The sequence below is a fragment of the Dendropsophus ebraccatus genome, chromosome 8, assembly GCF_027789765.1.
Source record: "Dendropsophus ebraccatus isolate aDenEbr1 chromosome 8, aDenEbr1.pat, whole genome shotgun sequence".
Classification (NCBI taxonomy): Eukaryota; Metazoa; Chordata; class Amphibia; order Anura; family Hylidae; genus Dendropsophus; species Dendropsophus ebraccatus.
In genome coordinates this window covers 28,223,660-28,295,748 of record NC_091461.1, presented here as the reverse complement: position 1 = coordinate 28,295,748, position 72,089 = coordinate 28,223,660, and the positions used below count along the sequence as shown (strand labels likewise).

At 42.5% G+C, this 72,089-nt stretch overlaps 1 protein-coding gene across 1 annotated transcript; it reads right to left on the bottom strand.

Moving 5' to 3' along the window:
* Window positions 1-11,728: 11,728 nt before the first annotated feature.
* Window positions 11,729-71,863, bottom strand: JAKMIP3 (Janus kinase and microtubule interacting protein 3). The gene is made up of 22 exons (XM_069978944.1): window positions 71,784-71,863; window positions 62,116-62,352; window positions 58,366-58,863; window positions 49,964-50,179; window positions 43,830-43,949; window positions 42,557-42,703; window positions 40,088-40,219; window positions 38,434-38,469; window positions 35,921-35,980; window positions 33,604-33,729; window positions 33,262-33,390; window positions 30,373-30,456; window positions 22,785-22,847; window positions 20,831-20,929; window positions 19,578-19,676; window positions 18,714-18,767; window positions 16,702-16,767; window positions 16,552-16,620; window positions 14,687-14,764; window positions 13,981-14,184; window positions 12,250-12,315; window positions 11,729-11,853 (listed from the first exon to the last, which is right to left on the bottom strand). The coding sequence occupies exons 2-22, from the start codon at window positions 62,248-62,250 to the stop codon at window positions 11,803-11,805; spliced, it is 2,532 nt and encodes an 843-aa protein (XP_069835045.1). The 5' UTR covers window positions 62,251-62,352; window positions 71,784-71,863; the 3' UTR covers window positions 11,729-11,802.
* Window positions 71,864-72,089: the final 226 nt, after the last annotated feature.

The window sequence follows — 72,089 nt, the reverse complement described above, 5'->3', positions numbered from 1 at the left end:
TTTTAGTAAGTAATTTACAAATCTGTATAACTTTCTGGTACAAGTTGATAAAAAAAAAAATTCCCATTTTTGGGAGGTAGGTTGACAAAATACAGCAACCCTGGCATCTTTACTTCGTGTTCATTTCAGCTAGCTTGTCAACTTAACTATGTAGACTGGGACAGAGTCAGCAAAGTATGGTAAATTTAATGACATTTGTGCCGTACTGCTGTAGACCTGGATAAGGAAGGATAGTAAAGTTATTCATACATAAGTACATCTACATCTCCCTATACTGAAATACACAGTAGCATTCATATATTCTAAAGAGATAGAAGAGGAGCAAATTGCTGTCAGACTTCTCTAGCCATAGCTTTTCTATGTCAGAGCAAAGGATTGGGCAGTTGAAATCCAACATGCCTGATCCTTCTCTCCTTCAATCTAGAGAGAGAATAAGTAAGGCTCCTTACACATTAGACAATCATTCAATTTCTAAAACTAGCAGGTTCATCCGCAGGCCTTAATACTGTACAATACAAAAGATAAGGCTGTATATACAGCTCCCCTGCTGTTCCTGCTTGGGGGGCCTAGATGAACTCCATCACTTTCTGCAGACTGTAATAATCTATGACATTTGGATGAACTCAATGCAACCGCCATAAAGCAAACTCATCCTGCTGCACCATCTACACAGGCAATACAGGAGGAAGGTTATCAATATCAATTTAGTTTTAAATACCTAATAGATCATCTAAATCATCTAAACCTCTAAACAGCATCTAAATAAATCTTTGAAAGTATAATAAAAAAAATTGAAACATTCAGGAAAGGAGACTTAACCTTAGGCAGAATTTGTTAAAGGGAAAGTCTGATTTGGGTGACCCTGCGGGTGTGATCCCATCATTATCACTAGAAGTAAAGAGCGGAGTAATAGCCACTTATGGACCGTTTATGGGTCCAGGGAAAGTAGATAAGATGTGTAAGCGAGGAGGCAGGAGGCTGACAGCTGGCAGATGGCCGGCCCTATAAACTCTGGAGCAGCTGTGTGGGATCTCTACAGAGACTCGGGCCTTTCTCATGTTAATGACAATCTTTGACTCCTTGACTTTTATGCACCTGACTGGCTACACAAATACTAAATGTATAATCCCATTCATAGACGGGAATCAGCAAGGACTTAAATGATGTACAAAGCAGGAGACATTAGACATCACTTTGAAATGGCCTAAACTTGATGTAGAGTATTTAGGAGCCTTATGGTTGTAATTTACATATGTAGCTGTATTATAATGTGAAGATGTAGCAGAGCTGAGTTCATCATGGAGCTTTACTTTTTGCATTGAGACAACCCACAGAGGCAGGAAACTTCAGTAGGTAAGATAATAGTAGATATGTTAGGGGTCTGTTCGCATTGGCATCATGGCTATGCTGGATCTTTCAATGTGCCAGACTATTGATAACATTCCTGAAGGCAGAAAATTGTAAGTTTAGACTATTAGGGTGGGTTCATACTGAGGAATTCTCGCGGATAATGGCCGCGTCTGTCCGGGCGCGTATGGGCGCGTCTGTCCGGGTGCTGTCTATGTTGGCTTACTTCAAAACAAAATCATGAACAGAAATTTTGTACCTTTTTGGCTATTTCTGGCCACCCCCTTTTTTTTTTTTTTTTTAAGTAAGATCACACCCATTTAACTAAAGCCACTCCCAGTTTTGCAGACCCAACTGAAAAGTGTCTGAAACACATAATAGGCATTGCTCCCACCTAGCCAGAATCCTGCTCCACACTGATGAGGGGCAACACCCTGAAACAGCTGTCTGTGGATGGTTAACTGGCCGTGGTGTTTCCCCTATCATTACATTGACTTATAGGGCCACTTAATATGGTGGTTTTGGTGGTTTCCTTACAGGAGCCACCCCTTGGCTGGGTCCTTCCCGGAGGGATATCTGGCTAGTCCTGTGTTTCGAGACTCTTTGATGAGGCTCCACGGGCTCTTTTTTTACATAATAAATGTGGCACAGATCATGGAAGTCATTTTTTATAGTCAAATTCTGATGCATTTCATTATTATTATTTTGCCCTTGGTTCCTGGGCACTGTACATAGGATGCCCATCTTACAAGGAAAATAGGCTTCAGATATTTATGGTTTTTGTTGTTGTCACTTTTTGGAGCATTTGTATGCACATTTTTATTTTATGTAGCATTTGATTAATCTTCTTTTTTGTTTTTGTTTTGTACTTTTGCCCATTTTATGCCATTTGGATCTTTGCTTGCAATATTTAAGTGTTTTGTGTTTTTATGGCTGGTATTATTATGGGCACAAACCCATTTAGGGTACAAACACACACACCGTATACGCAGCCTATTTACTGCTGCGATACGCAGCAAATACGCAACGAATACGCAGCAGATTAGATCTAAATAACTGAACACACCATCAAATCTGCACCATCAAATCTGCTGCAGATCTGCGTATTTGCTGCGTATCTGCTGCGTATACGGTGTGTGTGTTTGTACCCTTAGTGTGAAATGTTAATGTTATTCAATGTAAAAAAGAACAGATTTACAATTAAGGAGGGTGGGGGGTTGGGGGGGATAATTGTTACTCCTCAAAGTACGCTAAAAACCAATATGTGAACATAACCTATAGATAGAAGATAGATAGATAGATAGATAGATAGATAGATAGATAGATAGATAGATAGGAGATAGATAGATAGATAGATAGATAGATAGATAGATAAACCCAAGACCCCAATCTCCTCCTGTCCGATCCCCCCGGTATTAGGATTGGAGGTTTATGGGGGCGGTGTCGATCAGCAATGAGAATGCTGTCATGTACTAAGCATTTGTTCTATTAGCAGTGATGGATTGGAGGTGCAGATGTTGGGGGTCACTGTCCCCGGAGCCCCATCAGTGGCCTTTGTTACACTTTATGCATGGCAGCAACTTAATAATGTGCAAATTGCCAACCATAGCACATAATTCTTTAATTTAGGGCAGAGGCAGATGGAGCGGTGACAAGGGCAAAACCAAGCTGAATGGCAGACATGAAAATTGTATACAACCAGTGATCATACCAGGAATATAACATGGTGCCACTTAAACAACCCTTTTCATACAGGATTCCTTTCAGTGACACACACAATACAATGCACCCAGTACCCGTCTTCTTACTACTGTCTGCTGCTGTGTGGTATCTATCTACAGCATAGGATCATATTACTGAAATACACTTCATCACAACCTGAGGCCTCCGATCAGGGATGTAGATGTTGAGGATGCAATATAAGCAGTGATAGCTAGGCCTGGTGCCTGAGTGGGGTTAATAAGGTATCAATATGGTAATTACAGGACCCAATTACAGAATGTCAGGCGTCATGTGACCCCTCTGCATCTGATGGGGCATGCTACAGTATTTTCTCCATTTGTTCTAAATGGACAAATTCCATACAGTGCATTTGCTATTAAACATGAAAATATTACACTTACTTACTGCTAACCCTACATTATACCAGTAGTCAAAAAGTCAGAAAACTTCTGACCTGTCATAGTCATGGGTCCCCACACAGATCGTCTATTAAAAAAATAAAATAAAATCTTCCAGTACTCATCAGTTGCTGTATGTCCTGCAGGAAGTGGAGTTCTCTTTATAGTCTGACACAGTGCTCTCTGCTGCCACCTCCGTCTGGCAGCAAAGAGCACTGTGTCAGAGTGGGTTTTCTATGGGGATTTGCTGCTGCTCTGGACAGTTCCTGTCACAGACAGAGGTGGCAGCAGAGAGCACTGTGTCAGACTGGAAGAAATACACCACTTCCTGCAGGAGATGCAGCAGCTGATAAGTACTGTTAGAATTAAATTTTGGTTATTAGTAAGTGAATTACAAATTTGTCTAACTCTATAGTACTGGATGTTTGAGAACTTTTTTTTCCCTCCAGAGTACCCCTTTAAACTAACTTAACCTATAATGTCAGGCATCGGCAAGGCTGCTATTGTCATGTTAAATTTCATCTGTGCTGGATGAATAAAATTCTATATTCTATTACACGTTGCATATTTTTGCATGTTACAGAAGAACCTATAATAATTCTCAATGAGGAAGGACTAAAGCTGGGGAAAAAGGGGGCTGCCATTTTTGTTTTGTGAAAGTTCTTTACTTTCATAAAAACCCAGTTAACAGTGGAATAAAACTGGCTCAAAAACAATGCAGCCAGATGTTAGTTGAGCATCAGTATGAGACACCATACTCACGTAGTGTTTTTGTCTTTGTTGTTATTTCTGTGCGTTTTTGAGCTTCTTGTCAGTTATGCCAAATTGCAGCAGGCTCTGGCGTTTTTTTCTTTTTTTTTTCTAGAAATAATGGAGTTTTTCCTCCCTTTTATAGCGGGATAAATAAAAAGAAAATTTTACACCTATAAGCTTATGGGCATATTTTTGGTATTTTTTTCAACAAATCTAACCTGCTGATATGTTCCTGTTGCGTATGGGGCGCTGAGGATAGAGGGAGTCTCTTACCTTTATCCTCTGTGCCATTCCTATGCTGTTTTAATGTAATCCTGTGTCAGGTAAGGCTGTTTGGTGCACTGCGCCACCCCCAGAGAACTAATCCGACCCCCTGATTGTTCCCCTTTAATAAAAATCCCATAATCATATGTATTGTAATGAATAATACACAGGGGATAATATAAAAAAAGTCAGATAAAAATACCAAAAAGCAGCGAAAACTGCTGTCAGCTAGAGGTAAGCGAGCCAGGCCGAACCTTCAACTTTTGAATCCTGATGTCTTCCCCGTTCATGGGGAAGGTGGAGACAGCCTGAGTCCCCTCTAAAAAGCAGCAATACAGCCTATGACCTAGGCTGTATCCATGTTTTACAGGCCGGACTCGGGCTGTCTCCACCTTCCCCATGGCGCAGGCAGCTTTTTGGGCGTCTTTGTGGTGTTTTTTTTTTTTTCCAGCCCCAGAGTGATTTTATACCAGGCATTGTGATGTGATGTAGAATTATAACATTCTCTTTGCACTATAAGAATTTCCGGACTATCAGACGCCATATTATAGGACGTGTGATACAGTAGCAGATAACGGTGGACACCACCCAGTTGCGACTACTTTAGTAATTGTTTTGATCTCGACAAGTAAATTGCAGTTGTCGTCTGGCACTCGGAGAACAAAGCCCTTGGTCCTCACCTGCAGCAAACACCCGTGTAAGGGGTCAGGAAGATTCTGTCACAGACAAGCAAGAATTTCGCTACAAGCGTTTCCAGATGAATGGATCGAGACAGCGGAAATTCTGACATTATGCTGAGTGACAACTAGGAAGCCTTACAATGGAAGAAACAAAAACTGCCGGGCAAGTGGCTCCAATGATTATTTCAGGCGGCGTTTAAAGGCGACATGACAGCGCCGAGTCTGGGGGTCATTCACCAAAACTGTACATTCCCCACATTGCAATAACATCCTGTACAACTACATAGACTGTATATGGAGGTAAGCACATGACTGAATCTGCAATGGTTGTCTATGGGGGAGATTTATCAAAACTTGTGCATAGGAACAGTGGAGCAGTTGCCCATAGCAACCAATCAGATTCCAGCTTTCATTTTAAGGATGCCTTTTCAAGAATGAAAGCTGGAATCTGATTGGTTGCTACGGGCAACTGCTCCACTGCTGTATGTTTCATAGCATTTAATGGAGAAAAGTATCCGCTCATGGCTGTCTGCCTCTCGCTCTTTCTCAACAGTGTGAATGGAGTCACAAAGCCCTCACGCTCATAGACAGGGCAAAATTATACTGGAAAGATTTACACAGTTCCTGGGTTTTCAATCCACTCCTGGTTTTGGTTGAAAAAAGACTGACGGAAATACTATGTGTGATCATAGCCTTAAAATGATACTGTCATCCCAGTTTTCCTTTGTGCTGGTTTTGGCACCATAAGTCACAGACAGTTTTACTAAGGAGGGCTAAGTGTTCGCTGAGCCCCCTCTCCCTACCTGCCTTGGTCCAGTTCTGTTATCCATGCTCCCCCTGTTATAAGGCAAGGAGAGGGGGCTCCATGGACGCTACGCCCCATCTTAGTGTCTGTAGTTGATGGTGCCAATAACAGCATAAAGGAAAACTGAGGTGACAGATCACTTTAAGCTGACTTAAAATATCTGTGATATATGTCTAAATTTAATGAAAAATATGGCAGTTTTCTTGAAAAACAGTGCCACGCCTGTCTACAGGCTGTGTCTGGAATTGAAGGTCAGCTCAATTGTAATGAATAGAACTGAGCTGCAATACCAAATACCACCTGTACACAGTTGTGGCACTGTTTTCACAAGAAAATACCTGTGTTTGTATAATAAAAAAAATTCCCTTTTAGAACCTACCCTTTGAGTATATCACTAAGAAAGATATTGGCTAAGCTAAGGGCGCATATTTAGCTGCCCAAGTGCCACAGGCTTAAAAGTACTGAGCTGGCATAGATTTAGCATTAGAGTTGTAATGTACAGCATGCCAAATTATAGTTATAAAATAAGACAACTTGGGCAGCAGGACCACCCCTTCAACTCACCCAATCCTTTATTTTATTGTATATTTTTTTTAAGTGCAATGAGGAGTGCTAAAGTGCAGTCACAAATACACAGTTGCACCAAATTAATGTTTTTATATTTTTTCCCAAAAAAATGTATGCAAAGCACTGACAAAATCTCCCCATACACTTTCTATAGAGTGACAGCTCCCCTCTGAGCCACTGTTTACATGCTGCAGGTGCCCTATAGCAGTTACATTAACATAGTTGTTTGTTTTGGGGTTTTTTTTTGGTGACAAGAAATCCTAGCCGATTGTGTCTCCCAAAATGCCCCTGGTGCTGGGGGTTTTGAGGCATGGCCAACAGTGTCAGTGCCCTAGACCTGCAACACCTCTCTTGTGTTCTTCTCCCTCTCCCCTGGCTTTAGTAACGTCCCTTGACTGACTTTCTTCTATTCAGCCCTAATATGGTTCACATGCACCAGAGTGATCCGTCGCAACACAGGCACACTTAGGTGGCGAAGCTTCTTGTTCTAGGCTACTATGTCAGTACAATTTAACAAACAAAAAAACCCTTATTGCGACCATAAATAAATACTAAAAATTTTATATACAGAAAACACCAATGCTTTATTAATTCATAATACCCAAATATCCCATAAAATCAGCATGTACACAAAAGACATTTAAAAAAAAAAAGGTAGAGGGGACCATGTCATTTTTTTTATTTGACCATGTCACATTTAACTATAGCACATTGGGACTACACGTATACTAATAGGTAATATGACTCCAATGTCCTATCCTATATATAATAAAGTGCTATGTGCTATGTCCAGGAGGGTGAAGTGGAGGGGACTTTTTGCATGTGGGACATGACTCCTTTGTATAACAGTGGTCTGAACAAGGTCTAATGGTTGGCAATTCATCAGTATTATTGGTGTAATGTTATATGAATTGTTTAGTACCACATTTATTTTTATTCACAGAGCACTTTACAAGGATAGGGCATTGAAGTCATATTACCTATTAGTAGTATACGTGTAGTCCCAATGTGCTGTAGTTAAATGTGACATCTTTGTACTATGCTATGGTCCTCTGTACCTTGTTTTTAAATGTATTTTGTGTACATGCTGATTTTATGGGATATTTGGGTATTATGAATTAATAAAGCATTCGTGTTTTCTGTTTAAAAAATTTTTTGGTATTTATTTATGGTCGCAATAAGGGTTTTTTGTTTGTTATTAAATTGTACATAGATGCCCTTAGACAATTAATTATTGAGTTTAGAGATGCAAATAATAGGTTTTGTGTACTATGCCAGTGCGCATCTTAACCATCATCCATGCGCTGTCAGGCCAGCCAAGGGGGCGTAACTAAAGCCAAGGGGGCAGGCTGGCTAGGATTTCAGATCACCATACGAGCAGTACCAGTGGTTTGGGGTGGGTATATGGATACAGATTCGCTTTAAAACAATGCAATGTAATGCAACAATGGAATGTTTGCAGCAAGTGTTTTGGTGCCGTTTTGACACACTTATAATTTGCTTTATAGAACTGTCTATTGATAAACAACAGCAAAAATGCCATACCTAAAGCATGCTGTATAAAAAAGTAGCTGTAAGACTGCTGCATTAAACATGTCATGGCAGCACATCGCAGTGTATGCCTATGGGCTGATGCAGGAAAGTTCCTACCACCTTACACTCATTACATTGTGACGCTGGACTATTGAGTGATTTACCATGTCGTGTACTGATGCTAAAAAGCTTATGCTAAAGAGAAGAAAAAAAAAGTTTGCTTAAATCCTCAGTATAGGAATAAGCCCTGCATAGTATGGATCATGTTTCCTTTGGACTATACTGCCCTCTTTTGGAAGTTATTAAACATACACAATTGTAATAGGAAGCAAGGTTTAGGCTATGTTCCCACTACAGGATTTTATCGGGTAAAGGCAGTTTTTTTTTTATAAAAATAGTATTTGTGGCCATCGTTATTAATAGACAGACGCCTTTAGCCATTAAATGATGGCACGTAGTTTTACAACAGCTGGAGAGCCAAGTTTCCCTACCCCTGAATTATTCCATTTAAGATCAGCAAACAGCCGGCGGTCTGCTGCATGATGGACACTAAGGGGAAATTTTGCATATTCATTTATTAAGTCCGACATTTTTTTTTACGCCGGACTTAAAAATGTCCCCGCATCTCCGGCGCTACGGAGATTTATGTAGACAGCCTCGACATAAATCCTGTGCGCGTCAGTGCGCACAGCAGAAAACCTACGCCACCTGAAAGATGGAGTAGGTTTTCGGCAAAAGATAAATCGAGCGGACTCTGAGGCTGTATCCCAGTTTTCTAGGCGGTCCTTAGGAGGTATCCACCTGCTGCATGGATCGAGCAGACATCGGGAATCCGACGCTGATCGTTCTGGTTGTCACGAACCAGAAATCCAAAAAGTCCGCTCATCTCTAACTATAACCTGCTGTTTCCTTATGAGCCATTGTAGTTCCTTAGACACCAACCAGCAGGTGCAACTGCAACCTCTATACCCCCTTCACATACGCCATGCTTAAAACCATACAAATAATCTATGTGATTCCAACCACGCAGCTCGGTCAATGTACTAAAAGGAGTTAAACATTTCTTACCTTAATTTAAAAAAAAAAATTTAAATCCAATAAAACAAAAATCTATTCTTTCTTTTTGGACATCTTCAGATTTTCTTGCTTTGCAGCTTGGGAGAAGATGCATTAGGATCACTGGGACTATGCTTGCAGTGATATGCAGTAGTATAACGGACAGGTCAGAAGTAGAATGTTTGTGCTTTACTCTTTGATAATATAGTTTTTATACTTATTTGTTATAAATTATAATAGTTTGTTACATTGGAATCAGTGGGATCAGGATGCTTTGTATATTCCACAACCACAGCTTCACCTTCAGAAGGAGCACCAGCCATAGGGCAGAATGATGACTTATGAGGTCCATTTCTTTCTCTCCTCTTCACTGATGCACATGAATGACGATGGGTTTATAAGACGAGCGTACTTCTTTACAGAAGAAATTTAATACCTGCTTAGCAGGAAACCTAAGTGAGTCCATTTGTCCTGAATCACTTGATTATTTTCCAGGCTGTGTCTTTTTATAGGTAACACACAAACTGCTGTAAAAGCCAGCAGAGCACCACTGCAGCTGGAGACAAGAAAAATGCATTTTGGCCTTGTTATAATGTGTTAAGTTCATGAGTTTCATTGGCTGTCTGGTCCGTCCAGTAAAGGTATCATACTGAGGCAGGCTAAACCAGGAGAGGAAACATGCAAGAGAGAAGAGGAAAGATCTTCAAAGAGTTTGTGCAAATTATGCATATATAAAAGAAGTGAGTGGTCTCAAAATCCTAACATGTGTGCCTGTAGCTCCCATGCAAAGCTATCCCTTTTCATTGCTACAGAGACTACAAACAAATACCTGTATAGTCTGATCCTGCAGTTACAAGTCCTTTGATCTGTTTGTCTACTATTTATGTATAGGGTTGTCTAGAGATATATTTTTACTTCTGAAAGTGGCCAGGACAGGCTTAATAAATAAAAAAAAAAACTGTGCTCACCTGTCTTCACTGCTCCCACCATTAATAGTGGCCAGTCCTCACTGCCTACTTGTGCCTGGTTTCTATTGCTCACCTCTTCCTGGTCCCCACTGCTCCCCTCTTCCTGGTTCCCACTGCTCCCCTCTTCCTGGTTCCCACTGCTCACCTCTTCCTGGTTCCCACTGCTCACCTCTTCCTGGTCCCCACTGCTCACCTCTTCCTGGTCCCCACTGCTCACCTCTTCCTGGTCCCCACTGCTCACCTCTTCCTGGTCCCCACTGCCCACCTCTTCCTGGCCTCCTCTGCTCACCTCTTCCTGGTCTCCTCTGCCCACCTCTTCCTGGTCCCCATTGCTCACCTCTTCCTGGCCTCCTCTGCTCACCTCTTCCTGGTCCCCACTGCTCACCTCTTCCTGGTCCCCACTGCTCACCTCTTCCTGGTCCCCACTGCTCACCTCTTCCTGGGCCCCTCTGCTCACCTCTTCCTGGTTCCCACTGCTCACCTCTTCCTGGTCCCCACTGCTCACCTCTTCCTGGTCCCCACTGCTCACCTCTTCCTGGTCCCCACTGCTCACCTCTTCCTGGTCCCCACTGCTCACCTCTTCCTGGTCCCCACTACTCACCTCTTCCTGGTCCCCACTACTCACCTCTTCCTGTTCCCCACTGCTCACCTCTTCCTGGTTCCCACTGCTCACCTCTTCCTGGTCCCCACTGCTCACCTCATCCTGGTCCCCACTGCTCACCTCTTCCTGGGCCCCTCTGCTCACCTCTTCCTGGTCCCCACTACTCACCTCTTCCTGCTCCCAACTGCTCACCTCTTCCTGGTCCCCACTGCTCACCTCTTCCTGGGCCCCTCTGCTCACCTCTTCCTGGTCCCCACTACTCACCTCTTCCTGCTCCCAACTGCTCACCTCTTCCTGGTCCCCACTGCTCACCTCTTCCTGGGCCCCTCTGCTCACCTCTTCCTGGTCCCCACTACTCACCTCTTCCTGGTCCCCACTGCTCACCTCTTCCTGGTCCCCACTGCTCACCTCTTCCTGGTCTCCACTGCTCACCTCTTCCTGGTCCCCACTACTCACCTCTTCCTAGTCCCCACTACTCACCTCTTCCTGCTCCCAACTGCTCACCTCTTCCTGGTCCCCACTGCTCACCTCTTCCTGGTCCCCACTACTCACCTCTTCCTGGTCCCCACTGCTCACCTCTTCCTGGTCCCCACTGCTCACCTCTTCCTGGTCTCCACTGCTCACCTCTTCCTGGTCTCCACTACTCACAACTTCCTGCTCCCAACTGCTCAGCACTTCCTTGTACTGAGCACTCACCACCTTCTGGGCCCATCTGCTCACCACTTCCTTGTCTCCACTACTCATCACTTCCTGGTCCCCACTGTTCACCACTTTCTGGTCCCCACTTGCACCATTTTCTGGTCTCCACTGCTCACCTTTTCCTGATTTCCACTATTCACCCCTTTCCTGACCAAAAAAATATATTTTAATTTTTAATCAAGAGTATTTGAAAAGTAATTTTTTTTTCTAAATTCTCTTTTTATTACAAAAAGTTAATATATATATTTTTTTTGATGGCCAGGAGCAATGACATGTTACACAGATAGACTTGCCTCATTGCCAACCTCAGCTACAGCGTCTTATAATGATGGCATTATTTGCATTTCACTTCATTACTACAATATTCCACATCACATAGGACTCTTACCTTGTAGAAAGTGTGTAAGATCTAAGACCATAATATAAAAGCTAAAGAGAAGAATAAAAACAAAAATAAAAACTGAAATGAGAGGGAAGAGACAGAAAAGAGAGAATGGTCCTTGTTAGATCGAAATCTCAAAAAAGAATAAAAGTACAAAACATAATCCATTGACTGCGTTGAGACAAAAGAGCACCCGTCACATATAGAGATAAAAAAAGTCAAATATACATCAGACATCATCTAATTTACTATACTAAGAAAGAGATGGGGAACCTCCGGCTGTCCTCCTGGACAGCCAGGCATGATGGGAAATGTTGTTTTGCAACAGCTGGAGGGCCGGAAGTTCTCCATCACTGCACTAAGACGTAGAATATTATAAGGTCCACCTAGCAAATGCTCCATGGCAAACAAGGTCAGTACCAAGGACAGCATTTTATTAGGTACGGTTCCAGAAGGTTTAGCTTATAGCTTTACCTTTTCTTCTAGTTCCTTTATCTGTCTCTTCTGAAATTCTAACCTCTCCTCCAGCTCCTTTATTCTCTGAAAAACAAATATAAACAACAGCATGAGGATACTCTGTGTCAGTGGGATATATATAGGTTGTACCATACATCTCCCATCTCTGCAATTCTATTTATGGTCAGAATTGGAGATGAGCGAACCGGGTTCGGGTTTGAGTCGATCCGAACCCGAACGTTCGGTATTTGATTAGCGGTGGCTGCTGAACTTGGATAAAGCTCTAAGGTTGTCTGGAAAACATGGATACAGCCAATGACTATATCCATGTCTTCCACATAGCCTTAGGGCTTTATCCAACTTCAGCATCCACCGCTAATCAAATGCCGAAAGTTCGGGTTTGGATGGACTCGAGCATGCTCCAGGTTCGCTCATCTCTAAGCAGAATATCATGCAGACCTTTTTGTTTTATTTGGTTTGTGACTGAGTATAGACCAATATCTGTTGGAATATCCACAATAGAGAAGGCTTTAGCCTGGTTGTCAAGACTAGAGATAATCGTACAGCGATGATGTTCAGGTTCGTACGAACTCGAACCATCTGTATTTGAATCCCGTTCCGTGGGGAAGGTGGAGACAGCCTGAGTCCCGCCTGGAAAAAACAGGAATACAACCTATGGCCCAGGCTGTATTCCTGTTTTCCAGGCGGGTCTCAGGCCGTCTCCACCTTCCCCACGGAACGGGAAGGCAGCGGGAGTCAAATACCGATGGTTCGAGTTCATACGAACCTGAACATCAGCCCTGTTCGATCATCTCTAGTCAAGACCTTGGAAATGGGTCTGTATCTTTCTAGAAACAGCACCACTCTTGTCCATGGGTTGTATGTATCTGCTTTAGTAGTATAACTGAGACACAATTTACCTGCCCTACTCCACGTAAAAATAACTGATTTCATCATTGTTTCTTGGGTTTTGTTTTTTTGCTGTTACTCATACTGACAAATGCAAGCACAATTCCTCCTCTCCAAGACCGCACAACAGGTATACGGCACAGGTTTAAAAAAAGTAGTAAGGGCCGTATTACACGGGACGATTAACGTTCGAAAAATTGTTAGATCGTTCGGATTTCAACAATAATCGTTTCATGTAAGAGCAGACAACGATTAAACGACCAACGAGAAATCGTTGGTCGTTTGATAGAATTCTGACCTATTTTTATCGCTCGATCGTTCACAAATTCTTCGCACATCGTTCGGTGCAATAAGGAGTGATAGCTGAAATGTACGCAATAGCGATGACAAAACGACCACAAGAACGATCATAAGTAACAATCATCGTTCCGTGTAATTGGGCAAACAATTTTGGGTCGTTTGCCATAGCGGTCGTTTGAGATCGTTTATCGTTAGTCGGCAAAAAATCGCTTGGTGTGATAGTACCCTAACTGTTGTTTGTTATTGGAGAAGAGGAATCGGACTTGCATTACTCTTGTGGATTCATGTTATTTTGTGGCCTAATCCTAATATTCCCCTAAATAAGCCCACAGTCATCTATGCTAAACCGACATCTCCTCCATTATCATCAGTAGCTGTAATGAGGGGGTGTCCCCCCATTTCCCACTTTTTGGGGGACATTGGTGGATTAAAAAAAATCATTGCCCTCTAATGACTAAAAGCCAATGCAGCTGCAGCTTTTCCTAGTGTACCTGCATACTGTAGCTGCGTATCACATGGTTTATCCGGATAGCTTCGTACCTGCTGTGCATGTTGAATTATCTCCATCCTCTCCCGCAGGATTTGTGCGTCTCTCTCCCGAAGCTCGCTCATGACCTGCCGCTTCCATTGTTCCACTGCGCACTTCAGTTTATCCTGTTCTTCCTCAGAAAGGAGCTGGGACATCTTGGCTCCAGTCTCTTGCTGCAAGGCGTCATACAACATGGCTTCCAGCTCCAAAATGTGCTTAGTAAAGACAAAATCTGTCCATTAGTGTCATTGATGGCACGGATTATAAGATTATAAGAGTCCAGACCATCTGCATGATGGCATTTTATAATTTTAATGTTTAAAAACAGCGCCACACCCATCCATGTGTTTTATTGCAGTCAGTTCGTAACTGATAAGAAGCCATAGGACATGACTAGGTATTTAGGATAAGGCTTGGCTTAAATCACCAGTCATATTCTAAGGCTTCTTATCAGGGTCAAGCAGTGACTTGAAGGGAAAGCTACCCCAGAAGGTAAAGTATTAAGAAATTAGAAGATTTCACCTATTTAAAGCAAAAAGCTGGAACAGTTCTGTTAACCAGGCCCCAAAAAGGGTTAGGTCTAGTATAAACCCCACCCATGAGCATTGGGGGTGTTTTCAGAAGTTTTAAAGGGAACTTTTAGAAGAAGCGGTGACAGAATCCCTTTAAGGTCAAATAAGTCTAAATTGTTTACTTCACACCAATATTTCTTCCTACCTTGTGAGCCTGATCCAATGATTTTTTCCTAAAGTCAAGTTCTTCATCCAGATATCCTTTCTGTCTTGTAAACAGCTCCTATATGAAAGAGCAATAATGAGAAGGTAGAAGAAGAAAGCATCTACCTATTAAAGAAAATCTTTAATTGGCTTCAAGCTACCTAAACCAAGAGTCATTGGGGTGGTCCTTAGCAGTTTCTCCCTGTCCACCAGTATGGGTTGATACTTTTCTCCCTATACCCAAACAGGAAGAACCCTATCAGTCGAGACTGGTGGGGCAGGGAATAGTCTCCAGGGACCACCCCAATGGTCAACATGAAAATGACTGATGACTGTGACCGCATAGTTGCCAACAGTCCCGGTTTTGCCGGGACTGTTATGATTCTGTGGAGACAGCCCCACAAAACAATGTCCAGGTATGTCCAGGGAAGCTCCGCCCTGCCGCGGGAAGCCCCACCCCTTTCCAGCACAAGTGATGTCACTCATGCAGAGCAGGGAGAGAAGTCCCTGGGAGACTAGAGGAACCATACTGGTGAGGTAAGTATAGCTTTTTTGGTTTTAAATACAGATGAAGGGACAAGAGGATGCTGAAGGGGGTACTGGTATGATGATGAAGGGACAGGAGGAGGATGAAGGGGAAAGTAGTATGATGATGGAGGGGCAGAAGGATGAGAGGGGTAGTACTATGATGATGGAAGGGCAGGAAGATGAAGGGGTAGTAGTATGATGATGGAGGAGCAGTAGGATGAAGGGGGTAGTAGTATGATGATATGGGGTGCAGCTGCATCATATAGGTACAAATTGTCAGTATGTACAGTCAGTCAGTAGAATGCTATCTCTGAGTCTCAGCCTGCTCTGAGTAGGGTGTGTAATATACTGGGGACCTGAAACTGGGGGGTGTAATATACTGGGGACCTAATACTGGGGTGTGTAATATACTGAGAACCTAATACTGGCGTGTGTAATGCTCCTTTTGTTTTGTTCCAGGGTGGATAAAAATCAATGATTTTTTAAAAAAAATCAAAAAAATCGGATTTTTTTGATTTAAATCGGATTTTTTTGATTTAAATCGGATTTTTTTCAATAAACTGCTTTTTGAGGAAAATATTTTACCATCCAAAGGTTCTTCCATCATGAGATAAAGCTGAGTTGTTTAACTCAGTAGAATAAAGGCTGTATATGTTCTCAAATGTTACAACATGAACAGAGTTGAGAAAAAGACCTTAATCCTATTGTTCTACAAACCTATGAATACAGAATCATCCCCTTCAGTACCAAGTCCAAGAAGTTAAACAATATGTTTCTGATTGTTTGGACTATTTTTTTTTTTTTTGTTTAGCCAAATTAGTTAACATGGATGTTTGTTTAAGCAAATAACGTATGCTGTAATGTTGTTATTGTTTCAGTTGAATAAATCCATTTAAATTGTTATTAAGTTCAGGATTATTTTTCTCCTTTCTAAGTACAACAGAACAGTGGTGTCCAAATATGAATGATTAACCCATTAAACTGGGGAGAAAAAAGTAATATAAAAAGTGATTCTAAAAATCTTCATCTACTTGCATGTTAAAGTAGCAAGAACTAGTTTAGGTAGAAACTTTGATTTAAATCACTGATTTAAATCAAGCCTTCCTGACTAGTGATTTAAATCGTGATTTAAATCGTGATTTAAATCAGTTTGATTTAAAACAAATCCACCCTGTTTTGTTCTGACTGTAAATTCTAACTGGAAAATTTTGAACCCGCACCCATAGTAGGCCACACCCCACTGAGACCACACCCACAACAAGCCACACCTCTTTTTAACGCTAACGTGTCCCTGGAAATTTTTTTCAAATGTTGCCAACTATGTGACTGATATCTTACTTTCTCGTTCTCAAGGTCCACCATCTTCTGCTGTAGCGCTGTCTCTGTTACCTCTATTTGTTGCAGCCACTAGAAGAGGAGGACATCCATTATAACCAAAAAGAAACAAGAAAAATATCTCATATTCAGTTTACTCTTTATACAAGTTACCTTTTCAGCCAAGTTTAGGACCGTCCTAGCTTGAATTACCACCACTTGCTCATCGTTGGTCAAATTCTGCAGCAAAGTACATGATAATGGTTACAAACATGTAGAAAACCATATATCTGCTAAAGAATCATCCCACCTAGATTATGAAAAACAATAATATTAAAGGAGTTGTATGGACTAGAAAAAAAATCAACTATTTTAAAATTTAGAAATAGCGCCCCTTTTATCTATGGTCTGTGTTTGGTACAGCAGCTTAGCCCCATTAAAGTAGATGCAATACCAGACAAGGACAGTAGATTTTCTTTTTTTCTAATTCGGGAAAACCACTGTTAGTGGCGTTCAAGAAAAAACTTCTTTCTCTGGTTTGGCTTCAGTCACACATTTTTTGGTATTTTTTTGAGTATTTTTAGTGGGTTCAAAATACTAAAAAAAGGTACAAAGCCATCAATGATTTTCTCTGTGTCGGTTCTCCTCCAAGTTGGCTAAAAATATTGACCAAAATACTAAGTGTGAACCCAGCCATATATTTTTATGTTTTTTCTTTTATACTGTGTTAGTTTCATATATTTAGCTGTTTTGTTCATGCTAAAAAAAATCAATTTTTAATTTAAATGTTAAAATGGGAAGAGTTTCAATTGTAACTCATTGAACACCCCCTAAAAGGTTATATATTTAAATTTTGGGTGGAATTATCCTTTTAGCATATAACAAACATAAACTCTATAAAACTAAGCCAAGCATTGCCATTCATTCCAAACCCACCTGGGGCAGATTTACTAAGGTGTTTGGACTATTGCGTGATAAATTTGAGCCTCTCCTCCTGTATTACCTTGTCCTGATGCAAAATGGGCTAGGTTCACTCACCGCCTCTTTTGGACGTCCATGATTTAGAGTTCAAATAACATTTGTTACTTTGAAATCACGGGCGTCGAACAGACAAAAAATAAAGGTATGTGAACCTTGTCATGCGCTGTAATTTATGCTTCTGTTTTAGTTTTTCCCGTCAGAAATGCACCAGTTAAATTAATCAGGAAGATGTGTGTATGTATTAGGATTTGTAAATCTGCCCTCTTACTTCTAGCTAAAACATTGCTGCAGGATGGCAATTTTATGTAATGATAGAAGGTTACTATACGAACTAGTTACATTTAAAAACATAAATAAATTGGAGATATTTTCATTTATTTTGGTGTTTTTTTTTTTTATTAAATATTAATTTTTCATATTTCCCACTCTTGTCCACCAGAGGGAGCAAATCTAAAGATGTGGTGGAGGAAAACAGCCTTTAAAAAGGGTTTGCCCCTTTCTGAGCTGATAATATCACAACCCCCCCCCCTCCTCTTATGGCTGTGTAAAGAAGGAGGGTAGTGACTGTAATTCCCTGTAATTTTGTTGTTGTCAGCACAGAGGTACGGTAGACCAGTTCAGCATGTAAGGTGGTGGCTTGAAGTTTGGATGAGATTTATCAGCTGTATACCATGCTCAGAGCTGCAGACATGGGCAGACATGAGAGACAACAAATTATACCTGTCTTTTAGCTAATGGCTGTTTGCAAAGCTATAAAATCATGTGTGTGCTGAGCTGCAGCATGCACGCCTCCTCCTCCCCCACTCCTTCTTGTTCTGCATGATTGATGTACAGGGCTCAGTATCCAAAGCCAATCAGAGAAGGGTGGAGGAGGGAGGAGGCATGCATTCAGCATGGTCTCTACAGCTCTTAAGCTTAGAAGGACATGATTTTATAAATTTGCAAGCAGTCATTAGCAGAGACTGGCATAATGTGTTTTAGCTGTAGCTCTTCAGAGTATGTTATAGAACTGATTCTCTTGAAGAATACTGCTTCCCTTTAAGACACATGTTACAACCTCATCTGAGAACCTTACCAATATGGATTGTTCTCCTTACAGTAATGTTTCTTGTAAGCGCACCCTGATGGTATGTGGTGTGCACACCAGCCATGGAGACATACGAGACAGCTAGGACATGCAGTTTAGAAAGTGGACATACACTTACGGCGTTATCCCCTAGAATGTCCAGCTTCTTCATCAGCTCGGAAACAATGATGTCCTATGAAGAAGTGGATAAAACCATTACTATAAGGGTGGGTCTCCTGGAGCAGAAGGTGGGCTGCCAAGATGCAGTCACAGGCTATGTTCACACTACGTATATGTCCGGCCGCATATTTTCGCGGCCGGACATATACGTGTTAAACTCCGGCCGGGAATTTACGCAAGTTGCGGCCGGCTACGTACGGACCGCGAACTTACGCCCGTAGTCTACTTACGTTTCCCGAGCACCCTAAGTAGCGATCTGACAGCGGTCTTTTACTTGGAAATCTTCGCCTAGCCCCGGACACCCCACAGAACCTTTTGGATCGGCACAAAAATCTTGCAAAATGAAGAAATCACCACTACGTACGGGACCGCATGTTACGCTACGGGCGTAAGTTACGACATTTTCGTCCTCAAACAATGGTCTGGTTCATTTTTTACGGCGCCGCATACGATCTGGGCGTAAATTCGTACGTAGTGTGAACTGTGCAGCCGTATACTTTCCATTGTACGCAAACTACGTAAGTCTCTGGCCGCTTATTCACGGAACGTGCTACGTCCGGAGACTTACGTAGTGTGAACATAGCCACAAACTACATGAACATATCGATTGTAGCAGAATTCTATTAACTGTTAATTGCCAAGCGGTTTTCCAGCTATTTTGCAACAAAATCAACCATTAAGGAACAGATAGTATAGCCACATGATTTGCCAAAAACCTCCATGTGGTCATCAGTGGTATTGCAGCCACATTTCATCCGCCAGGCTTCTGCACAGTGAGACCCCAATACTGAAGGATACATGATTACATGATTATCTGACTTACTGTCACCCCTTCAGCTTCACAATAAACCTGTAGGGGGCTCTTCCCTTCCGGAAACGGGATAAAGTGAAAATTAATGTTAGGCGACCTTCTCTCTCTCTCCTAAAAATAAAAGAAAAGGGGTTAGTTTACTATCTAAAAATATACAGGCAGGTCCAAATTTGGCCAAACATTTCACGACAGACCAAAGATCAAGAGACATTGAATAACCTTAAAGAGGGTCCATGGCCTCTCATGACTCTGTCTAATAATTATTTGTATTCCCTATAAACTAACAATTCTAGAACATCTTTTCTGTCTTGTGCCGTTCCTCTGTCATTTCTCTTAGAATTTACGAGTAGTCAACTGGGTGTGACAGTCCATACACTGTCTCTCACTGTCAACTTTGAGTATATAGTCTCCAAAAGCGTAGGGACATGCCCCCAACTGGTAACACCCAGTTGGCTATCTAGTCATACATTTCTAGAAAAAATGGCACATCAGAGAGCTATATGAAGAAGTGTTCCAGAATTGTTATTTTTATGGTTAATACAATGTTTTAGTAAAACAGACAGGTTAGTAGAGGGCACAGAATGTTGACCCCAGTCCATATTACCCTATTAGCGCATATTGAATTATAGAAAACGGTATTCTACTCAGGGTAACCTATAAGACTCTGAAGAGGCCATTTGCAAAGCATGTGTAATTCTATATTTGCCCTCTAGAGGCTGCTGTGTGTATAATGTTTACGTAGAGAGATTTCCCCTGGAAGTATTGCATTAACTTCTTTTCTCTAGTGTGTCAGCCCCTTTAATAAACGTCTTATAAGAAGAGCTGAGTGAGTATACAGTAATAGCGAAGAGAGGCGCTTCGTTAGCTCGGCAGTCAACCTATCATCCAGCTGCCTTTGATGTCCGTGCCACTCTATTACGGGTGCCTGAAAAAGCTGGATCCAGTCCTGGGAAACTGGGAGACGTTTTCTAGGACTGGATCCAGCTTGCCTGACACCCGGAGAAGAGCGGCACAGAGTTCAAAGGCAGCTGGATGATAAGCCGACTGACAAGCTAATGAAACGCCTCTCTTTGCTATTACTGTATACTCACTTATCTCTACTCATAACAAATGCAGATGTATAATTCTCATTCATGGAGTGATACTTGGAACAAAATCAGGGAAAATCATAATCAATAAAGCTGAAAGTCACCATTACAAGTAACAATATCTTGGCAATGATTTCTCCAACTATCCCAAAAAACAGAACGCTCAACAGCTCTTACTTCCAGCTCTAGAATCCGGAACTCTAGGAGTTCATTCTGATCCTTTGCATCCTGGACGTCATGTTTGAGCTTGGCTTCATCAGTCTCCATTTGTTTGATCTATATTGGAAATATGAAGGATTCAATCAATTACTTTTACACATGCAAATAATTTTATATTATTATAATCATTATTATCTGCACACTACTCTGCCATGCACGCTCAGGTAAGTGGAGCGACCTCCTCTTTGTTTGCATGGGTCCTTCATGCTGTACACTTAGTAGTGGCTGTGCAGGATATTACAGACTTGTCCTATTTATTTTAATGCAATACGCTGCAATTAAAGGCCCTATTACACTAAACGATTATCGGCCGTACTTGGCCAATTACTGGCCGTTCCGGGCGATAATCATTTGGTGTATTAGGACATGCACAATGTCAACTGATCGTGGTCTTTTAACATGTTGAAAAATCCAGATCATGTCAGCGATGTCTGCTTCCCCTTATGCTGCGTTTACACGGCCCGATCGTACGATTAACGATTTCGAAGTAACGATTTTTTTTTAATAACGATCAGCGTTTAGACGGAACGTTATATCGTACAGAAAATTCGTTTAGCGATCGCTTAAGCCTATCTCGCACATTGGTAAAATCGGTGAACGACTGTTTACACGGAACGATCTGTGAATTTTTTGCGAATGACGAGCGACGATTTAAGAACACGTTCAAAGATCAAAATGAACGATTTCTCGCTCGTCGTTTGATTGTTCGCTGCGTTTACACGTATGATTATCGTTCGAATTCGATCGTTATCGTGCAAATTTGCATGATAAACATTCCGTGTAAACGCAGCATCACTCTGTGTAATAGAAGCAGCGTCAGCAGATCGCAGCTGATTCCTATGGGTCCAAGGATCGTCCAGGCACTCCCCCCCCCCTTCCAGCTCCCTGCTCGCTGACTGTGAGTGTAATAGCACAGGCAGCGAGCGGAGAATGAGGGGGAAGTGAGCGTTGACCTGACAGTTTAGTGTTCACTTCCCCCACATTATCATGCCATCTAATATGGCCTTAAAGGACATAAGTCTCCTAAATTTTCTTTTACTGGTTAGAGTAGGATACTTTTTTTTATTCTAATCTTTTTATTTTCTGGCTTTAACTTTTTTTTATTTTACTATTTGTACATTGTTATGAGGGCTGCCATTTTGCCTGGGCTGTTCCTAACAGCATTTAGTGACATGCTTTACAGCAAGCCTCATGGACATAGATGACAAAAGACAGACTCTGTCCCCTTGAGATGAATGTGAAACATTACTGAGCATGCTCAGCTTATATGAGCTTTGCCCCAGTGGTGAGAATGAAGATGGCAAGATCTCAGGATTATTTTATAATACAGATAGAAAAATTTTAAAAAAGTCACCATAAATTCTTAAAAAATATGTTTAACGTAAAAACATTATTTAAATCATAAGTCATTTTCTGATGACACATTCTCTTTAAAGGAGTTAACTAGCATCAGAAAAACATGGCCACTTTCTTTCAGAGACAGCACCACTCTTATCTCCAGCTTGGGTGCAGGTTCTGCAACTCAGTTCCATTGAAGTGAAGGGAGCTTAACTGCAAACCACACCTGACCTGGAGACAAGAGTGGTGCTGTCTCTGGAAGAAAGTGTCCAAGTTTTTCTAATGCTGGATAAACCCTTTAAGTGTATTGGACAAAGCTGCAATACACTGCACAGCTGCTACGGCATGCAAGAGTGCGTCCAACATAAACACAGATGGCACATATCTTTTTTTATGTAAAATAAAATATAATTTTATATGTGAAAATATCCAAGTTATTATATATTTATACAGGAGATTTGGAGCTGTTATAATAGCATAGTAAGAGATTAGTGCAGAATATTCACACAGCGATAAGGTGGAGATTCCCTTTAGCATGACATTATAAGCAACACAGTTACATGAGACTTTTTACTTTGTCAACGAGTTCCTGGTTCCGTCTGTACAGCGCCTGCTTCTCCTCTATCCACTTCACATCCTTGGGGGGGGGGGGGGGGGGAAGAAGAGGAAATATAGAAATTAATCTGGAAACAATACCTAGAAAGTCCTCTAGGGGGCACTATGAAACACATGCTATGAAAAGGTTCATTGCGGCTTGTTTTATCCTATTAGATTTTCAAGTCTTTTGATAGCTTCATGTTTTATAACTGATTATGTTAAGAAAAAAAAAAAAAAATAGACAAACACAAAGCCGACACAAATGTCACCCTGCTGCTGCGGCTGAATGGCCAATGTTATTTCTGCTTTGTGTTACAGGGTCTTATTGTCTCTTTACAAGACGGATGTTTTCATACACTACAGTATTACAGTATGAGAAAGCGATCTATTGTGTGCAAGCAGTCAAGCCGTCAGCCTTGTACTATGTGTATACTAAGGTCTTACTCAATGCAGAAGAAAGCTATGAAGATATTGATTCTAATAACTCAGATTTGTGAATTAAACAAAAAGCTGTCGCATTCGCTAACCGTGAACATTGTATTCCAATTCAACATAAAAGCAAAGAAGAAGACCACCTGGTCCATCTAGTCCGCTCTTATAGTATTTCCTTTATTATTATCTTAGGATAGATAGATGTATATACCAGGCAGGTTTACATTCAGTTATGGTAGATTTGCCAACCACATCTGCTGGAAGTTTGTTCCAAGTGTCTACTACTCTTTCAGGAAAGTCATATATTCTGATATTGCTTTTGATCTTTCCTCCAATAACCTTAGATTCCCTGATAGCAGCAGTCTTTAGTGCAAGTTGGTGGATCCCACCAAGGGACCTGCAGAACAGAGCCTTGGAGGTGCTGCCGATGGATTGAGGAAAGAGTATGGCGGGTAAATAGCATAGGGTGATGCTGGGATTGTTGGCACTGGCTTATTGCAAGGTTTATTAATTGAATACATTGCGTATGAATAAATGCGAAGAGAAGGCCGCAATCAGCCGTGTGTGTTTGTTTTAAAAATTTGGGCACCAACCGAAAAAGGAACAGCAAGAAAAAGCTTTTAAAGGGAATCTGTCACTAGGTTTATGCTGCATTAAATGAGGGCGGCATAAACTAGTGATAGAAATGCTTAACAGATTGGTGTATTACTTACATCATTTTGTTCAGCCGTTCCCCTAATATGCAGGAGAATAGGATTCTTGCCACACCCCTCCCCCCACCCTCCAACTGCTGATTGACAGTTGACTGTCTATACACAGCATGGATAGATAATAGATGGATAGATTCCAAACAGCAGCTGGTGGGCAGAGTTTTCTGCTTCTCATGAATATCCAGGACTACTGGGCTTATGCACATAATAATAATAATAATAATAATAATAATAATAATATTTATTTGTATAGCGCCAACAGATTCGGCAGCGCTTATTTAAATATATATAAATACGTTACAGGTTATATATTAAATTATACAATGAATAAATTACAACAACAAATTAGAGACCTGCTCTCAAGAGCTTACAGGCTAGGATGACTGGGAGTAACACGAGAGGCAACAAGTGCTTTATTTGTCAATGTTCCAGTCATTGTACATGGATTCTCTAAGTGCCTATAGGCGGCTGGGCAAGCCAGTCACAAGCCATTTTCTAAGCTCAGATGACAAGGACAGTGTACCTAGCACCGAAGAAGTTATAGAGAGGATGGAGAAGGGATAGCAAAGGGAGACGAGATTACGAAATGTTATAAGCACGCCTGAAGAGATGGGTCTTTAGGGCACGCTTAAAACTGGGGATGTTGGAAATAAGTCTGAGGTCTTTGGGTAAAGAGTTCCAGAGAACTGGTGCAGCACGAGAGAAGTCTTGGAGGCGGGAATGTGAAGTTCTGATTAAAGAAGAGGTTAGTGTGAGGTCATTTGCAGAGCGCAGAGCACGGGAAGGATGGTAGGTGGAGATGAGGGAGGAGATGTATGGAGGGGCAGAGTTGTGGAGAGCTTTATGGGTGAGGGTGAGGAGTTTGAACTGTGTTCTATATTTAATGGGTAACCAGTGCAGTGACTGGCACAGAAAGGAGACGTCGGTATAGCGGCTGGAGAGGAAGATGAGCCTGGCTGCTGCGATCAGGATAGACTGGAGAGGGGAGAGCTTAGAGAAAGGAAGACCGATTAGTAGGGAGTTACAGTAGTCAAGACGGGAATGGATCAAGGCGACAGTCAGAGTCTGAGCAGTGTCAGTGTTGAGAAATGGACGGATTCTGGAGATGTTTTTGAGATGTAGATGACAGGAGCGTGTAAGAGCTTGGATGTAGGGAGTAAAGGATAGATCAGAGTCTAGCATGACCCCCAGACATCGAGCCTGATGCACAGGAGTTATGCTAGTACCACAGACTGAGAGGGAAATGTCGGGTTTAGGTTTGTTAGAGGGAGGAAATACAAGAAGTTCAGTTTTAGAGAGATTAAGTTTGAGGAACAGAGAGGTCATAGTGTTAGAGAGAGCAGATAGGCAGTCACTTGTATTTTGCAGGAAGGCAGGGGAGATGTCGTGGGAAGAGGTATATAACTGGGTATCATCAGCATAAAGATGGTATTGGAAACCAAACCTGCTGATGGTCTGTCCGATGGGGGCTGTATAGAGGGAGAAGAGGAGGGGACCCAGGACTGATCCCTGGGGAACCCCAACAGAGAGAGGTAAGGGAGAAGAAGTAGAGCCCGAGAAGGATACACTGAAGGAGCGGTCAGAGAGGTAGGAAGAGAACCAGGAGAGAACAGAGTCCTTAAGACCAAGAGAGCTGAGCATGGAGAGGAGAAGCTGGTGGTCCACAGTGTCAAATGCTGCTGAGAGATCCAGGAGAATCAGCAAGGAGTAGTTTCCTTGTGACTTGGCCTTCAGCAGATCGTTTGACACCTTGGTGAGAGCAGTTTCGGTGGAGTGAAGGGGTCAGAAGCCGGACTGTAGAGGGTCAAGAAGAGAGTTATCAGAGAGATAGCGAGTAAGGCAAGAGTAGACAAGACGTTCCAGGAGCTTAGAGATGAAGGGGAGATTGGAGACAGGTCGATAGTTGGCTGCACAGGATGGATCTAAAGAAGGTTTTTTCAGTAGCGGGGTGATAACAGAGTGTTTGAATGAGGAGGGAAAGATACCAGAGGAGAGGGAGAGGTTGAATATTTTGGTGAGGTGAGTAGTGACAGCAGGAGAGAGGGACTGGAGGAGGTGGGAGGGAATAGGGTCACTAGGGCAGGTAGTAGGACGAGAGGAGGAGAGGAGCTTGGAGACTTCTTCCTCTGTCACTGGATCAAAAGAAGAGAGTGAAGAGAAGGTGGGAGAGGGGATGGGATCTATGGGGCTTTGGGGCTGGGAGGTGATGTCAGAACGGATGTTGTCGATTTTGGTTTTGAAGAAGGAGGCCAGGTCTTCAGCACAGAGGTCAGTGATAGGTGACTGAGCTTTGGGCTTGAGAAGTGAATTAAAGGTGTCGAAAAGGCGTTTTGGGTTTTTTGACAGTGAAGAGATGAGGGAGGTGAAATAATATTGTTTGGCGAGGTGAAGGGCAGAGTAATAAGATTTGAGGGTGAATTTGTAATGAATGAAATCTGCAGAGGTTCTCGATTTCCTCCACAGACGTTCAGCAGTCTTAGAGCACCGACGAAGAAAGCGAGTTTCCGGGGTGTGCCAGGGCTGCCGGCATCTGTGGCGGGGTGTGCGGAGAGTAGGGGGGGCTACAGAGTCTAGGGTAGTTTTCAGGGTGTTGTGGTAGTGTTGTGCGGCCGTGTTTGGGCAGGTGAGGGATGAGATTGGGGACAGTGAGGACTGAAGAGAGTCTATGAGTTGGTGAGTGTCTATACCACGCAGATTTCTATATATGTGTGGGGTAGGAGTGTCAGGAGGGGGGCGATTGTTTGTAATTGTGAAAGAAAGAAGGTTGTGGTCTGATAACTCTGAGGGATCATTTGTGAAGTTGGAGATGGAAAAGTGGCGGAAGAAGATCAGGTCCAGGGAATTCCCTCCTTTGTGTGTAGGAGAATTTGTTAGCTGAGAGAGGCCGATAGAGGAGGTTAGAGAGAGAAGCTGAGAGGCGTGAGAGGAAATAGGAGTATTGACAGGAATGTTGAAGTCACCCAGGATAAGTGTGGGAACTTCAGCAGATAAGAAATGAGGGAGCCAGGTGGCAAAGTGGTCGAGGAATTGTCGTGGAGAGCCAGGGGGACGATAGATGACAGCTACTCTAAGGGGGAGTGGGCGGAAGAGTCTGAGGGTGTGAACCTCAAAGGAGGGGAAGGAGAGTGAGGGCTCAGGGGGAATGACCTGGAAGGTGCACTGCGGGGAGAGAAGAACACCAACTCCTCCACCGTGCCTACCCTCAGGTCTGGGGGTGTGAGAGAGAAGAAGACCACCATAGGATAGAGCAGCAGGGGAAGACAGATAGATAGGTGATAGATAGATAATAGAGATGAATACTTATTGTCCATGTTATCCAGGAGGATATCTCCAAATCAGCTGCACAGAACAATGTAAGTGATACATCATTCTGTTCAGCTTCAGCTTTGGCTGTCCAGGCATGATGGGAATTGTAGTTTTGCAACAGCTGGAGGGCCGCAGGTTCCCCATCCCTGTTCTAAATGGTTCATTTTAAATATTTAAGATGTATTGAATAGTATAAGGGTCCAGTTACACAAAAGATATCTGACAGATTATCTGCCAAATATTTGAAGCCAAAGCCAGAAACAGACTTTAAACAGAGATCAGGTCATAAAGGAAGGCCTGAGATTTTTCCTCTTTTCAAATCAATTCCTGGCTTTGGCTTCAAATCTTTGGCAGATAATCTTTCTGTGTAAATGGATCCTAAGTCACATGTGTAAAATTGGCGTCCCTCCAGCTATTTCACAACTACAATTTCCATCATGCCTGGACAGCTAAAGCTTCGGCTGTCCAGGCATGATCGGAGTTGTAGTTTTGCAATAGCTGGAGGGATGCAAGTTTAACATCCCTGATGTGAGTGATCAATGTACCAACTAATATTACAAAAGATAAATTTAAAAGGGGGAGATTTATCAAACATGGTGTAAAGTGAAACTGGCTCAGTTGCCCCTAGCAACCAATCAGATTCCACCTTTCATTTTTCAAAGAGTCTGTGAGGAATGAAAGGTGGAATCTGATTGGTTCCTAGGGGCAACTGAGCCTTTTTCACTTTACACCGTGTTTGATAAATCTCCCCCTATATTTGTAATTGTAAAGGGGGAGGAGGGAGGTCTAAAGCCATATGCGGTATAGCTGGCCAGTTATAAAGTACTTTGGTCAAGTATAAGGATTAGAGATGAGTGAACCTTGCTGTGGTTCGTTCAAACCCAAGCATGCCTCATTTCATTACCAGTGGCTGAAAAAGTTGGATGCAGCCCTAAAGCTGCTAGAAAACATGGATATAGTCATAGGCCATAGGCTGCATCCATGTTTTCCAGGACTCCCTAGGGCTGCACCCTAGTTCCTCAGTAATGAAATGCGGCACGATTGGGTTCAGATAACCCTGAGCGTGCTCCAGGTTCACTCATCTTTAATAAGAACGACTTTGGTTATAATGCTATAGCTGATGTATAAATTACAATACTTTTACATCCTAATTGCGGTTACCTTGTTCTTCCCATTGCTTTCATGCACATGGAGTACCACAAGCATCAACACTATAATTCTCGGCTTTTGTTGATCAAACTGCACATCTACAAAGGGGATGTGACACAGGCGTGCTCGTATTACCGCACCAAGATGGCTTTGACATTGCAACGATTAGACTTAAAAGATTGTTTTGATCAAAGCTTTCCAAATTAATCTTCTGTGATCAAAACGTGATGTGATGAAGAAGAGGAGGGTTTTACTTCCAATACCCTTACAAAGCATGGAGTGGGGTGGGGGTGCCTAAATAAAGAAGATCTAATGGCATATCAATAGGGGGCGCCACTATACCCATGACCCTATGTCTAGGGCCGTCCTGGTAACATATCAGCACATGGATATATGGGTGATATATATATATTGCTAATATACAGATAATTTAAAGATCTTCCACTAGCATTCTCTAGATGCTGTCTAACTACAATTCCCAGCATGCCCCCAAAAGATCATGGCCGTCAGAGGATGCTTGGAGTTGTAGTTTCCTAAAATTTTGAGAGCTCTAGGTTGCAAGACTTTGCAACAAATTTGGCCCCTATTAGACTGGTAGTCAATACTGGCATACGGGACTGGTAGTCAATACTGGTATACGGGACTGGTAGTCATTACCCAAACCGCTATGTGTCCCCACACAAAGATATTTAAGACACAAATTGAATTTGCCAAAATTGAGGGGACCGCTGCTTGGTTATGACAATGCTGGACAAAGTGCACTGGACTGTATGTAGGTGGGGGAGGGGTTATTGATGCATTGAGTTTGTAAAATTACATTACAAATGCAGCCCTGGTCTAAGCAGAGAACTATTACTGCTGGTTATGAAGATGATGATGATGCTGAGAAGCTTTAGGGAGTGGAGATTACGTTCAGGAGCCAACACTGTGCACATATCAAAAACACAAGTATTTATAGGAACAGCTACCTAATAAGTGCTCAAGGATAGCTTTACCTTTCAGACACAGTGTGGACCCTCTGGAAAAGGCCAAGCACACTCAGAATATACACCTGCAGTCTAAGATTACTCTCCAGCATGCTTTTAGCTAAGCCCCGCCCACACTTCCTGTATTCTGTCTTGGTTTCTCACTAGTAGAGATGGAATTTCACTAACAATAGGCAGTGGACAGCATTGTAAATAGATGTGAGATACCTAGTTTTCAAGACTTGTATGTCCTGTAGGAAGTGGTGTATTCTTTCCAGTCTGGTGTATTCTTTTCAAATTCCCATAGAAAACCTCTCCTGCTCTGGACAGTTCCTGACACAGACAGAGGTGGCAGCAGAGAGCACTGTGAAAGGCTACGTTCACAGTCAGTAAGAGACCGGACGCTCTGTGACCCGGCCGGGTCATGGAACGGCCAGTCTCTGAAAAGATCATCCCGGCCGGTACTGCAGTACCGGCCGGATGATCTTTCGGCCCGCAGAGTTCTAATGCGGACTCATCCATGCGTGGCCGCATCAGAACTCCCCACAGCACACAGCCGCTCGCTCGGTTGTGTAAACTGACAAGGTTTTCTGTGGCCGCTATTCACTGAATAGCGGCTGCAGAAAACTGACATGTCAGTTTTCTACGGCGCTGCATGGGATCCCGGACGGAGTGTATACTATATGTATGCAATCCGGCCGGGATTCCCTCAGGCTGCAGCACTATGTAAGTGCCGCGGAAATCACGCCCATTGTAACAACAACCGTGATTTCTGCGGCACTTACGTAGTGTGAACATAATCTAAGACTGGAAAGAATACACCACTTCCTGCAGGACATACAGAAGCTGATAAGTATGGGAAGACATGAGATTTTTAAGTAGAAGTAAATTACAAATCTATATAACTTTTTAAACCAGTTGATTTGAAAGAAAAAAGATTTTGCCGAAGTACCCCTTTAATCCATGAAGTGTAAACATCTTTTCAGCATACAGTATGTCTCACCTGACCCTGTTCAACCATGGCTTTTTCAAGATCTTCTATTCTTGTTTGATAGCGATAGATATCTGCTTGCAGCTGCTCTCGAGTCTGTAGGATATATGCAGATACAATGGATTAAAATAATAGCTTATGATACATCAAAACCTATTCAACACATCATTTTCATCTACAGAATAGAGAGGAAAATTTGCTTTAATGGAATTTCCCCAGTGAACGATTTTTCTCTTGTTTCCTTAGACTAATAAAGGCTGAAATAGAGATCGGTATTAATATTTCACTTTTCATTAATTGGGGCTTAGATTCTTCTGGTCGTGCTAAAAGCTATAAATTTCTATCCTTAGTTCAATGTAATTATTTTTCTCAGAAAGGAGGGTGTAAATTCCCTGAGAGAGAGTGCTCACTGATACGTTTATGGATGTCGACTTTGCATTGTGCATGGAAAAGAATATGGTGTGTTCACTGTACATCTTAAAGGAGTTATCTATCTCTACAAAAACATGGCTTCTTTCATGCAGAGACCGCACCGATCTTGTCTCCAGCTCAGGTGCGGTTTGCAATTAAGCTCCATACGCTTCAATGGAACTGAGTTACAAAACCTGGACCCAACCTGCAGACAAGAGTAAGGCTGTCTCTGGAGGAAAGTTGAATATTTGCATATTCATGTTTCCCAGGGGGCAATGCACCTAGGACTTCACTGCATTGAGCGCTTTCACTAGCAGCTGGCAGTGTTGTTGTTTGGCTGGTCTCCCTAAGTTCAGCAATCTGTTTCTCTTCTGGAGGAAAGTGGCCATGTTTTTATAGTGCTGGTTAACGCCTTTAACCTTTATTTTCTTTTTGCATAACTACTGGACAGGAGGCTGCTAAGCCCAGAGATGTTGCCATGTCAGATTGCTCTGGCTGCCAATAGGAATACTGGTCTTTTGGGTTGCCAACCAGGTAGAAGCATGGGCCTTGGAAGAGTTGTTGTTCTACCATGCTGAGGGAAAGAAGCCCTTAAAGCTGCTAGGAGCTCTATACATGGTCAGCCATGGTATCACAACCTCCCTCTTCCTACTGGTTATACCTTTAGGTATATACCCTAGCATACGATTTGTGTTCCCTACCACTTGATTGCACTAGTGATTTATTTTAAAGCTGTCAGCAATCCCTACCCCCTTTAAGCCCTCTCTACTGAAGTATTTGACAACACAGAACTGCCAATATGATACTCGGATAGAGGATTCCTCCTCCCCAAGTACATTATTTTACATTTGGAAACAATGAACTTCAGTTTCCATTGTTTTAATCACTTATGTAGCAAAGCTAAATAATTTTTCATATTGCTTGAGGGATCTCAACCCTATTGCACACTTTTGTGTCATCAGCAAACAGACAAATCTTACCAACCAAACCTTCTCCTATGTCACTTACTAACATTTTAAAAAGAACCATAGGACCCAGAACAATAGGACCCAGAATCAAAGATCTGTCCTGCGATCCATTCGGCAGGGGATGCAGTTATTGTCATAAAAACAACTTTTAATCCGTCAGCGCTGTGTCTAATGGCCAGGGCTTACATTTGTATATGCATTAGGCTGGCACCACCTCTTTGTCCTTCCTCCCCGCCCTCCTCATCATTAGAAATGCTCCAGGCAGATTGCTTTCTATTCCCCACCTGTTTGTATAATGAACATGGGCTGGATCGTTAAGATACCTGTGCAAAGCTCAAACAGTAGTAAATGTTCCTGGATCATTCCTAATGATGAGGAGGGTGGGGAGGAAGGACGGAGAGGTGGTGCCAGCCTAATGCATAAACAAATGTAAGCCCTGGCCGTTAGACACAGGGCTGCAGGATTAAAAGTTGTTTTTAGGACAATAACTGCATCCCCTGCCAAACGGACCCCAGGACAGATCTTGGAGTAAAAGCAGCTATCCAAAGGCACAAGGGGTTTGGGGGGTCAGATTGTGGGTACAGAGTCGCTTTAAAGGAGAAGTCTGACGATTTGAAAAAAATTGACAGCTGGCAGGGGGAACAAAATTAACAACCACTACTTACCTCTCTCCGTACCCCTGAAGCACAGAGTCACAGGTTCCAGAACCCCGGCGGAAAGGCATTTTCCCCTGAGTTCCGATCACGTCCTGGCTGATGGATTGTCCGCTCAGCCAATCAACTGTAACTGCGGCAGTGTCCCATCCCAGTCACTGACTGGCAATCCATCAGCTGGGTCATGACGCTGGAGCAGCAAGAGATCCCATAGCCCAGGGGGCATCACAGAGTGGCAAACCAACACTGGAGAGGCATGAGGAGAGGTAAGTTATGATTGTTCTTCCCTTCCCTTGCCGGCTGTCATGTTTTTCAAATCTCCAGACTTCTCCTTTAACAACAACCCTTTGATATCTATCCTTCAGCCCACCACAAATCCATTGAACTATCCAGGGATTAAGGCCACTTCTCACTAACTTCTCTATCATTTCTTTTTGGTGAAGTCCAGATAGGCGATATCCATGGCACCACCTCCATAGGAGTGTGTATGTTCTCTCCGTGTTTATGTGGGTTTCTTCCAGGTACTCTGGTTTCCTTCCACACCCAAAAACATACAGATAAGTGAATTTCGATTGTGAGACCTAATGGGGACAGGGACCAAAATAGGCAAAAAGTGCTATAGAATAAATTGGCGCTATACAAATAAAAGCATCCAGCACTTTTGTGACAAATTGTTGATTCTTAGGTCATCCATTATCTTATTTTTTTAGAAGCGTTTCCATCATTTTTGAAAATACAGATGTCAAGCTAACTGGCCTGTAGTTACTGGGTTCTTGTCTACTTCCCTTCTTGTGGAATAGGTATAACATTGGCCATTCTCCAATCATCAGGGACCATCTCCTGTTTCTTTATTTTAATGAAAATATTACCTTAACTTCCCGTTCTGCATCAAGGGTCCCGCCAACTTGTTCCTGTAAAAGTGCATAGGCACGCTGCAGGGCCTGGTATTCCATGGTCAACTGGCGGAATCTCAACTCTGTCTCCTCTTTAGCCATACCCTATCGGGATCAAATGCTGCTTTATTAAATGGTAATACTTTCTATTCTGTCCATAAATGCTGCTTTCATATTTATTAGAAATTTTTTTCCGGACAGAAAATATTTTATAAACTTTTTTTTTTTTCTTTTTTTTATTCCATCCATCCTGAATACCAAAACTGGCTGAACCCTCAATAAAAAGTTCTATAAACTAAATAAATGAAATCAGATCACCTCTTCCACATCCTCGTCTGGAGTACAGGGAGTGCGGTCTGTCCGGTCTGTGTGGTAGGAGATCGAGGAACCATCAGAGTCCAGAGATGCTTCTTCATCATAACCATAAAATGTTTCCACCACTGGCTAAAAGGTAGAAATGGAAAGTGTGTAAAGAGATGGATTACATTACATAGTATATGCTATAAATTTATTTGATGAGAAATTAGAACTTTTAGAGGAAGATTTATCAAGCTGTGTAGGCTGTGAGGCCTCTATAAGTGAAGTCTAGGATTAGTATCTAGAATTGGTTTGGGTCTTTGTAGTGGCTGATACTGAAAAATCCGGAGCAAAGGTCCACCCTCTATATGACATCCCCATCTATATGGAAAGAGATGGTCTTGAAGTGACAGTCCTAGTAAGGAAACTCTTTTATATTATTTTTACAACTAAGGGCCCTAATACAACTAGGGGCCCTATTGCACAGAACGACAATCGGCCGAGTTGGCCTGATTAGACGCTCCATGCCGATCATCAGCCGATGATTGCCCAAACAGTTAATAAATTACCAATCAACGCTCCCGGTCTTCTCTTCCACAGCTGCAGCTTCAGAGCGGCCTGTCTGAGCTGACAGGTCGCTCAACCAATCACTGGCCGCAACGGTCCCGGCCAGTGATTGGGTGAGCGGCCTGTCAGTTCAGACAGGCCGCCCTGAAGCTGCAGCCATCAGGACCGGGACCCATGCAAAGGGCAAGAGAAGACCAGGAATCTGGACGGGTAATTTATTAACTGTTTGGGCAAGGGCTGCACAGACATCGCTAACAATGTCCGTTCAACCGTTGCTAAACAATTATCGGGCCGTGTACTAGGCCCAGTAATCTGCTAGATTGGCGCTCATTTACAATATTGACCTGGCTACCATCGGCCTGTGTAATAGTACCCTAGGGAGGTTAGTCTTTTTTTTTTACACAGCTACTTCACTGCTACTATATTTTAGCAGAACTAAAGCTACGTCAGAAGTAAAGCAGTAAGTAAACTTACCAGCAGGCGCTTTATTCTATAGGAATTCCTGCTACTGTTACTTAGTAACAGGGAAAATGTCTGATAATGCTGGAGACGAATCAGTGATGATTGTGTAAAAACAGGTTTTTTTTTGTTTTTTTTTAATACATTACCCGAAACTGATCCAAGATCTGGTGAATATGTACAGAAATGGCCACTGTCATAAAAAAAAAAAAACTTTTGACGTCAATTTTAATTTTGTGGTCTGCTTGGACCCCCACAATCAAAGAGTCGGGAGAAGTACCTGGTGGCCCTCCTTTCCAGTTCCCGGTCCTCCAGCCGCTTCCTGATCTGAGAGGGGTACAGTGGGGAACAGTGGACTCCTGCGCTGGAGCTTAGGAGGTAGGTGCATATTGTTATATTCATTCACCTCCTTCCTGGTCCTTTTTAAAAAAATGCCTGACTCCAGACTTTCCCTTTAAGGGTACAAACCCACACACCGTATACACAGCAGATACGCAACAAATACGCAGCAAATACGCAGCAGATTTGTTGGTACAGATTTGATGCTGTGTTCAGTTATTTAGATATAATCTGCTGCGTTTTTGCTGCGTATTTGCTGCGTGTTTGCTGCGTATTTGCTGCGTATCGCAGCAGTAAATACGCTGCTTATACGGTGTGTGGGTTTATACCCTAACAGTGGTGGTCCCAGCAATAGTTTAGTGCACAGGTGTCAAACTGTGACCCTCCTGCTGTTGTAAGAACTACAATTTCCTTCATGCCTGGACAGCCAATGTTTTAGCTTTGGCTGTCCACGCATGATGGGAATTGTAGTTTACCAACAGCAGGAGTGCGTTGAGTGTGACACCCCTGGTCTAGTGATATGCCATCACTTTCTAGCGCTTTTTCTTTCTTTCATTTCCTGACCATCGATTGTTTGCCAGAGCTGCTGCACCCATAGATGCAGAGAACAGAGCTGGAAGCAGACAGCACCATACATTGTGTAGTGGCTGTGCTGGGTACTGCAGTTCAGTTGACGGTAGACCATCAATTAAAAAAAAATCCTAGAAAACCCCTTTAAGAGCAGTTCAATCATCATTGAAGCCCTGGATTCATACTAATCCCTTATTTCTACCCCTGGGGTAAAACAAACCATTGTAATATTCACAGAAGTCAAATGGTTTATTCTAAATGAAGTTGAGGGACATCAAGTGCGACACTTATAAAGAACACAATTTACAGGCGTCGCTGATGTTCTCTGCAGAGAGACAGAACTCTTTGCCTTAAATCATCTGTTCTGAACAGGAATCTTTACAACTGGAGAAGAATATTTTACCTTAGGGAGTTTAGTCATTTTTTTCCGCTGCTTCCTAAATCTTAAAAGCTTTTCTCGGTCCTGCAGATAAAAATTAATTGCACGGTTATAAGTAGTTTTCCAGTATGTGACTGGCATGAGAAATGTAAGATATACTGTATATACTGAAGAGATGGCTGGGAGCTGCCACTTACTATCTGCATGGAGGAACCATTAGTAAGTAACATTCCCTACCGCTCGTATGTTAACAGATACAGGATGTCTATATTTCTGAATTTGTATACTATACCAATGACCGAATGTTATGGATGCATTACAACAGTTATATTTTACTAGAGAATTGGTTTACATAACACCCTAACATACAGAACATGATAAATTCACCATGATGAACCTACAGTAATGGATATATCCTCCTCTGAGCATTACTGCATTGTATTTTATCTCAGAGTTTAGATTACAGTTCTTGTTGTCAATGGAGACAGACAACGTAGTCAGCCTGTAGTCAGTCATGATTCATGCCATAGCCTAAGGTATTTCCTGTCTGAGGCCATGTTCACACTATGTAAGACAACGGCCGTTCTATGACTGGCTGTGTCAGTGAAGCTCATCCCGGCTGCTACTGCAGTCCGGCTGGATAAACTTCATTTGTGCTGAATTGGGATTCAACATAGCTGCACTCTCCACTGTGTGAACAGAAATGTCCGCGCAGCTGCTTTTCAATGAATAGCGGCCACACAAAACGGACATGTCAGTTTTTCCTGTGGTCGCTAGGGATTCCGACCGGAGCTTATACTATTTGTATACACTCTGTCCAGGAACCCATTGGCTGCAGTGCAACGTAAGTTTTGTATTAATCACGGCTGTTGCAAATCGTCAGCAACGGCTGTGATTAATATAAAACTTACGTTGTGTGAACATAATCTTACAGTGCTCAGCTGCATTCACTATTCTTTTGACTCAAAAGTTCCTCAAAGACTGTGCGGCCCAAAGACCTCTCCCACTGTCCACTAGTCCACTAGTCTTAAGATTTAAACCAAAATAATCATTTGTTGGGTAAAATGTAACAATGATCAGCTGTTTTAGCCAACTGATGACTCATTGTTATTGTTAAGAACAGCCCAGGCAATATGGCGAAAAAAATTTAGTCACAAAATAGAAAAAGAATAAAATAAAATAACTATTTTTTTTGCATCTGACTCTATTCAGTAAAAGAAAGATTTCATAATAAGTCCCTTTAAATCCATTTTAAAGCCAAAACTGGAAGATTATTTTATCTATATATTTTTATGTATCTTTGATCTAGTATTGGCTTTGTCATTAAAAAAAAAAATAAAACTTAAAGTGAATGCACGACTAGGTACATTGCTTTGTGTTTTTTACATAAAAAGATTGGCGCCGGCGCAGGGGCGCTGATGACGCTGCTGCAGTCCTTTTTTTGAACTGCCGCCCGATTCCCATGCAGTGATGGTCTATTCCCGAGCACTGGCATGAAGTACTAGGGCCGGTGACAAAACCCCAGTGTGACAAAACTCCCTCCCCTATGTGACGCGACTCCATTAGAATCAATGGAGCCGCATCAGAGAGAGGAGATCAACACAATGGGGGCCGGCGGGCGCGCCTCTAGTGCTTCATGCCGGGGCTTGGGAATAGACCGTCCCCGCATAGGCCCCAGTCTATTCATGTGAAAAACAAAAAGCGATGTACCTAGTGGTGCATTCACTTTAAAGTGTCACTGTCGAGAATTTTTTTTTTGCAGAAATCAATAGTCCAGGCGATTTTAGGAAACTTTGTTATTGGGTTTATTAGCCAAAAAAATGCATTTTTATTATGAAAAAGAAGTTTGAAGCTCTCACCCATGTCTTCATTGTTCTCCTATGGAGAGAGTGAAATAAAACACCAAAACAGGACAACAAAGTGTTAATCTACAAATACCTCACCCTTTATCTCCTCTGACAGTCAGCACTGACCTCTCTGACCTCTGAATACCGCTGTCACCCAGCTCTGTGCCTGTAATCCTTTGTTCTCAGACTCATGTCCCTCCTCCCTCCTCCCCCCTCCCCCCTCCCCTCTCTATAGAACAGACTGGGTACGTCTGATGCAACAAGTCCCAATTTCCTGATTTTTTGCAGTGAATGGAAAAGAGGAGGGAGGGGGGGACCCGGGAAAAGGCTTTTTGAATGCAGATAATGGCATATTTGGCTAATAAACCCAATTACAAAGTTTCTTAAAATCGCCTGGACTATTGATTTCTAAAAAAAAAAAAAAAACCACAGTGACTCTTTAGCTAAAGAAGTGAATTGAGCATGAGGCCATAATAGTGTGAGCTCCTCAGAGATTACAGGGAGATGTTAACTCTAATACACACACAAACACACACAAACGCACATAACTACAAGCAGAGAGCTCAAAACACACGGGAAATCAAGAGAGAAACTGTATGACTCTTATTATGCTGTGAATAACTTCTATAGGTGAAAATGGTGTGAAGGACATTCTTGTTTATACTTGTACCACATGCCTACAGTACTTACTATAACACTTTTCACATATCCTGCCGTTTCCAGTGTCTAAAAAGAAAGATGGAGACATCATTGAGACTAGTATAACAAGACTGCTAAGCAAACGGCTACATTGTCTAAGCCAAAAGTATGAAATGAAGAATTGAAGAGCTGTTGATTGTCATAGGAAAATTGAAAATGTGGAGGTCTTATGATAATAAACAGCTTGGATTGCTGAACAGGGGTGGGTAGTGTGTAAGGAACGCTATCTTAAAATGAATATACCATCAGGTACATTTGCTTTAAGTATTACCCATGTACAGAATGGCACCGGCACAGGAAAGCCGATGCCACGGTTAAAAAAAAAGGATCGCAACACCGGCTTTCCCATGGCGGCGCCCAGTTCCCCTGATGAAGTCTTGAGGACGGAACGCGTGGGGACTCTGTTCCAGTAACCCCACTGTGTCATAGTCTTGAGGACGGAACGCGTGGGGACTCTGTTCCACTAACCCCACTGTGTCATAACCACTTGGTTATTATTTGTATATTTTTTCTATTTTTCCTCATTTTCTGGCAGCTTTTCTCATTTTGTGATCATTCCAAGTATATGCATATATTTTTTCATTTGATCTTGACCTTTGGGTATTTAGTAGTGAGTCTGTTGGATTTGGCATTATTGTTTGCTCTCCTGGTTATAACCTTATTTCTATAGGTAGCTCCCAGTACATCTGGGATAGGATGGGGTGTGGTGCACATTGAGCCTTACTAGCTTCTGTGCTGGATATGTGTGTTGTAGGTTTTAAGTGTTTGTAAATGTCTGTATTCAGCAGCTGTACTTAATAAAATTGATCTTGCATTTTTAGTATTTGCTTGGTGTGCAGCCTTTTATTCCTAGCCTGTTTCTCATTTTTTGTTTCTCAGTTCCCGTGTACGGCGCAGTTCTATTCATGGGCACCATGCCGGTGGTGAAGCACTGGAGGTGGGCTGGCCCGCCATCAGTAGGAGGAAACCCCAACCCCTCTATGACATGGCTCCATTGATTCTAATGGAACCACGTCACAGAGAGGCGCTGGGGGCAGGCCGGCTCACCTCCAGTGCTTCAGCCCTATGCCCGGGAATAAAACGGCTCCCTACACGGGAACCAGGCCGCAGTTCAAAGAAAGGACTGCGGCACCGGCTTCTCCATGCCATTCTATCCATGGGAAAAACTTAAAGTAAATGTACTGCTGGTACATTCACTTTAAGATACTAAAGATAGCCATCCTTATACCAAACTCCCCTATTTAGGACCCCAAGAGGTTTATTATCCTCAAATCTGGTGGTAGACTCCCTTTAATACATTATTTTGATTACTCATACATTCTTTCTGTCTGGACATATCCCGCATAATGAGAGACACTATGCCAGAAACCCAACGGACCCCATAATAGTCAATAGGATCTATTAGGCTCCATTGGTGTCCATTATGAATCTGATCTTTTAGCTCCATTTTATTTATTCTTCTGCTTCAATGATGGAAGCGAAGAACAGAAGATAAGAGTCTAATTTTTTATATCTATTGTTATGTAATAGGCCTTTAGTTTAAGGATATTTTATATTATAATCACGTTCAGGAAACGACCTAAAAATGGTCTCATAGGACAACATATATCACACAGTCACTGTCACATGACATGATAAGCATTACCTTGGAAAGTTCATCAATAATTATCTGTTGTTCATTAATTTGTAGCCTCAAAAAGTCAATTTCTCTTTCCTCTCGGCTCTGGTCAAGATCATTCAAAGAGCTTGGTCTTCTTATGGTGCCAGCCTTTTGTCTCTAAACAATGAAAAAATAAATAAATATACTGTATATATATATATATAAATATATTTAAATAAAATAAAAAATATATATATGGGCATGCAGGATGAGACTACATTCATTTCTTGTTTGTAGTCTGTAACCATAGAGACACACAGCTCAGTATATAGTGGGAGATTTTTAATTAAAGGAGAAGTCCTACTAATACAGGCAGATGGGGGTTTGGGGGTGAAAATAATAAACATATAAACTCATCCCTGCTAGAGCATTGTAGCGGCGCTCTGGGGTTCCAATCACCGCAGCAGGGGTCCTGCAGCTCTGCTAGCTGCAACGTCACGACCAAGGATGAGTAATTGCCTGCTCAGCCAATCAGTGACTGGGGCAGGATATCCCCCCCCCCCCCCCAGTCACTGAGCGGGCAATCGATCATCCATAGCGTAGCAGAGGGCATTGGGACCCTGGAGTGGCGTAACAGAGGCAAGAGAAGTGGTGGTGGGTTTCCATGTTTAATATTTTTAGGCCCTCCTGCCTGTTGATTTTAGTCTTCCTGGGACTTCTCCTTTAGTTCACACGTGAAAATTTATTAAACAATGGCCGTAGTCGCAGTTTTGCAACCACAGCTGTTATTGGAATCCTGGCCTGTGTGTACACACACTGTATACACTCTGGCCGGTATTTCAAGCATCTACACAAAAAAAAATTACATGTCGGTTTTGTGCGTCTGCTATTCATTGAATAGCGGCCGCACAAGACTGACAGAGCAGACAATGTAAAGTGCTACAGTGCTGCAGTACCAGCCAGGATGAACTTAACAGACAGCGGCCATTCTGTGACACGGCCGGGTCAAAGAACAGCCGCTGTCATAGAGCGTGTGAACCCGGCCTTAATATATATATTTGAACTACTTTAGTTGTAAAAGTACATAGCCTTAAAGGGAATCTGTCAGCTGCAGTTCCCTTTCCAAACTTATGACACTGTTAGACAGCTGATAGGTCAAGGAGACAGATGGTACCTTTCATATATCCAGCTGTGCTTCCAAAACATAGAAACACACTTTCATTCATTAGTGCAAAGAGTCAAAGAGACGTTCCCAAGCTTCTGAAAAGTTTCAGGAGTTTGGAATGTGAATTGCAGCTGACAGATTTCCTTTAAGGGTATGTATTTTTACAGCCAAAGTAGTTCAAATATCTATATAAATTAAATATTTCCTACTATTTACTGATTTGTTTGGTTGCAGAATACAAACAAGAAATTGATGTAGTCTGATCCTGCAGTCCTACTTCTTTGTAGCTCTCCCCTAATTGCTGTACTATAAGTAAGGGTACTATTACACGGAACGATAATCGGCCGAATTGGCCCGATTCGGCCGATTATCGCTCCATGTAATAAATAAAACGATCAGCCGATGACAACGATCATCGGCTGATCGTTGATATAGGTTCTGACCTATTTTCGTCGGCCGCCGACCGCGCACTGCTACTAGTAATTACGGTGCGCGGCCCGTGACTGACGATATACATTACCTGTTCAAGTTCCAGGGCTGCTCCTGCGGTCTTCTCCCCAGATCCCGCTCGCTCTAGCTTCAGAGCGGCCTGTCAGCTGACAGGCCACTCTGAAGCTAGAGCGTGCAGGACCTGTGGAGAAGCGGACCGCAGGAGCAGTCCTGGAGCGTGGATAGGTAATGTATGTAGTTTAAACAAGGGCTGCAAGGACATTGGTAACGATGTCCTTGCAGCCCTTGTTAAACAATTATCGGGCCGTGTAATAGGCCCAGTAAACGAGCGTCGATCTATCAGATTGCTGCTCGTTTACAGGTATTATCGGGCCCCCATCGGCCCATGTAATACCACCCTAAGTTAGCAAGAAGCAATTATAGGCTATGTTCACAGACTGCATGAACAACGTCCGTTGTACTGCACTCGAAAACAAGGGCCGTTGTTTTGAGTGGCAAACAACGGCCATTCTTGCAGTGAAAATTGCATTGATTTCAATACACTATGGCCATAAATAATTTACATTATTTATTAATTATTTCCACTGGCTTTTGTTAATACACTGTGTGAACAACAGCCACTGTTTGCATTGACTTCAATGCAACACATTTTTTTATCACAAGGACGGCCAGTGTTTTAATTGCAAACAAAAGCCGTTATTGTCATAAAAAATACTTTGTGTGAACATAGCCATAAAGTGTATAACTATTGTATATATGATTTTTCTTGACTTTCAGTCTAGCATGGAAGCAGTGAGCTATTGGTGTTTCTTCTATGTCCAGGCTGTGAGCGGGGTTACACCAGGCTAGCTGATAGATCCAGACATAATATTTGAGACAGAACACAGAACATTACTCACCATTTCTATGTTCTCTTGTGTTATAAACTTTAATTTGTTTTCCATGCGTCGCAGTGAATGGGACAGTTCCTCATTTTTCCGGCAGAGGCGTTTATTCTTGTCTAGAATTGGTTTATATTGACTTTCTGCTTCTCTGAGGCGTTTTAGCTGGAACACAAAAGTCTGGATGATGCGAGAAGAGAGAACACTGTGCAACTGTTCAATGTCTTATAAATATTCAATATGGATACTGTATCTCTCTCTGGCTCTGGGGATTCTCATTGAAGAGACCTAGCTGGTGTATGGAGACTTACAGGCAATGCTTTATAAAAGAATCTGTGTAAATTAAACAGGGGCATAGCTAGGATTCACAGGGCCCCATAGCAAAAATGTGTAAGGGCCCCCCCTCCCCTACGCACAACACAAAGTGCTGCGCATATATGTATGCTTTACTGCTGGTGCACTGATAACCCCTGACCTCTGCACGGAGCTCTGCACATTTTCCTTTTCTACTTGATTGCAGCTGGAGAACAAAAGTTATCAATGCAATAAAGCAGAGATCTCTGTCTTCTGCTTGGTAACCCTTTTTTGTGTTGCAGCATATAAGTAAACATTGGGTCACTTACACACTGCAGTACATAAGGGGTTAAGCAAAAGGACACACGCTCTTACCTTCTCCCCAGGGCCCCTCTCCTGCACGGGCCCCATAGCAACTGCCTACCCTGCCTCTATGGTAGCTACACCACTGCTCCTAAAGTAGGAATAGGGAGCCTTCAGACCTCCAGCTGTTGTAAAACTACATTTCCCATCATGCCTGGACACCTAATGTCAAAGCATGATGGAAAATGTAGTTTTATAACAGCTGGAGGGATGAAGGTTCCCCGTCCCTGTTCTAATGGGACAAAAGGCTTTCTCTACTGCCACCTATAGGTAGTTAGCTGTATTGCAATGTTTAACTCAAAAAGCTCTGAAAAATAACTAGTTAAATACATCTAGGTAACACTAGACCAGGGATGGGGAACCTTAGGCCCTCCAGCTGTTGCACAACTGCACTTTCTATCACGATTGGACAGCCAAAGCTTTGACTGCCCAGGCATGATGGGAATTGTAGTTTAGCAACAGCTGGAGGGTCAAAGGTTCCCCATCCCGCCATTCCTTCCAGAAAACTAATTTGCAACCCACGTTACCACTCATCATGGCCAAATCTTTACATCTGTGGCTAGCTTTAGGGTATGTTCACACAATCCCCTCAGGTATCATTTGAAGAATCCACATAGAAAGCTGCTAGACATACCAGTTCATTCCTCTCTTCCGAAAGCAAAGCATTGCGGTCTTCTAGTTTACGAATAATCGCACTTAATTCAGCAATTTTTAGTTGGAAGCGACGTGCATCCTTTTCGTCCAACTGCTGTTCCTGAAACAAAGATCCACTGCAAATAACTGGAAATTGAACTAACGGCAAGACTTTTTTAGTGCGGACAACGGTCACCAAAAGTCACTGAGATCCAAGAAGTGGCACATACAAAGCATGTCCTAGTAAGAGTCTATGAAAGCACAAAGAAGCCACAGACATCACATAAAGTAATATCCCCAACACAGCCTTGAAAAACATACAGTTCAGATTATATGTCGCACATTACTCACCCAAAGGCTTTTCTATTCTGCAACAGCAACATGACTATTATCACCAAATACAGCTGCCCCCGGTGACCACTGATCCCCCCACCCCCCATCATATCCGCTATAAGAACAGTAATCCAGACATGGATTCTGGTTACACACCTAAGGTAATCTGGTTAGGCGGCTCTAAGACTGTAACCAAGTTCATCATACAACTGGTGCAGGAGAGACTTTGGGTCAACAACCCTAAAAATCAGGTTGTTTGAGCTAAGAAAAGCAAAAACAAAGATGAGGATCGATGACTCTAAACTTTATATTATCGGCAAGAAAATAAACAATTACAAAATAAAGGAATACGGCACACAATACGGAAGCAGAGAGAGAAGCCCGGCATGATGGGTAAGATATAAAGGTTATGGCAGACTCGACTTTTATCATGTGCTTTGTGAAAGTTGAGAAAGTTGTGAGAAGAGAATAAAATCTACTAAATATAGTCTAATAAATGAACCATATTAGGGGGAAAAATTTACTTGATCCACTGGGCCTCATTTACTAACAATGCGTCAATTATAAGCCATTATGCTGTCGTCTGTGTCAGTTTTTTCTCTGCACCCTATGTAAATCTGCAGGGTTTTTTACAGGACACCACTAAAACCCCATCGTCTAAACACTCTAGAAATTGCTGTTTTTTAGAATAGAAAACCTGTCAAAAAATTACAGTAAATCTGTCGATTTTGGCAGGTTTTGTAGGAAACACCCATGACACTCACGGCACACCCACTTGGATGGTTTTTGGACAAAAATCATGGGTTTGTCAGGTTTTTGGAAAAATTGTGTCGCACATCTTTAGTAAATATGACCGAACACCAAACCGACAGGGAAAATGGACAAAAACCTGTCAATTTCCTGACAGCGACACGTTAGTTAATCAGCCCCACCGTCTGTAATTACACCTGTCCTTTCTTTGGAAAAAGCCTTTGTAATTTCACTTGACCGTATCTATTGGCTCTATATATTTATATACAGTAACTACTAACCTGATTGCTAGATACTTTACCTAGTTGGAGAAAGTGTATGGATCAGTTTTGATAATAATCTGGAAAGAAGCTACTTAGCAGTGAACAGAGGATCAGTAAGCAGAGACCTGGCCGTGAGGAGAGTGATTGAACATGTGCATCCACCAGCACTCATCAGTTTATCGGGTGGACATATACAGTGCTATAGACTTTAAACAGCAGGTGGCGCTGTACTACAGTATGTGCATAACTCTTCAGTGGTATACCTTTAGGCTATGTTCACACACAGTATTTTTGGTCAGTATTTTGGTCAGTATTTCTCAACCTAAACCAGAGGTGGATTGAAAACATGGAAAGGCTATGTTCATACACTGTTGAAACTGAGTGGATGGCCGAGATTTAACAACAAATAATTGCCGTTATCTCAAAACAAAATCTGTTGTTTTGAAATATTGGCGATTATGTGACCTAAACTGGCAGCCATCCACTGAATTGCAACAGTGTGTGAACATAGCCCTTCTGTGTTTTCAATCCACTTCTGGTTTTGGTTAAATAATACTGAGCAAAAATACTGTGTGGGAACATAGCCTTAGCCTGTACATGGTAAACATTCATTTTTTGGTGTGATATGCAATGAGTATGACATTTCATGATGGGGAATCGTATCTAAAAGAGTTTTTCCATAAAGTATCATTTTGAAGTTTTCATTTTAATCAAGCACCCTATTATGAGGGTATTATGAGATAATAAATTGCTACTTCCACAGATAATAATATAATAAACTGGCAACTGGCTATTTTATTAGAAAACAAACTGAAAAACTATGGGGGAGATTTATCAAACATGGTGTAAAGTGAAACTGGCTCAGTTGCCCCTAGCAACCAATCAGATTCCACCTTTCATTCCTCACAGACTCTTTGGAAAATGAAAGGTGGAATCTGATTGGTTGCTAGGGGCAACTGAGCCAGTTTCACTTTACACCATGTTCGATAAATCTCCCCCTGTGTTCTGTACTGTATTCTACTTACTCCATCTTCCTTGCTATCAGTACTAAGGTGGCTGCGATGTATGCCCTGTTGTGATACAAACTTTATTCTATGCCGGGTGTCATTATGAATGTGGAGGGATTCCTGGTGTGATATTGTGGTATCTTCTCTGCTTGTCAGAGAAGACACTGAGCAAGTACAATGCCAGTCTCTTTCTCTGACAAGCAGAGAAGAAACTGAATCAGTAGAACTGTATGGGCTCGGGAAAGGGGAGCAGAAACAGATCAGGAAATACCGGGATGGTGCGGCATTATATTCTGCCCACAATCCAAACCAGGGAGCCAAAGTTACTATTACTATGTTTGTGGGATAACTACAGACCTCCCTTAGAAATGATTGATCTGCACACTTGAGTGTGTGTCATAAAAAATCACTTCTATACAGCAAGTAATACTTTATTACTAGAGATGAGCGAACCTGGAGCATGCTCGAGTCGATCCGAACCCAAACTTTCGGCATTTGATTAGCGGTGGCTGCTGAACTTGGATAAAGCCCTAAGGCTATGTGGAAAACATGGATATAGTCATTGGCTGTAGCCATGTCTTCCAGACAACCTTAGAGCTTTATCCAAGTTCAGCAGCCCCAGCTAATCAAATGCCGATCGTTCGGGTTTAAATGGACTCGAACCCGAACCCAGTTCGCTTATCTCTATTTATTACCCTGGGTAGGCAGGTGTTAAATAGTAGAAGGATAAAAGTCAGGAAACACTTATTCCCTACATGCCTGTACACAATATATGGATCTGAATTATTTATTGTTTCTTCATAGACAATGTTCGGTGAGTGTACTTTTCCATTTCAACGATTTTTCCGGTTTAAGTTGAACAAATCCTGACTTATGTTAAATATGCTGAGATATCTCATTCTTATATTATTAGACCTCTCTAAGATGCTCTCATGGCAGCTGTTATGTTGGTTACTTAGCTTTGTATGGCCATCTTTATTAAATGTGAAAGTTTTCTAGAGCTATCTTTATTAACTGGGGCTAGTTAAACGTAAAGGGGTAATCCTTTTTTATTCAAATCAACTGGTTTTAGTTATATTGATTTGTAATTTACTTCTATTTAAAAATGTCCAGTCTTCCAGTACTTATCAGCTGCTGTATGTCCTACAGGAAGTGATGTATTCTTTCCAGTTTGACACAGTGCTCTCTGCTGCCCCCTCTGTCCATGTCAGGAACTGTCCAAAGCAGTAGCAAATCCCCATAGGAAACCTCTCCTGACATGGGCAGGGGTGGCAGCAGAGAGCACTGTGTCAGACTGGGAAGAATACACCACTTCGTGCAGAACATACAGCAGCTAAGTATGGGAAAACATGAGATTTTTACATAGGAGTAAATTACAAACCTATATAACTTACTGAAACCAGTTCATTTGAAACAAAAAGATTTTCGACGGAGTACCCCTTAAAGGTTTCCATACAGCTGTCAAACTCTGGTGTCAAACATGCAGCTCTCAAGTTCTCATCATGCCTGGGCAACCGAAAATCCATCAGGCCCAACCATTATCTACACCAACATCCTCTGTCAGTGGACAGCCCTTATACAAACCAGTGACAGGTTATGTCACCTATAGTATAATCTGTTTTGACACCTTCAGACTAAAGCCAAACCGCCAACTTTGGTGGATTGGGTTGACTGTCTAAAGTGTCTGGTGGTCTCCTGACTTTGCCTGGAAGATAAAACCGCTGGAGAAAAGGGTTGAGCATTCTGGATTTTTACTGCCTGACCTACTGTACTAGGAGGTATAAGCTGACACCAGAGCAGTTTGGCTGCATCTTAGGTCTCTCCTCAATAAATGAACTTTCAGGGAGGTCAGAAAAGATTACTGTTGGCTGAAACAGTTTTTGGCAAACAGTTGCTGAAAATGTATGGCCACCTTAAGAATGAGTAAACAATGTATTTGGGTCAAGGACGTATACTCCATATACTGTAGGTAGACCATAAAGTTCATAGGTTCTATGGGGCTCTGGAGAGTGGGAGACAGCCCTAGCTGGTTCTTTGTATTTTGAGGCTATATTCATACATAGTAAGAGACTGGCCGTTCCGTGACCTGGCCAGGTCACGGAACAGACAGTCTCTGAAAAGATCATCCTGGCCGGTACTGCAGTAGGGCCGCAGGGTTCTGATGCGGGCGCATCCGTACGCACCCGCATCAGAACTTTCCCTGCTCACTATGGAGCATGTGGCCGGAGTCGCTCGCTCAATAGTGTGCAGTAACAGAAAACTGATATGTCAGGTGTTTGCTGTGCCGCTAGGGATCCCGGCCGGAGTGTATACTATGTGTATATGCTCCGGCCGGGATTCCATAGGCAGCAATGGCACGTATATTTTCATATAAATCACGGCCATTGTACAACAGCCGTGGTTTTACGATAATATACGTTGTGTGAACATAGCCTGAGAATGCATAGGAAAACCTGCGCAGCACTTCCCACAAGGGGCTTGGGAACTGGTCCTGGAGACATATTTTCGTTAATTCACTAGACGACTAGACGTTACGATTATTTGCTAACTTCTATATTTTTAAGGAACGCTTAGTATTCCAGAGTTTTATTGGCTCTAATGCACAACAGACAGGCAACCTATGAAGCCTCTGGAAGACCTGGTGGACTTTAGGAGGCCCCCTGCTGTAAGGCTTACTATTGGCATCTGAAGATCAAGTCTCAAGACACCAATGGGCTGATGAAGCCCCTTCTTCTGTCAAACAACTTAGATGATAATAACTGCGGCATCTAAGGAATAAAACTGCTGGTACTAGATTCCCCAATTCTTGATATTGCTGATGGTCAAATGGGGGATCCCCACTGATCCCCACTTCCTTTTCCCACAGACACACAGAAATGTCTGCTCAACCAATAACTGGCGGAGCTGGATTACTGTTGTCTGCCATGATTAGCTCAGTGGATGTTTGCTTTGTGTAGAGATGAGGAAGTGGATGTCAGTAAGGATCAGCAGCAGGGAATTGCTTTGTGAGGAGATGAGGAAGTGAACATCAGTGGTGATCAGCAACAGGTACTTTCAAATGTAATCCCTTGATTAAAACAAGCTAGTCGCATGTTGCAGCTTGACTGGGGCTCACTATGGACAGAGGTCCTTTATGATAAATATTAAAAACAAAATTTACATTATCCATAATAAAAAACATGAATCAATCTACGAAAGTTTTTCAGTCTGTAGCTTTGTTTGTATGGGTCCTATGTAGAGCTATGTGTATTTGTGGTGGCAGACTACAAACTAGACAAATTCTGCAGTCATACTCCTTTATACCTGTGCCCCACCTCTTGATAATCTACTATATGTATGCATGCAAGTAATAGGAAAAAGAAGAAAGAAAAAACTCTGACTACCTTTGGGGTTTGCTTGTAGTCTGTTACCATGGAAACACATAGATCTGCACATGAGATACTGATTTAAACCAAGGAAATTGAAATCAAAACCTATCGTGAAGGTGCTATGTGTTAGATATATTGGGACAATAACATAACTGGTTGGGAAGATCAACACCGAAATAAACCCTACTCCCAGACAAAGACACTTCACTGCAAAGATATAGTTTTTTGAAAGGCCTGGCAACTCCTTGGAATAGTTTTTATACTTCTATTTTTTTTCTGTACACTAGTGAAAAGAACAAAAAAAAAAGATAAATTTAAAGGCAATATGGAAGAAAATAAAAAGCAGGCTAGCAAGAAGTCTATAGGACGTCAGCAGGACGGATTCTTAGCCGGCAACAAATAAAACATTCTTACAGGGCTCCCAGAATGATCAGAAGCTTCTCCTGCACCACTTGCACAAGGAAGTTCCCTCTTTGGGCTACTTAGGAAGCGGTCAGCCTCTTTGAACTGGACAAGTTGTTCATCTAAAGCCTCCTTTTGGAGTTGCAGTCTTTGAGCATGCCCGGATTGAACACCTAACTCTTTTTCCAACATGTAGACTGATCTGTCTTTAAATTTAATTTCATCCATCTATAAGGAGAACAGAAGAAACATCACTTATACTGTAAACTGTATACTGCCAAATATGTCAGAGTGCGTAAGTACAAACCCAGTTGACGTGGAAAATGGTAACACCCAGTTGTCAGTTCATCTCTACATTTTCATAAGGAAGAACAAAATTTAGGTATTTATTAGAATGTCTGGAGACATGGCCGGAGAGCTGAATGGTCCTCTATAAATATCCATACATATATATTGTGACTTTCTACTAACTAAATACCCAACAGGTTTTGAGGAAGATAGATATGGAACAAAGAAATGTTTAATGAAATGTCTGGGATGGAACATGGTTTGGGCAAAATGTTATGAATGTTGGAGGGTTGATATGATTCTCAGGTGAAAGCACAATCTGAACAAGTATTTTATAGTATATAAAATTGCGGTCTATAAAGTTTAAGGCTATGTTCACACTACATATGAGATCGGCCGTTCCGTGACCCCAGCCGGGTCACGGAACGGCCGGTCTCTGGCCGGATCATCTCGGCCAGTACTTAAGCATCAGCGTGCGCTCGCATCAGAGCTTACCATAGCACACAGTGAAGCGAGCGGCCAGAGCGGTGTGAACTGACAGGTCTTTCTGCGGCTGGAATTCACTGAATTCTGGCCACAGAAAACTGACCTGTCAGTTATTTGCGGGGCCGCACAGATCCTGGCCGGAGCGTATACGGCCAGGATGCCATTGCTTAATAGGCTGTGTTCCGTAGTTTTACGTAGTGTGGACATAGCCTAATGCTGTATTTTGAATATTCTGAATATGTTTTATTTTATTTTGTATTCAGATGTTTATATAAATTTCCTGAAATTAAAAAATACTCAAAATGTTAAAATCCTGGTTCAATTTTAAAAGCCACACTTTTACTCCTGTGCTCCCATGCAGTATTTTCAGCAATTTCTTCACCTGTTTATTGTACAAATAAATAACAGCCCAAAACACAGCTCCAAAAATATGACCCCCGCCAAAAAAATTTTGAAAAAATTGTAATTTCAGCTGTTTTTGTAAAAAAAAAAAAAGTTACTTTTTTTTTAAACCCCAAAACCCTAAAGTTGGAGCTCAGAAACAGTGTGTGAACATAGCCATACATGAAAAAAAAATCAGCTAAGGAGAATGCTGTCATAAAAATCCTAAAAAAAAACAACTTCTCCTTTGACATATAGAGCAAGGCTTCCAATCTTTTAATATCAATGGATATCACTTGATATGCTATAACATTTTAATTGGTGCGCCATCTGACCTCTGGGAAACCCCTTATCCTGAAAACAAAGTGATCAAGGCTCTTTGGGTATTTTCCCAGCACAGCTGTGCTCTCACTCTCATGGGGGCTACTGTGCTGAGCTGCCCCACTTACCCAAATACATGACAATTAAAGGGAATCTGTCATCTGTATATCATAGCTGAAGTCATTGGCAGATAACTGATGGAGGGATAAAAGAAATTATGCCTGTGTCTTAGCTGATGACTGTTTGAAAAGTTATAAAATTATGTTTTCCTTCTAAGCTCAAGAGTTATATAGGCTGTGCTGCATGCATGCATGCCCCCTCTCTCCCCCACCCTCCCTACTTAGCTTCTCATACTGAGCCATATAAGTCAATCAGTCAAGGTAAATAGGCATGGGGGAGGGAAGAGGCATGTATACTGCAGTTTAGCAACACTTTCTTGGCGCTTGAGCTGAGAACGTGATATAGAGCTAACTTCCCATATTAGAGAGAGAATACTCAAAAATCATGTTTAACCCCATCAAGACACATGGCTATCAAGTCCAACCAAGGGAAACACTGTATATCACAGAAGTTTCCTTACATTTATTTTAAAGTGTCACTGTGATTTATTTATTTATTTTGCAGAAATCAATAGTACAGACGATTTTAAGAAACTTTGTTTTTTAGGCAAATATGCCATTATCTGCATTAAAAAAGCCTTTCCCTAGGACCCTCCCTCCTCTCTCTCATTCACTGCTCATTATCAGGAAATCTCGACTCTTTTACATCAGTCATGCCCTGTGTAACCTATGGAGAGGATAGGGGGAGGAGGAACATTAGTCGTCAGCAGAGAGCAGAGAACAAAGGATTACACAGCGGGACCTGTGTGAAGTGGTATTCAGAGGTCAGAGAGGTCAGTGCTGACTTCAGTGGAGATAGCCCGATGATGTAGCTGTAAATAAACTCTTTGTTGTCCTGCCTTAGTGCCTCATCTCTCTCAACTCCTCCCCTCTCCATGAGAGAGCCATGATGACAGGGGGGAGAGCTTCAAACTGCTTTTTCATGATAAAAATGCATTTTTCAGCTAATAAACCTGTTTACAAAGTTTCTTAAAATTGCCTGTACTATTGACTTCTGCAAAAAAAAAAAAAATTAAAAAAATAAACAAGAGTGACACTTAAAACTTGATTTGGCAACTTTTTACTAAGCAAACTATAGATTTACACTGTTTTTCCATTTTATCAGCTTTTCACAAATCCTTCAAAAATTTAAAAGATGGAGAAAATGAAACAATTCTTATCCGAGACACAAAGACCCATTGCCCGTCCCATGCGGTGACTGCAATAATGATAAATACACCGCTAATGCAGTGTAAATCAGTGTAATCGTAGTGACACCATGCCAGGCTTAACAGCATACACACAATGCATCTGAGCTCTGCTTAATACAAGGCATATTAAATACTTCAGGGGTCATACAGAGATCACTGGGAAGTTACAGCACTAAGCAGCTTAACTTTGCATGAAAAAAAAAATGGAAATAGAAATATGCTGGATTGGTGCTGTTCTTGTGTTCTATGAAATCTGACTGTAGTATAGTGTGTTATATTTCTGGAATACGGAAGAATAGACAGAAGACACAGCCAAGGCGCCCGACAAGGCAGGTACAGAAATAAGTGTTATTGTCAGAGCAAAAATAAATAAATTAGAAATAAATGAGCAAATTCCAGTTTCTAAAAAAAAAAAAAAAAAAAAAAGCAATGAGCATAAAGCTTGCAGCTCAACCCAATGGATGTATGTACAGTGTACAATAATAGTCAAGTGGAAAGATCCATTCATTGCTTAAACCCAGGGAAAGGGGACCTTTGGCCGAAGCTTCAACCAAAGCGGCCGTCCAGGTATGATGGGAATTGTAGTTTTGCAATAGATGGAGGGTTGAAGGTTCCCCATCTTACTATACAGTATATACACCATTGTAATATTACCATTTTAGGTGGGGGACTCATGTAGAGTTTTGGCTGGCAGGTGTCAATAACACAAAGAGAACAAGGTTAAACGTGACATTTTATTTTTATAAGACTGGTTATACAATACAAGGCTACAATGTCAATCACAGCAATGTATCATGTTAGGTTAGCCGAGAGGGGAGCAGCTGCTTTGGGCTGGAACCAAGAATGATCTTCAGTCTTTATCTATGGAAATAAATGTAAACTATTCACTGTTAAAGGCAAAAGGGTCTAGATGGTCTCCAACCTATGGCTCTCCAGCTGGTGCAAAACTACAATTTTTATCATGCCTGAACAGCTAAAGCTTTGGCTGTCTAGACATAATGGAAATTGTAGTTTTGCAACAGCTGTAGGGCTGCAAGTTTGACACCCCTTGTGCTAGACAATGGTAACATTTAAAGGAATTGTTTGAGATGAGAAAACATGACAGCCTTCTTTCAGAAAAAGCGTCACCGTTTACAGCCCATGCCTGAGATTTGAAAAGGTCACCATATACTGCGTATGTACTAGCTCCAAATGAAAGATGTCATGTTTTTCTATTCTTACACCAAGTTTGAGGGGAACCTGTCAGTATCACAGTAAGGCCATGTTCACATGGCGTATGAGACCGGCCATTCTGTGACCCTGCTAGTGTTACTGAAGATCGTCCCGGACGGTATATTTCTGGTAAATTCGGATGCATCCCAATTCCACATTGACATGTTCTGAGCGTGTGTATACGCTCTGGCCGGAATTCCATTTATTCACATACAACAAATGTTTAGCATAAATCACGGCCATGCTGTTTTGTATATATAGCCATATGCAGCTTTAGGCTATGTTCACACAACGTATGAGACCGGCCGGTCCGTGACCCGGCCGGTCTCTGGCCAGATCATCTCGGCCGGTACTTAAGTACCGGCCGGATGATCTTTCCGGCCGTGGAGCTCTGATGCGGGCGCATCAGCGCGCGCCCGCATCAGAGCTTCCCATAGCCCACAGTGAAGCTAGCGTCCGGAGCGGCTCGCTTAACTGTGTGCACTGACAGGTCTTTCTGCGGCCGGAAGTCACTGAATTCCGGCCGCAGAAAACTGACCTGTCAGTTTTTTCCGGCGCCGCACAGATCCTGTCCGGAGCGTGTACGATGTGTGTACGCTCCGACCGGGATCCCATTGCACATAGGCTATGTGCCACCCCGCAAAACTACGGCCGTAGTTCTGCGGCGAGAACTACGGCCGTAGTTTTACGTAGTGTGAACATAGCCTAACAATGGGGATTCTCAAAGGTCAAAAAACCCTATAACTTTCCCTCCATGTTCAATAACATTGCTGATCTTGACAACTCTACACTGTGGTATATGGAATGACCTTTCTTGTACGGCCTCACAATGGGATATTAACACGTACCACACAGCAGCGTGCATCCTGGGAATATTTTATATCTATATCTATATTATACATCTGGTGTTATTGTTTCTTGGAGGTTTATTAAGCTTATTGATCCAAGAGGAGATGCTAGAAACCCCATCATTTTCATAGAATCCTACCCGTAGCACATGTATGTCGGCAGCTGGGTGATCTATCTATTAGCTGGTTATGCCTAACACGTCCTAAATGGAATTCTAAGGTTCCAAAGAAGCAAATAATGAGCTGAAGTGTCAGTGGGAATCCGGATCCCTTGACAGTAGAATCAACATGGCTGATTTATTTCATGGGCCTGATGGTAGAGCTCCCATTATTTATCTGCCTAGGGAGCTGTCGCCGCTGTCTGAATGGGAGACTTATGTGGATCTTAGATGGCTTATTTGTTATCTCGGCACCTTGAAGCCTTACGATTAAACATAAAATATAGCTTTGTGGCTACCGGCTAAACCTGGAGGATTTCTAGGAATAGCAATAAACATCATAAATTCTACCGCCATCTCATGAGCCATCTTCACTATAGCACAGATATCTAGTGCTACAATAGCGGCTTTCTTATGCTTCTACTTTACTTTAGTTGAAGTCTTCTTTGTTATTTTCCTTTAAAGGGGTATTCCGCCTAAACATAACTTTTCATATGTTGCTGCCCATGGGGAGACTAACAATTCATTTCATGTTTGTTATTATCTATTTAGTCTCCTTCCCCTAATCCTAAACTGCTGCGTTCTGCTGAAGACGTAAAAATCTGTGAGTGAGCTTTTCTCTCTGGCTCCCCCTTCTTCCCCCTCCCTTCTGAGACAGCTGATGTAAACAAGTCCTTATCTGCAACTTGACCTCAGATTAACCCTCCCAGCATTACAAGTTGCAGATAAAGCCTGCCAGGGGCTTGTTTAAATCAGCTGTCTTGGATGGGAGGGGAGAGGCGGAAAAGTCAGAGAGAAAAGCTCACACAGTTTTGTTTCTTCAGCAGAAAGCAGCGGCTCAGAACTGGGGGGAAGGAGAATGAATAGATAATAACTCTCACCTGTATGTCCTGCAGGCACTGAAGCTATGTTCATGCAACATAAGAAACCGTCCGTTCCGTGACCCGGCCGGTCTCTGAAAAGATTATCCCGGCCGCTACTTTAGGGCTGCAGAGTTCTGATACATGTGCATCCATGCGCGCCCGCATCAAAAACCCCCACTGCACACTATGAAGCGTGCTGCCGCAGCCGCTCGCTCTATAGTGTGCACTGACAGGGTTTTGACTGACATGTCAGTTTTCTATGGTGCCGCGAGAGATCCCGGCTGGAGCATATACTATGTGTATACGCTCCGGCTGGGATCCCATAGAAGAAAAGGCAATGTATGTTTTCGTACAAAGTATGGCCGTTGTTGCTGATTGCAACAACGGCCGAACTTTTATGAAAATATACGTTGTGTGAACATAGCCTGACACTGGAATGACAGGAACATTCTAGAGCAGTAGAAATCTCCATTAAAAACCTCTCCTGCTCTGGGCAGTTTCTGACATAGACAGAGGTGGCAGCAGAGAACACTGTGCCAGTCTGGAGAGAATACACCACTTCCTGCAGGACATACAGCAGCTGATGAGTACTAAAAGACTAGAGATTTTTAAACAGAAGTAAATTACAAATCTATATAACTTTATGCCACTAGTTGGTTTGCAAAAAAAAGATGTTATAAAATATAACATCACCTGTTCTCATCCCACCAGCGCCACCATAATCCCGACTTCTTGATAAACCTACATAAAACATCACTGGCTGCTACAAGAGAGTCAGGCTCTGGGCTGCGATTGTACTTTTTTAATTGCTTTTTTATATAGTAGTTTAATTGCTTGTGACTTCTTCAAGACTTTTAAAGGAAAAGTCCCGCGAAAAATGTTATTAAAGTATTGTATTGTGCCCCAAAAGTCATACAAATCACCAATATAGACTTATTACGGGAAATGGTTATAAAGTGTTTTTTTCCCTGCACTTACTACTGCATCAAGGCTTCACTTCCTGGATACAATGGTGATGTCACTTCCTGGATAAAATGGTGATGTCACGACCCGACTCCCGGAGCTGTGCGGGCTGTGGCTGCTGGAGAGGATGATGGCAGGGGGACACTGAGGGACACAGGGCACTGGTGGGACACTGAGCATCCCTCTGCCATCATCCTCTCCAGCAGCCACTGCCCGCACAGCTCTGGGAGTCGGGTTGTGACATCACCATTTTATCCAGGAAGTGACATCACCATTGTATCCAGGAAGTGACATCACCATGTTATCCAGGAAGTGACATCACCATGTTATCCAGGAAGTGAAGCCTTGATGCAGTAGTAAGTCCATGGAAAAAATCACTTTATAAGCATTTCCCGTAATAAGTGTGTATTGGTGATTTGTATAACTTTTGGGGGGCAATACAATACTTTAATAAAAAAAAATTGCTAGACTTCTCAATTAATAATAACACTTTTTTGACGATTTGTCATATAAACATTTTGACAGAGCAAGTTCCAATAATGATGCAGGGTCTATCATAAATTTGTAGAAAATTTCCTCATTTTCAGTAAATTTTCATTTCCTTTTGATGCCCCACATGCTCGGTAATGAGAGAAAGCAGTCTCACCCTCCGGCCTTGATTGGTCTTTTTTTGCAATTTCTTAAGTTCTGACATCTGAAAAACAATAAAAACATGAACTGTAGGCCTCTATACTAATCTTCTAGTTGTCTGTATAGTAACACCAATACACAAGGACGATTGCTTATACTTAACTGGGTCAGGGTCGCGGGTCACATTCTGATCCACGCCATCCAGTCCGCTTCTGGGTTTGTATACAAAAAGGGAGGACTTTATCAAGTTGTACATATCAGTACAGGGGGGCACACAACTCCAGCACCTCTTATTATAATGAATTCCTTAAAGGAGCTTATGGAGGGGTCATGGATGAGAATGGATGAATGGAGATGTACTCAAGAGCTGATATCATAAAGCTGCTAGTGATGAATGGAAAACTCAACATTGAGGTAACATACAAGGAAGAGATTTTATATAAACAGCACTGCTTTATGTAATTGATCCTTAATATAAGACGACCCCTAGTACTAGATGGGGAATAATATTTTTATGCAATTTTACCTACCTTTCAAATATCCAAGCAAAAATATTTGCCATTTTTTCCATAGAATACAGAATTTTAAGTATTTTACATATCTGCATATATAATAATAATCATGGCCCTCAATGTCTTCTTTTGTTCAGCCCATCTCACTTTGCGGTCTATTAATAGGTGACTAATTGGTAAGGTATCAAAATCTGTATGTGTATCTGACACATATTGATTGCAATACCAAGACTGTCCACTTGGTGTGCTGCTAGAAAGCCCTTTCAGTCGGGAGCTTGTAGCAAAATATTCTATAGCACCACCTGGTGATAGAGATACTTATTGCAGTTGTTTATATTTTATAACACTTAATATATTCTTGTTTTATACATGTAGTTGTAGTTAAGTCTGTACTAAAACACATATAACATTAACCCTTAATACCGCAAAACTGAAGCACATACCAATCTCCGGATTTCCCTCTCGCACTCCTTTTTGATTTTGGAGATCTCCTCCTGATGTAAATGATACACGCTCCTAATTTCCGCAGCCTTCATTTTATCAGCCTGAATAACCACATTCAATGCCTCCTCCACTTGTTTTTTGGCTCCTTTAAGCTCGAAAATCTCTTGTTGCATTTTGATTTTCTCAAACTCAAAACTTTTTTTGGCATCTTCCTTTGCCTCGTTGTAAAGAACAGTCTTTACTTTGTCCGGGGCGGCGTCTCTCAGGGCATTGACCACAGCTTGCAGCCTCTGGTTCTCACTGTCCTTAATCTTAATAACCCGAATCAGTTCAGACTCGTGCTGCCTCTGTAGCGCCTCCCGGACGGCCTGGAGCTCCTTCATTTTCTCCTCATGCAGTTTGGCCTTCAGCTCTGTCACCAGAACAATATTTTTATGCTGTTCGTGTTCTCGAATTTGGCGGATTTCTTGATTTTTATCCCGTTCTAGTTTGCTCACCTAGGGATGAATTGACCAAGACACAGTTAGATATATGAATTTCCCCAAAAATCTATTGATAGATAGAAAATAACCGACATAAATCCCGCTACTGGATGACTTATATGGAGCACCCTAGAAAAAGATGATTGAGGGGGAACTCTAAAATACCATTGTCCCGAGCATAAACTACAACTCACAAATATACAACAAACACTATAGCCCAGTAAAGTCCGGGCATTTTGAAAATCTGGCAGCTGGCAGGGGCGGGATTTGATAACAAGTACAAACTTACCTCTTTTTGTGCCCGCAGTGAGTGGCTGGAAAGGCCTCAGGACCCGTCGGGCTTTGGGATCTCCGGGGTATACACACCATGACCCAGCTGATGGACTGGCCAGACAGTGACTGGGGTGGGACACCGCTTCAATCACTGATCGGCTGAGAGGCGAGTCCATCAGCCGGGACAGGCATTTTCTCCCGAGTCGCGACATCGTAACAGCTGGGGGGTGGGGTGGAAATGCCTTCTGATGAAGTAAGGAGGGGGGTGTTGATGATTAGGCCGCTCCCACTGCTCACCACGGGCAGGGGGAGATATAAGTTTGTACTTGTTATCAAATTCCCCCCTGCCTGCTGCCAGATTTTCAAAATTGCCTGACTTCTCCTTTAAATAGAAATTGCTTTAGCTGCCCACACCAACCAATTACAGTTTAGCTCTGTAAAATGTACAAACTATAGCAAGTGTTACCATCTTTCCTGCTGTCCATAGTACACAACTCTACGCAGTGTGCACAGAGCGGAGTGCTGTAGATTTCCTCACTAAGGCACACTACCAGACTCAGGGAATGCATGCTGCATATACAGTAAGCTAGGGATGCTTTATAAATCCCTAGCCTACTGCTTAAAAATTCCCTGTCCCAGGCACTCTGCACCTGACTGAGAAAATCCATACCCCCTTACCTTCTAACTAAACAAGTGCTGTCTTACCATCTGCAGGGGCATCAACTCTCCAGGTCGGGTTCAGAGCAACTTTATCAGGAAATCTTTTAACAGTAAACTAGGGATGCGTAGTCATGCCTAGCTTATTGACCCTGACTACTTTCCATGGTGCCCTACAATAGTAGTAAGGGAGTGTGAACATCTGTCAATGTAGTAGCACAATATTGCCATCTTATGTCGTGCTGCCATAAATCACTATGTAATACTTGTCTTAAGGGGAACTTGCCACATAGAAAATGTAGTTCAATATATTGGAATCATGATATAGAGCAGGGGAGCTGAACAGATTCATTTGCAGTAGTTTTGCTTGAAAAGATTCAGTTGAAATTATTATTTATCTTTCAATCTCTGACTAGTACCGCCCACTGGACTCCTAAACTTAGAATAAGCAAACATTAATTTGAAACATGAAATGTTGCATTATGTTTCAATGATGAATACAGATTACTCATTATTTACAGCAGAGAAGGATATATCTCTATCACCAGGGACACAGGAGTAATCTCTGATCAGGATGAAACCTCGAGATGTGTTAATGCTGCACTATCCTAATGACATCTGGAGACAGCAGGCTTCATTACATACACTGACTCTGCATATAAAATGCAAGGACATGTCACAGGTTACCATTATATAAAGCTTCTGAATCCTTGTTTAAGAGGCATGTGAGATTATCTAATGCCGGATCAGTACATATTCAGGGGATGATCCCAATGAGCTGTAGAACGTATTTAGCCCTCCAATAAGATAACTGTTATTATATACTGATTCTACTGAATGGTTTCTAATCTTAAAGTGATCCTATGACAACCTTAGCATGGTCCTGTTTCTGGGCTTGCACTGCCTCTCTGTCCCTCCTCCACGCCCTCCTCATCATTAGGAATGCCCCTGGCAGGATTTATTCCATTCATCACTTATCTGAACACTGCAGATGATCCTGCACATGTGCAGTGTTCGGACAAGTGATGATGGGGAGAAATCCTGCCTGGGGCATAACTAATGGTGAAGAGGGAAGGGAGGAAGGACGAAGAGGCGGTGCAAGCCTAGGGCACAGACACTCTAGGCCACTCCAATTTGACACAGGGCTGCAAGTTTAAAAGTTGTTTTTTTATGACAATAACTGCATCACCAGCTGACAGTAAAAGCAGTTGGGGGGGGGGGGGGGGGGGAAGAATCACTTTAATGTAGATGAGTCCCAGCATCCCTTGCTTTATAAGAGGGTCATTGGTAATAGTAACGACAACCTAATGCATCTTACCGCTTGAAGATGCAAAACCACTGCCTTAATATGTGCTAAACCTCCGTAACCTACACAATGCAATATATCACACTGACAACAATTAAAACCTTTATATACTATACATATATAATGGATGTATAACAAAGGGAATCTGGAAGTCTAATTTTATGTTAAATATAGAATAAATTACAGACCCTGAAATATATTACAGCGCTAAAGTAATTTTATGACCATGGGAAATGCTTTAATGCAGGAAACAGTATGAATATATATATATATATATATATATATATATATATATATATATATATATTATCACATTAATTTGCAATAGTCATAAGCAAAAAAAAAAAGCCTAATATAGAAAAAAACTAATATACTTTATTGGAATAGCAGACTAAAAACGTACTCATACACTGGTCTTAAATTAATCCCGCCCCCAATTGCGCATGCCTCTTAATGATGTCAGCCTGACCTGCACCTGCCGTCATTTAAATGGGCACTGTCATGGAGATACAGTATATAGATCTGCATATGAGCTATAGATGCAGAATGGCTGAAGATTTTTAATTGGTGAAGTTGCTTAAAGGACACCTGTCACCCCCCATGCCGGGGTGACAGGCTCCCGACCCCCTGTTAGATCCCCCTATACTTACGTGATCCCGCCGGGTCCCGCTTCCTGAGCCGGCCGGGTCACGGAGATATCAGCGCCCGAAGCCCGGTGCGCGCATTGACAGCAGAGTCAGACGCCCATAGAGAATGAATGAGGAGTCCGACGCTCTGTCATTCTCTATAAGCATCGGACTCAACTCACAGCGCGCGCGCCGGGCTTCGGGCGCTGAAATCTCCGTGACCCGACTGGCTCAGGAAGCAGGACCCGGCGGGATCACGTAAGTATAGGGGGATCTAACAGGTGGTCGGGAGCCTGTCACCCCGGCACGGGGGTGACAGGTCCTCTTTAATTTTTAGTACTGTAGAGGTATATAGATTTATAGTATATACTCTGCATACATATTCACCTATACGCTGTGGCTCACCTTACTCTTTTCCTGCTGGAGTTCTATCTGAATGTCGGTGAGTTTTGCCCTCAGGTCTTCATTGGCAGCCTGTAAGGAAGCTAGTGTGTCCGCTCTCTCTCCCTTAGCTCTGCTGCTGGCACCCTTCTTTGACATTGTGAGGTGGATTGACTGGAAGGGTGCAGACTGGATCAGAGAGGGAACCTCCCTGCGTCACAGAGCCAAGATCCTCCGATTCATTTTCTACATTTTTCTTATCTGTGGAAAAAAAAAAAAAAAAAAAAAAACAGGTCACACAAAGGCACTATAGACTACTAATATTAGAGGGGTTATCCGGGATTAAAATTGGTACTGCCATTCGGCTCCATTCACTTCAATGGAACTGAGCTGCAGAACCCACCCCCAAACTGAGGACAAGAGTGGTGCTGTTTCCAGAAAAAGTAGTTATGTTTTTGTAAGCCGGAATAACCCCTTTAAAGGGGTACTCAAGGGGAAAAAAATTCTTTCAAATCAACTGGTTTCAGAAAGTTATATAAATTTGTAGTTTACTATTTAAAAAGTCTCAAGTCTTGCAGTACGTATCAGTTGCTGTATGTCCTGCATGAAGTGGTGTATTCTTTCCATTCTGACACAGTGCAAATCCCCATAGAAAACCTCTCCTGCTCTGGACAGTTCCTGACATAGACAGAGGTGGCAGCAGAGAGCACTGTGTCAGATTGAAAAGAAAACACCACTTCCTGCAGGACATACAGCAGCCGATAAGTACTAGAAGATGGGAGATTTTTAAACAGAAGTAAATTACAAATCTATTTACTGTTCTAAAACCAGTTGATTTGAAAGAAAACGCTTTTCGCTGGAGTGCCCCTTTAAAGAGGCTTCAGGTCACAACATATTGATGGCCTATTCTCTTCATATCAGATCAATAATAGTGCCAATGCCTTGCACCCCTATCTATCAACTATTTGCTCTAGCTGCAATACCACAGAGCCAAAGGAACACAGCGCCAGACATTGCATAGTGGCTGTGTTGCGTTACTACAGCTCAGCTCTCTGCAAAATCTCTATGTCTCTGAAATAAATGCACATGCGGTTACAGTATTAGCCTATAGATTTCTATAGACGCTGTATGTATGCAGCACAGATGTGTAATGAGGTTCTTATCATGTCCCTGTGATGCACACCATGGTTCTCTAACCATCTACTTATCTGTGCTCTGCACAATGTAAGCGGGTGTTCTATTTGATTATTCCTCATTCAGTCCATTAGATTACAGGGCACTGTAACACACTGTATACCATGCCATATACACAGCAGTATACCATACTATACCATGCACCTTACAGCCTGGTTATGTTGGTCACTTTTATTATTCTCAAGACCTGTATTGTACAAATCTGGCATTATTTAGAACAACACCCCCCCCCCTGCAAATCTGCCCCAAACCATCCACAGGATTAACAAACAGCAGCCGCTGGGCCAGGAGTGAGCTGCAGTTCTGTGACCTGGATTCTGGCATTAGCGGAGTGCAGACCTGAACATTTATCCAGATTTTCAGACTACTGTATAAACATATATCCATACAGGACACATGCATCATCCATACAGCTCTTGGTATCACAGCACGGAATACTCCACAAATGGGAAAGCTTAGTCATTACATACTATGACCCCTGACCCTAAAGGAACTTTGTGTTGGATACAGAGACACGAGCCAAAAAATATTAGATAACCTCATTCACGCTATCCAATATTAGTCCTATACACTTATTACCCTTATTAGTCCTATACACTTATTGTCCTTAGTTATAAACAGTATATTAATTGCCCTTAGCCCTATATATTCACTGTTCTAAGTCTCATACATTCATTGTCCTTAGTCATATACATTCATTGCTCTTAGTCCTATACATTCATTGTATATAGTCCTATACATTCATTGTCCTTATTAGTCCTATACATTCATTGTCTATAGTCATATACATTCATTGCTCTAAGTCCTATACATTCATTGTATATAGTCCTATACATTCATTGTCTATAGTCATATACATTCATTGTATATAGTCCTATACATTCATTGTATATAGTCCTATACATTCATTGTCCTCATTAGTCCTATACATTCATTGTTCTTAGTCCTATAAATTTGTTATTCTTAGTATTATACATTCATTGTCTTCATTAGTCCTATACATTCATTCTCATTAGTGTTATATATTCATTGTTTCTACATCTGGAACACATTGGTTTATCTAGTTGACATTCCAGGGACGCCCCAGTGGATATAAAGCCATCAACAGATCAATAACCAGGATCTTCATCATCCCTCTAAGGTGTCCTGGTTGGTGGAAGTCTGTCAATTTTCGCGCTGTATTTCACAGCATGATATCACCACTTATAGCGCTCACCTCTATGTTTAGAACACCTACTGGTCGCTCACTTTCACATTGAAGGCTGCTAGTAAGAGAGAAGCCTAATTCAGCCTGTGATTAAGTTATATTATTCTGTAATCTATTTAAACAGGCAAACACAATTACCGGGTCCTAATTCAGTAATGTAATTGGGTTTGGTGGATGTAACAATGTAATGGCACCAGCAATGCCCAGCTGTAACAAGAAACAACATTGTTACTGGTCCATACACTTCAGGGGGGCCTACTGACTGCCTAAAGTGTATGGGGGACTTCTAACTCTCCTCTGACAGATGATGTTAGGGAAGGTAATTTCAAATGACCACTTCTATTGTTCTCAGAGACATAAGCCACAACCAGAGCTGTCTGATTGCTGCTTACTCTTCCCCTCCCCATAGAGAACATATGAATGTTCTGCCATTCCATTTAAAAACTAAAGCCATCTTAACCCCTTAAGGACAGAGCCTGAAATGGCCTTAATGACAGAGACAAATTTTATGAATATGACCAGTGTCACTTTAGTCATTAATAACTTCGGGATGCTTTTACCTATCCGGCTGATTCTGAGATTGTTTTCTCGTGACATATTGTACTTTACATTTCTGGTAAATTGGAGTCGATACTCATAACAAATCTTTATGAAAAAACCCCAAATAATGTGAAAAAATGCATTTTTCCAACTTTGAAACTTTTTTGCGTATACAGAAAGTGGTTATACCACATAAATTATATATTAAATAGCATTAGCAACATGTCTACTTTATGTTGGCAGCATTTATTAAACTATCTTTCATTTTTTTTAGACGATAGGAAGCTTAAAACATTAGCAGCAAATTTCCAAATTTTCTGTAAAATTTCAAAATCAGATATTTTTAGGGACCTGTTCAGGTTTAAAGTGTATTTGAGGGGCCTGTATGTTAGAAAGCCCCACAAAGCACCCCATTTCAGAAACTGCACCCCCCAAACTCTGCAAAAGCACATCCAGAAAGTGTTTTAACCCTTTAGGGGAGTCACAGAAATAAAAGCTAAGTGTGTAAGGAATTTAAAAAATTTTAATTTTCTGTGCAGAGATTTTATTGTAATCCAATATTTTTCATAATTATAAACCTATTACCAGAGAAATGCACCCCAATAATTATTGCCCCGTTTCTGCAGTTTATAGAAATACCCCATATGTGGCCCTATTGCGCTATTTGACGCAACCACAAGCCTCAGATATAAGGGAGCGCCTAGTGAATTTCAACGCCTCCGTTATATTTGGTCATTTTTGACTGTACCACTTCAGGTTGGCAGAGGCTCTGGGGTGTCAAAACCTAAAAAACACCCCTAAAGGGACACCATTTAGAAAACTACACCCCTCAAGGAATGTAACAAGGGGTGCGGTGAGCATCTGCACCCCACAGGTGCTTCACAGATTTTCCGAACAATATGGCGTGAAAAAAGAAAAATTAATTTTTTACACTAAAACGTTGTTCTAGCCTTCAATTTTTCATTTTCTTAAAGGGATAAGAGGCAAAAAAAGACAAAAAATGTGTAGCGCAGTTTCTCCCGAGTACAGAAATACCCCACATGTGGCGATAGAGTGCCAAGGGGGCGCAGGACGAGCCTCCAAAGGGAAGGAGCGCCAATTGGCTTTTGGAAGCTGAATTTCACTGGAAAGGATTTCAAGGGCCATGTCGCATTTACAGAGCCCTCGTGCTGCCAAAACACTGGAAACCCCCCACAAGTGACCCCATTCTGGAAACTACACCCCTCAAGGAATCTAACAAGGGGTGCAGTGAGCATATGGACCCCACTGGTGACGGGCACAAATGTGGAACAATGTGACGGGAAAGGGAAAAATTTCATTTTTTCACTTTCATGGCACAAATGTGCCCGTCATCAAGGGGTCCATATCCTCACTGCACCCCTTTTTAGATTCCCTGAGGGGTGCAGTTTCCAGAATGGGGTCACTTGTGGGGGGTTTCCAGTGTTTTGGCAGCACGAGGGCTCTGTAAATGCGACATGGCGTTCATCATCCATTCTAGCCAAATCCAACCTCCAAAATCCAAATGGCGCTCCTTCCCTTCGGAGGCTTGCCCTGCACCCACATGGCGCTTTATGTCCACATGTGGGGTATTTACGGACTCGGGGGAAATTGCTCTACACATATTGTGTGTTTTTTTCTCTTTTAACCGCTTGTGAAAATGATAAATTCAAGGCTAAACCAACATTATAGTGTAAAAAATGTAATATTTCATTTTCACGCCACATTGTTCCACATTTGTGTCCGTCACCAGTGGGGTCCATATGCTCACTACACCCCTTGTTACATTCCTTGAGGGGTGCAGTTTCCATAATGGGGTCACTTGTGGGGGGTTTCAACTGTCTTGGCAACACAGGGGCCTTTTGAATGCAACATGGCCCCTCGAAATCCATTCCATCCAAATCCAGCCTTCAAAAACCAAATGGCGCTTCTTCCCTTCGGAGGCTTACCCTGCACCCGCATGGCGCTTTATGTCCACATGTGGGGTATTTCCGTACTCAGGGGAAATTGCTCTACACATTAAATGTTTTTTTTTATCTTTTAACCCCTTGTGAAAATGAAAAAACATGACAAGATTAATGATTTAGAGTAAAAATTTTACAAAAATTACACTAAATGCTGGTCTAGCCTTGATTTTTTTCCATTTCCACAAGGGGTTAAAAAAGAAAATGAACACAAAACGTGTAGGGTAGTGTCCCCTGAGTACGAAAATACCCCACATGTGGGCATAATGTGCCATATGGGCACAGGGCAAGTCACCAAAGGGACAGAGCGCCATTTAGAGGCTGGAATGGAGGATGGAGGCCATGTCGCAATTACAAAGCTCCTGTGCTGCCAGGACAGTAGAAACCCCCGACAAGTGACCCCATTCTGGAAACTACACCCCATAAGGAATCTAACAAGGGGTGCAGTGAGCATATGGACCCCACTGGTGACGGGCACTTACGTAGAACATGTGCCGAGAAAATAAAAAATAAAATTTTTTTCATTTTCACGTCCCAAATGTGGCCGTCACCAGGGGGCCATATCCCCGCTGCCCCCCTTCTTAGATTCCTTATGGGGTGTAGTTTCCAGAATGGGGTCACTTGTGGGGGGTTTATACTGTCCTGGCCGCACAGAGGCTTTGTAATTGCATCATGGCATCCTCTAATGGGAATGGCGACCATACCTACTTAGCTGGGGAAAAGGGACAATTCTTATTTATTTGGGGGTATTAGGGCAATTATTAGTTTATAAGGTTGGAAATGACAGGTGTCCATCAAATTCAACCTGTGTTGATCCAGAGGAAGGCAAAAAAAACCCTCATAAGGCAGACGACAGTAGCCTGATCACAGGGAAAAAATTCCTTCCTGACTCCATAATGGCGATCAGAATAATCCCTGGATCAACGTGACCCCTGAAATAGGAATAAGGGACAGAATTTAGATAATGTAGAACCCCAATGACGTGTGGTGCGCCTTGGAGCGATCCAGTATGCAGAGGTCGGGGCGATAAGGACAGGCGTCACACTGGAAAATGGCATCCTTCCTGATCCCCCTGTTACGCCACACTCTGCACTTCTTCTGGGGTCTCCTGTTTTCCAGTGTGGGGGACGTCACCTGGAAAATGTTGTCCTGGTGCGATACGGGGTCCCTCATATCCAGAAGCGCTGGGTCCGCTCCATGGCTGCTAAATATTAGGGCGCTATTACTACTTCTGATATGTTCGGATCGTGCCGCAAGCTACAGGGCAGCGAGGGACCGGAAGAGGGGGCGCTGGTATAAAAGTTATCCCCGTACAGGTGGTAACCTTTATCCAGCAGTGGGAAGATCAGTTCCCGGACGATCTTCCCACTAACTCCGAGGATGGGGGGGAGGGGGCATCTGGGGGCTGGATTCGGGTGTCCCTTCCTACATACACTCTAAGGGTACATGCACACTGCGGAATCGCGACAGATAACCCTTCGTGCATTCCGCAGCTGGCACCCACCGGCGGACTGATGCAGGCGCATGTCTCCACCCGTGTCATAGACTCCATTCTATGCACGGACGGATTCCGCTCTCCGTCCAACGTGTTCATTCTTTGGATGGACGACGGATTCCGCCCGTGCATAGAATGGAGTCTATGACACGGGTGGAGACATGCGCCCGCATCAGTCCGCCGGCGGGTGCCAACTGTGGAATGCACAAAGGGTTATCCTTCGCCATTCCGCAGTGTGCACGTACCCTAAATCTGTAAGAGTACCCTGAGGTACGCTCACACAGTTTGTAGAATTTCACACCATACCGTGATCTCTTATTGGGACGGTACTGGCGGAAAAGACGTGTCTGGGGGGCAGCGTACGCTACGCTACCCCCAGACACGTCACTGGATGATGAGGATGAATGGAGGAAAGAAGGATCCCCCCATTCATCCTTACTGGCTGTTTCGGTGTCGGAGGCAATAATAATGTATGCGTCCGACACCGAAAACACCCTGGGGGCCATCTTTATACGGGGATTAGTATATGGGGTATGTAGTGGTGTAGTGTCAAACTTTATTCAATGTAGTGTAGTGTAATGTAGTGTTTTTTACGTGTTTTTTTACAGTAAGTATAAAAAAAAACCTACGCCAACAAAGGAGTTGCTGATAAATGCCGCACTTATGTGCGGCACTTATCAGCATACCGTGGCAGTAGAATATAGAAAAAAAACACCCTACGCCAAAAAGGAGGAGTTGCTGATCAACACTCAGCGGCGATAGGGTGCGGAAAATAGAAAAAAAAAAAAAAAAAATTTCTACATTCTGAACATCCCTGTAGCTGCTGATAAGTGTATTACACATATCAGCCGCTAGAGGGCAGCAGAGCGCAAAATACGGAAAGAGCCGACGCTGGAGCCGAAAATAGCCGAGAGAAGCCGAACGTGACGTCACGGAAGAAGCCGAAGACCCGAACGAAGACGAGGATGCCGCGAACCCGGAAGACGCCGATCAGGAGCCCGGGACAGGTGAGTAATGTACAAATACCTGCTCTGGACCCCTCGGCTACCTAGCTGAGGGGTCCAGGGCAGGTATTTACTATTTTGTGGGACTCTGATCGCCGTGCCACCGGCCCTCACCATTACTTTTTACTGTAATGGCGGTCGGTGCCGTCCTCGGACAGCACCGACCGCCATTTTTTTCCGGGTCATCGGGTCGCCGATGACCCGGAAAGGTTCCGATCGCCGCTATTGGCTGATCTGAATTGATCAGCCTATAGCGGCGATCATAAGCACGGGGGGTGTTAACCACCCCCCGTGCCGAGAAGCTATGATGGCCTGCTATGATTTATAGCAGGCCATCTTCCCCGACCGCTGTGTGTGAACACGCAGCGATCGGGGAAACATCGGGCGTAAATTTACGCCCTGATGCGCCAAGTACCAGGGCGCGAGGGCGTAAGTTTACGCCCGATGTCGTTAAGGGGTTAAAGGGTTTTCTAAGAACTAGAAACTGTCTGGGCCTAAGGCTCACTCCATGCTGATATCTGGTCTTTTTTCTTTTCAAAAAAAGAAGTCCCAGTCCTTCATGAGCTGACAGACATGGCTTGGTATTGATTGACAGTCATTCCTGAGCGTGCACAGAGCGGGACAAGTCTTTACTGTGCATGTATACAGCAGCTGGCCATCCACATTCAGTAGCAGAGAATCCTGGGGGTGCTCGCATTATATGGTCAGCTCTCCTGTCACATAGCACCAAAACCTCTGTAACCACGCAGTTACATTATACTGACTGAATTGTTGCATAACAAAGAGCATTGTCTCCTGGTAAGCTGCATAGTTTGGCCATATGTATAATACTGATTTAGGCTATGTTCACACTACTTAAAAGTACGTCCGTTGTTGCCGATGGCAACAACGGCCGTACTTTTGCCGCGGTGGAACAATGCCTTACTTTCAATGGGATCCCGGCCGGAGCGTATACACATCGTACACGCTCCGGCCGGGATCCCATACGGGGCTGCAAATAACTGGGCAGAAAGCCCTCTCAGTTCACACAGTGAAGCAAGCGGCTCCGGCCGTTCGCTTCACTGTGTGCTATGGGAAGCTCTGATGCGGGCGCGCGCTGATGCGCCCGCATCAGAGCTCTGTGGCCGGAAAGATCATCTGGCCGGTACTTAAGTACCGGCCGAGATGATCCGGCCGGGGTCACGGAACGGCCGGTCTCTTACGTAGTGTGAACATAGCCTTAAACATAAAAAGCTTAAAAATCAATGCAAAACTGCTTGTGATCACAACCCCTGTCGATTCCTTTAAAAAGAAAAAAAGAAATGCGACTCTTCAAATAAATGTCTTAAAGGGGAGACAATTGTAACCTATATGTCCCTATTGCACAGGAGATGCAGCGGAGGAAGGTATTTCTATTACCTTCCTCCTCTGTGCTTTTCCGATGCAATTAGTAGTTAGTAGTTTGCTCCATGGTCCAGTAAGACCATTAGGAGCACTGGGGCACCCGTTAGGAGCACTGCCTGCCCCGCCCATCCCACGCCTTTCTAGTTCTAATCAATAGAGCAGACCAGCCAGAGGCCGCATTAGAGCTATGGGGGGTGGACAGTGCTCCTAATGGTGCCCCAGTGCTCCTGACGGTCCTACTGAAGCAAGAGAGACATAGCTTCCTCCACGATGCCCTGTGCACATTAGGAGTTTATTAGCAAGTTAGATTAGTCTAACCTGACGATAGTTTACCTTTAGGATGCATTCACACCTACAGGATCCGCAGCAGATCTGTAGCTGATTTTATGCTGTGTTCAGCTATTTAGATCAAATCTGCTGCGGATCTGCTGCAACTCCACATCATCAAACCACTGCGATACGGTACATATGAAGCTACCTTTAATATGATTTTGGGCACAATTTCAGAGATCATCAATATTTGTAGAAGAATTAAGAAATCCATCAGGATCTAAAAGACAATTCAGATAACCAAAATAGTTCTACATTATAGCTTGCAAGTACTATCTATAGCGCTGCGTTATATGGTTGTATATGTGCCATGTCATGCTAGCCAACATCCATTATTCATCAGCCACAGCATGAACCATTCTCCCCGCTGCTTTCATGACCTTCTGTTTAAGTAATCAATGTAATTTAGCCATGTTTCCGCTTAACAATGTGGCTGTTTAGGGACAGAAGCACCAACAATCTCAGCCTCTTAAACACTGATATCATGTATCAGGAGACAATCCATTAGAGACGCTACAATTATCATTTATTCATAAATACAAAGTGAAGGGTGGACGGCGCAGATCCTTTCATCTTACTGTACGCTGTATCCAAAATGGGCACTTTATTTGCCTTTTTAGCCAAATGGAAACAAAACTAATAATAAATTTAGGGAAGTATAGAAACATAGGGGGAGATTTATCAAACATGGAGTAAAGTGAAACTGGCCCAGTTGCCCCTAGCAACCAATCAGATTCCACCTTTCATTTTCCAAAGAGTCTGTGAGGAATGAAAGGTGGAATCTGATTGGTTGCTAGGGGCAACTGAGCCAGTTTCACTTTACACCGGGGATGGAGAACCTTCGGCCCTCCAGGTGTTGCAAAACTACAATTCCCATCATGCCT

Bases quoted from the DNA above. Each gene is read 5' to 3' on its own strand.
- JAKMIP3 (XM_069978944.1), bottom strand. From the start codon at position 62,250: ATGTCAAAGAAGGGTGCCAGCAGCAGAGCTAAGGGAGAGAGAGCGGAC. The intron at 58,864-62,115 runs GTGAGCCACAGC...ATTCATCCCTAG, and splicing joins TCCAGCAGGAAAAGAGTAAG to GTGAGCAAACTAGAACGGGA. The intron at 35,981-38,433 runs GTAAGTACTGTA...TTTTATCTGCAG, and splicing joins GATATGTGAAAAGTGTTATA to GACCGAGAAAAGCTTTTAAG.